We start from the raw sequence: 72,089 nt of genomic DNA, 5'->3' as shown, positions 1-72,089 counted from the left end.
GGTGCAGCGGTTTAGCGCCTGCCTTTGGCCCAGGGCGTGATCCTGGAGACCCGGGATCGAATCCCACGTCGGGCTTCCGGTGCATGGAGCCTGCTTCTCCCTCTGCCTGTGCCTCTGCCTCTCTCTCTCTCACTGTGTGCCTATCATAAATAAAATAAAATAAAAAATAAAAATAAAATAAAAAAAAAGATTTTAGAGATGGAGCAGTTCTGAGTGGTAATAGAATCCTGGGTGTGGCCATGATTATGGACAACTGAAATGCAGGGGAAGGTCACTGGAATTGAATCAAGAAAGTGGTACTCATGGATTTATCTTCATGGATGTTAAAGTCCCTCCATGAAGATACAAAGACTTTCATCACAAGCCAAACATTCAATTTATGTTTAGAAGAAACCAGGAAGTAGACAGATGCCACTGATGAGACTAATTAGTAGGAAAAAGTTAGTGTTTCAGTTGTCATTCACTTACCCTTCCGGATAAGGAGATAAGTGAGAAAAGATGTGCTAAGCATATATAAGCTTGGTTTCCCTTCCTCCAAGAGCTTCTAAGGGATTGAGATGGTAGACTCAGATGTTTGACCTATGACTGTGAAGTCTAACCTGTCACAGCAGCACCAGCTTCCTAAAGGTCTAGTCTGCAGGGTAAACCAGTGTAGTGGCTAGCCAGAAACATGCAACTCCTCAGAAGCAGTGAGAGGTGTAGGGATGAGGAGGAACTGAATTACGCAAAGGATATGGAAACAATATGTTCTGGGCTGAGTAATTTTCCAGAAAGTGTGGTGGGCTGCCAGTCTGTCCATGCATTTCAAGGGTCTTTATAAGAACAGCAGTAAATTATAACATATAAAAGTTTATCTTGTGATGCCATGAAGGGAACATCAGGTAGTGAGGCTAAATTTTACTTATGTCCAGGACAGCTTTTGAGGTATTGTTTTGGTTATCAGTTGGCTCCAGAGTTTAGATCCTGGAGGGAGAGGTATCCCAGGGGAAGAGTAGTAACAAATATAGAGGCTCCCAACTTTGGAGGCACCTGAGAGGAAAACAGAGAAAATAGGAAATAGCTTCAAGAAACTCCAAGCTATCCTCTCCAAGTAACAATGGCAAACAATACAAATGATGACAGCAGCTAACACTTAGATAGCACTTACTCTATACCAGGCACTGTTTTAAGCACTTTGTGTATATTATTTTTTTCGAGAATTACAACAATCCTGTGAGATAGGTACTAATGTCCTTTTCCTTAGGACAGAAGAAGGGGATACACATTGTTTTCCCAGGATTTATTTTCACTCTACCCCTACTGTGGGTCCTGGGTATGTACATTAAGGTAGAGATTGTTGTGTGGCTGAATCTTTGGAGATAGTTGGCAATATAGTTTAGACCATGCTGTGGAAATCAGATGTTGCTCTGAAGCAAAGCTGACAGAAGCCTTCACAGAGGTTTTTATTACATCTAAAATTTTAATAATATGCATATGTATCCTTATAAATACATAGATTATTTCTGGAAAGCAACACAGGAACTTTTAATAGTGTTTCCCTCTAGTGAGGTTAACTGTGTGCACCTATAACTGTGTACATGTTTATCATGTGCATGGATTATCTTTTAAAAGTTAAAACTAGGGCAGCCCCGGTGGTGCAGCAGTTTAGCGCCGCCTGTAGCCCAGAGTGTGATCCTGGAGACCCGGGATTGAGTCCCATGTCAGGCTCCCTGCATGGAGCCTTCTTCTCCCTCTGCCTGTGTCTCTGCCGTTCTCTCTCTCTGTGTCGCTCATGAATAAATAAATAAAATCTTTAAAAAATTAAAACTAAAACAAAAATGCAGATGATAAATGAGAATAACTTTCCAAATACTCTTTACAAAATTCTATTTCTACTTTTCCATTTCTTCCTAAATAACACTCTAACACTCCATGACAGAACTTAGGGTAGTGGAAGTAAATTTAACAGGAGTAGAGCTTGCTGCCACAATTTTCCCCATTTCTCTTCCTGAGAGGACTTCTTGTATCTTATAACATTCAAAATAGTTCTATAACAAATTTCAAAAATATACATTCTATATTTTATATTCCAAATAGAGAAAAATGTAGAAATTTGCCACCATTCTGACCTGTACCTTTAGTTGAACGGGGTTATAACTAGGTCTGAGGTCTCTTGAGTGTTTTCTTTAATAGAAACATTCTATGTCAATTAGCCTGAGAGACGTAAACCAAAGAAAACCATCATGTAGCTGTCTGGCCATTCAAAAGAATTCTCTGCATCCTTGAAATTCATTACAGAGTCTTTTTAAGTATTAGACCTCTGAGTTCCCTGGGTGGCTCTGCGGTTTAGTGCCTGCCTTCAGCCCAGGGCATGATCCTAGAGTCTGGGGATGGAGTCCCACATCAGGCGCCCTGCATGGAGCCTGCTTCTCCCTCTGCCTGTGTCTCTGCCTCTCTCTCTCATGAATAAATAAATAAAATCTTTAAAAAATGTATTAGACCTCAACATACTGTTGCCCCATATACACTGGCCTAGTTTTGCCTGTGCCTCTTCATTTTTCTTGGTGATATCTTGTCTCTTCTCTTCAAGGTCGTATACCAAACCCACTAAAAAATGAAAATGCTTTTCTTGTTCAACCCTTCCTATACAACATAGAGCTTCTCTCTATTTCCAGTCCAGACCCTCAACCCATTTTAATTGTTAGCCTGAAGGAGCTGTTTATTATAGTTCAGTTTCAAGGTGAATTAAATTATCTCTAAGGTCACATCCACTCTAAGTCTTTGGTTCACTTAAAGCAAGTATTTCACATTCCAAAGGACAATCCTCCCTCATGGATCCCTTTTCCACCTTTCTTAGTATTTATGGTGTCAGAGATTGAAGGTACTTATTTTTCTCAGAGGCATCTCTGGGAATTCACATTGTTTAATTATAAATTGTTAATAGTGAAATATCTGGTCCTAAAGAGGCTGATGTTTGGGTAGAACCCTTTCTAATATCACCATTGCTCTCATAAATGGTTATTCTTTACCAGCTGTAGGCAAGTAAAGAACCAACAAAACAGAAAGTCCATCATTATTCTGGAGCTTCCCTTGATACCTCTGTGCCTCCCCCCCCCACACCCCAACATTACTTTTGCTTTCTTGAAGTTGCCACCCAGAGCTGATTTGCTCAATCTAGTCACTATGTAGATATAGCTACATTGTTGAAAAGGCCTTCAACATACATATCACTTAAAGCCACTATGTTGTTGAACTAGTGGATTCTTCTGGTTCCAGGGCCTGAGTTAAAGGGTTCACCTCATGTGTTTGTATTGCCCCCAAACTAGTTTCTGCTGACCTCAGAAACAGGTTGGGAATTATGGGAAAACCAAACCCTATGCTTTACCCTAACATAAAACTGTTCTTCTTGTTACCTTAAGTGCATTTTATTAGCCACTTTCTTTTTTTTCCTGGGGAAAATTAATACCATATTTAAGGAAGATAAAGTCACATGGTCTCAAGTCCCAAAGCCAATAACAGACCTTGACTGATACATAGTGAAAGCAAAAGAAAGGAAGAGCAGCTCTCTGACACCGTGGAATGGATGTCTACTAGTCAGCAAGCTTCTCCAGGTGAGGGCCCTAGACTGGGAACATCATTCCAAATCAGGCTGGGTTGGAAGAAATCCCTTCTTGGAAAGATATGACATGATTTTTAATGAAATTGTCTCTGGCTTCTCTTCTGAACAAAAGGCATGATGATGAAAGGGAACAGTAGAAGGCTCTGGTAGGATCTATAATGATCTTCTCTCCTCTTCCTATCTCCAAAAGTGATCAAGCTTTACCCTAGCTTACAGAGTCTGCTTGACTCCTGTTGTCACCCTCAATTGACAGGAACTACAAAAGCCTTCAGATGACTGAGTTACATCATTAGAAGGAGACTCAAAGGTCATTTATCACCTCATTATTCTCCTAGCTACCATGCAGGATTATACCTTAAATAAGCTCTTAACTGCTGAACTTGTCAGGACTTGTAAGGAATGGCGGATTGTTATTTCCATTTCGACCCAGAGAAACTGGAGAACAACAAAACAAAGGAATTTGGGGGTCCAGCTTTATCTGACAATTTGGCTACACATGGGGTTAGGCTCAGAATCTAAACAGAGGAAACAGTTAAGATGAAAGCATGAAGACAGAATGGGGCCTTCAACTAAACTACATCTGTTCTTGGTCTTGAGTTGTGTAGCTTTCAGTGTCGTCCTGAGACCGTCTATCTACATGAATATCTCATTTCTTTTTCTTAATAATAAATTTATTTTTTATTGGTGTTCAATTTGCCAACACACAGAATAACACCCAGTGCTCATCCCGTCAAGTGCCCCCATCAGTGCCCAAAACCCATTCACCCCCACACCCCACCCTCCTCTGTTTCCACCACCCCTAGTTCATTTCCCAGAGTTAGGAGTCTTCATGTTCTGTCTCCTTTCTGATATTTCTGAAAAATTTCTTCTCCCTTCCCTTCTATTCCCTTTCACTATTATTTATATTTCCCAAATGAATGAGAACATACAATGTTTGTCCTTCTCCAGTTGACTTATTTCACTCAGTGTAATACCCTCCAGTTCCATCCATGTTGAAGCAAATGGTGGGAATTTGTCAATTCTAAAGGCTGAGTAATACTCCATTGTATACATAAACCACATCTTCTTTATCCATTAATCTTTCGATGAACACCGAGGCTCCTTCCACAGTTTAGCTATTGTGGACATTGCTGCTATAAACATCGGGGTGCAGGTGTCCCGCGTTTCATTGCATCTGTATCTTTGGGGTAAATCCCCAACAGTGCAATTGCTGGGTCGTAAGGCAGGTCTATTTTTAACTCTTTGAGGAACCTCCACACAGTTTTCCAGAGTGGCTGCACCAGTTCACATTCCCACCAACAGTGTAAGAGGGTTCCCTTTTCTCCCCATCCTCTCCAACATTTGTTGTTTCCTGCCTTGTTAATTTTCCCCATTCTCACTGGTGTGAGGTGGTATCTCATCGTGGTTTTGATTTGTATTTCCCTGATGGCCAGTGATGTAGAGCATTTTCTCATATGCATGTTGGCCATGTCTATGTCTTCCTCTGTGAGATTTCTGTTCATGTCTTTGCCCATTTCATGATTGGATTGTTTGTTTCTTTGGTGTTGAGTTTAAGAAGTTCTTTATAGATCTTGGAAACTAGCCCTTTATCTGATAGGTCATTTGAAAATATCTTCTCCCATTCTGTAAATTGTCTTTGAGTTTTGTTGACTGTATCCTTTGCTGTGCAAAAGCTTCTTATCTTGATGAAGTCCCAATAGTTCATTTTTGCTTTTGTTTCTTTTGCCTTCGTGGATGTATCTTGCAAGAAGTTACTATGGCCGAGTTCAAAAAGGGTGTTGCCTGTGTTCTCCTCTAGGATTTTGATGGATGCTTGTCTCACATTTACATCTTTCATCCATTTTGAGTTTATCTTTGTGTATGGTGCAAGAGAGTGGTCTAGTTTCATTCTTCTGCATGTGGATGTCCAATTTTCCCAGCACCATTTATTGAAGAGACTGTCTTTTTTCCAGGGGATAGTCTTTCCTGCTTTATCGAATATTAGTTGACCATAAAGTGGAGGGTCCACTTCTGGATTCTCTATTCTGTTCCATTGATCTATGTGTCTGTTTTTGTGCCAGTGCCACACTGTCTTGATGACCACAGCTTTGTAGTACAACCTGAAATCTGGCATTGTGATGCCCCCAGCTACGGTTTTCTTTTTTAAAATTCCCCTGGCTTTTCGGGGTCTTTTCTGATTCACACAAATCTTAAAATAATTTGTTCTAACGCTCTGAAGAAAGTCCATGGTATTTTGATAGGGATTGCATTAAATGTGTAAATTGCCCTGGGTAACATTGACATTTTCACAATATTAATTCTTCCAATCCATGAGCATGGAATATTTTTCCATCTCTTGGTGTCTTCCTCAATTTCATTCAGAAGTGTTCTATAGTTTTTAGGGTATAAAATTAAAAACTTTGGTTTTACTTTGGTTTTCTTTGGTTAGGTTTATTCCTAGGTGTCTTATGCTTTTGGGTGCAATTGTAAATGGGATTGACTCCTTAATTTCTCTTTCTTCAGTCTCATTGGTAGTGTATAGAAATGCCACTGATTTCTGGGCATTGACTTTGTATCCTGCCATGCTACCAAATTGCTGTATGAGTTCTAGCAATCTTGGGGTGGAGGCTTTGGGTTTTCTATGTAGAGTATCATGTCATTGGCGAAGAGGGAGAGTTTGACTTCTTCTTTGCCAATTGGAATGCCTTTAATATCTTTTTGTTGTCTGATTGCTGAGGGTAGGACTTCCAGTACTATGTTGAATAGCAGTGGTGAGAGTGGACATCCCTGTCTTGTTCCTGATCTTAGGGGAAATGCTCCCAGTGCTTCCCCATTGAGAATGATATTTGCTGTGGGCTTTTCATAGATGTCTTTTAAGATGCTGAGGAATGTTCCCTCTATCCCTACACTCCGAAGAGTTTTGATCAGGAATGGATGCTGTATTTTGTCAAATGCTTTCTCTGCATCTATTGAGAGGATCATATGATTCTTGGTTTTTCTCTTGCTGATATGATGAATCATATTGATTGTTTTAAAAGTGTTGAACCAGCCTTGTTACCCGGGAATAAATCCTACTTGGTCATGGTGAATAATTTTCTTAATGTACTGTTGGATCCTATTGGCCAGTATCTTGTTGAGAATTTTTGCATCCACGTTCATCAGGGATATTGGTCTATAATTCTCCTTTTTGGTGGGGTATTTGTCTGGTTTTGGAATTAAGGTGATGCTGGCCTCATAGAACGAATTTGGAAGTACTCCATCTCTTTCTATCTTTCCAAACAACTTTAGTAGAATAGGTATGGTTTCTTCTTTAAACGTTTGATAGAATTCCCCAGGGAAGCCATCTGGCCTTGGACTTTTGTGTCTTGGGAGGCTTTTGATGACTGCTTCAATTTCCTCCCTGGTTATTGGCCTGTTCAGGTTTTCTATTTCTTCCTGTTCCAGTTTTGGTAGTTCGTGTTTTTTCAGAAATGCATCCATTTCTTCTAGATTGCCTAATTTATTGGCCTATAGCTGCTCATTATATGTTTTTAAATCGTTTGTATTTCCTTCATATTGGTGATGATCTCTCCTTCCCATTTATGATTTTAATAATTTGAGTCTTCTCTCTATTCTTTTAATAAGGCTGGCTAATGGTTTATCTATCTTATTAAGTCTTTCAAAGAACCAACTCCTGGTTTTGTTGATCTCTTCCACAATTCTTCTGGTCTCTATTTCATTGAGTTCTGCTCAAATCTTTATTAACTCTCTTCTGCTGGGTGTAGGATCTATTTGCTGTTTTTTCTCTAGCTCCTTTATGTGTAAGGTTAGCTTTTGTATTTGAGTTCTTTCCAGTTTTTGGATGGATGCTTTTATTGTGATGTATTTCCCCCTCAGGACTGCTTTTGCTGTATCCCAAAGATTTTGAATGGTTGTATCTTCATTCTCATTAGTTTCCATGAATCTTTTTAATTCTTCCTTAACTTCCTGGTTGACCCTTTCATCTTTTAGCAGGATCGTCCTTTACCTCCACGTGTTTCACGTCCTTCCAAACTTCTTGTGATTTAGTTCTAATTTCAAGGCATTATGGTCTGAGAATATGCAGGGGACGATCCCAATCTTTTGGTATCGGTTCAGACCCGATTTGTGACCCAGTATGTGGTCTATTCTGGAGAAAGTTCCATGTGCACTTGAGAAGAATGTGTATTCAGTTGAGTTTGGATGTAAAGTCCTGTAGATATCTGTGAAATCTATCTGGTCCAGTGTATCATTTAAAGCTCTTGTTTCTTTGGAGATGTTGTGTTTAGAAGACCTATCGAGTATAGAAAGCGCTAGATTGAAGTCACCAAGTATAAGTGTATTATTATCTAAGTATGTCTTAATTTTGGTTATTAATTGATTGATATATTTGGCAGCTCCCACATTCGGGGCATATATATTGAGGATTGTTAAGTCCTCTTGTTGAATAGATCCTTTAAGTATGATATAGTGTCCCTCTTCATCTCTCACTACAGTCTTTGGGGTAAATTTTAGTTTATCTGATATAAGGATGGCTACCCCTGCTTTCTTTTGAGGACCATTCGAATGGTAAATGGTTCTCCAACCTTTTATTTTCAGGCTGTAGGTGTCCTTCTGTCTAAAATGAGTCTCTTGTAGACAGCAAATAGATGGGTCCTGCTTTTTTATCCAGTCTGAAACCCTGCGCCTTTTGATGGGGTCATTAAGCCCGTTCACATTCAGAGTTACTATTGAGAGATATGAGTTTAGTGTCATCATGATATCTATTCAGTCCTTGTTTCTGTGGACTGTTCCACTGAACTTCTTCTTAAAGGGGAATTTTAAGAGTCCCCCTTAAAATTTCTTGCAGAGCTGGTTTGGAGGTCACATATTCTTTTAGTTGCTGCCTGTCTTGGAAGCTCTTTATCTCTCCTTCCATTTTGAATGAGAGCCTTGCTGGATAAAGTATTCTTGGTTGCATGTTCTTCTCATTTAGGACCCTGAATATATCCTGCCATCCCTTTCTGGCCTGCCAGGTCTCTGTGGAGAGGTCTGCTGTTACCCTAATACTCCTCCCCATAAAAGTCAGGGATTTCTTGTCTCTTGCTGCTTTAAGGATCTTCTTTTTATCTTTGGAATTTGCAAGCTTCACTATTAAATGTCGAGGTGTTGAACGGTTTTTATTGATTTTAGGGGGGGATCTCTCTATTTCCTGGATCTGAATGCCTGTTTCCCTTCCCAGATTAGGAAAGTTTTCAGCTAGAATTTGTTCAAATACATATTCTGGCCCTCTGTCCCTTTCGGCGCCCTCGGGAACCCCAATTAAACGTAGGTTTTTCTTTCTCAGGCTGTCGTTTATTTCCCTTAATCTATCCTCATGGTCTTTTAATTGTTTGTCTCTTTTTTCCTCAGTTTCCCTCTTTGCTATCAACTTGTCTTCTATGTCACTCACTCGTTCTTCCACCTCGTTAACCCTCGTCGTTAGGACTTCTAGTTTGGATTGCATCTCATTCAATTGATTTTTAATTTCTGCCTGATTAGCTCTAAATTCTGCAGTCATGAAGTCTCTTGAGTCCTTTATACTTTTTTCTAGAGCCACCAGTAGCTGTATAATAGTGCTTCTGAATTGGCTTTCTGACATTGAATTGTAATCCAGATTTTGTAACTCTGTGGGAGAGAGGACTGTTTCTGATTCTTTCTTTTGAGGTGAGGTTTTCCTTCTAGTCATTTTGCTCAGTGCAGAGTGGCCAAAAGCAAGTTGTATTGGGAATAAGAGAAAAAGAGAGGAAAGAAAGAAGGAAAGAAAAGAGAAAGAGAAAAAAAAGGGAAGAAAAAAAACGAAAAAAAAAGAGAGAAGAAAAAGAGAAAGAAAAAGAAAGGAGAAAAAAAGGGGGTGGGGAAGGAAACAAATCAAAAAGCAAAATAAAACAAAACAAACAAAAAAAAAAAAAAAAAAAAGAACCACGGGGGAGTATCTTCTGATTCTGTGTACTTTAAGTCCCTTGGCTTCTCCTGGAAGTTGTCAGTCTAGCTGGTGTTCTGGGGGAGGGGCCTGTTGTGCTGATTTTCAGGTGTTAGCAGTTGGGGGAGTTGCTGTGCCCCTGCCTGGTGCAGGGCTCAGTGGGGGTTGTTTACCCCGTGAGGCCGCAGGAGGAACAGCCCCATTGGCGGGGCAGCTCTGGAAACCTGGATTCAGCTCCGGCAGGAACTCCGTCTGCAGGGCCTGGAGGCTCCGGGGCGGGGCCGCTGATCTGCTCAGCTGGGGCAGGAGCGTCCTTGCTGTCCTGGGCCCTCCCGGCCTCTGCCTGTCCCGGGGGAGGCGGGATCCTGGGCTGTGTCCCGGCGCCCTGTGCTCCGGTCCTGCGCTGGCGGATTCGCGCTCCCGGGCTGCCCAACCCCCTCCGCGGAGCCGCCGCCCGAGCCCCTCCGAGCTGCTCCTGGAACCGCGCAGCCCCCTCTGCACGGAGCCTCTTCCTCTGCCCGAGCCCCCCCGAGCTGCTCCCGGGGCCGCGCAGCCCCCTTCGCGGAGCCGCCCCGGAGCCCCTCCGAGCTGCTCTGGGTCCCGCCGTGCGCGCTGCAGCCCTTTGGGAGCTCGGCGCACTCTCCTGGGCGCGCAGTTGCTGTTACTGTCTCAGGGAACCCGAGGGCATCCTTGCCCTCCTGGGTCCTGCTCCAACTCCCCGCGAGCCCCTTTCCGCCCGGGAAGGTCAGTGCAGCTCCTGCTCCTCCAGGACGGGGCTCTCCTCAGCCTCAGCCCGGCTCGCCCCGGCCTCAGCCCGGCTCCTCGCGGGGCCCCTCCCCCTTGGAGGCCTTTGTTTCTTTACTTCTTTTTCCCCATCTTCCTACCTTGATAGAAGCGCGAACTCTTCTCACTGTCGCATTCCAGCTGGTCTCTCTTTAAATCTCAGGCCGAATTCATAGATTTTCAGGATGATTGGAAGGTTTTCTAGGTAATTTGGTGGAGACAGGTGATTTGGAGACCCTACTCTTCCGCCATCTTGCTCCTCCCCCTGCATCTGTATCTTTGGGGTAAATCCCCAGCAGTGCAATTGCTGGGTCATAGGGCAGATCTATTTTTAACTCTTTGAGGAGCCTCCACACACTTTTCGAGAGTGGCTGCACCAGTTCACATTCCCACCAACAGTGCAAGAGGGTTCCCCTTTCTCCACATCCTCTCCAACATTTGTTGTTTCCTGCCTTGTTAATTTTCCCCATTCTCACTGGTGTGAGGTGGTATCTCATTGTGGTTTTGATTTGTATTTCCCTGATGGCCAGTGATGCGGAGCATTTTCTCATGTGTTTGTTGGCCATGTCTATGTCTTCCACTGTGAAATTTCTGTTCATGTCTTTTGCCCATTTCATGATTGGATTGTTTGTTTCTTTGCCGTTGAGTTTAATGAGTTTTTTATAGATTTTGGATACTAGCCCTTTATCTGATAGGTCATTTGCAAATATCTTCTCCCATTCTGTAATTTGTCTTTGAGTTTTGTTGACTGTTTTTTTGCCTTGCAGAAGCTTCTTATCTTGATGAAGTCCCAATAGTTCATTTTTGCTTTTGTTTCCCTTGCCTTCATAGATGAATCTTGCAAGAAGTTGCTGTGGCCGAGTTCAAAAAGGGTTTTGCCTGTGTTCTCCTCTAGGATTTTGGTGGATGCTTGTCTCACATTTAGATCTTTCATCCATTTTGAGTTTATCTTTGTGTCTGGTGTAAGAGAATGGTCTAGTTTCATTCTTCTGCAGGTGGATGTCCAATTATCCCAGCACCATTATTGAAGAGACTGTCCTTTTTCCAGTGGATAGTCTTTCCTGCTTTGTCGAATATTAGTTGACCATAGAGTTGAGGCCCATTTCTGGGTTCTGTATTCTGTTCCATTGAACTGTGTGTCTGTTTTTGTGCCAGTAACACATTGTCTTGATGATCACAGCTTTGTAGTGCAACGTAAAATCCAACATTGTGATGCCCCTGGCTTGGTTTTGTTTTCCAATATTCCCCTGGCTATTCGGGGTCTTTTCTGATTCCACACAAATCTTAAGATGATTTGTTCCAACTCTCTGAGGCAAGTCCATGGTATTTTGATAGGGATTGCATTGAATGTGTAAATTGCCCTGGGTAGCATAGACATTTTCACAATATTAATTCTTCCAATCCATGATCATGGAATCTTTTTCCATCTTTTTGAGTCTTCATCAATTTCTTTCAGAAGTGTTCTGTAGTTTTTAGGATATAGATCCTTTACCTCTTTGGTTAGAAAATTTAAAGTAAAATGTGAAGCTAAAAAATATGAAAAAAATCAAAGCTATTATGGCAAAAAACATAGTGATAAGGCAGATTGATAGTGAATACCCTGTTTTGATGGGATGAGAAGAACACTTCATGTCTGTGGTCTTCCTCTCCAACACATTACCCAAGTCTAATTATGAAAGAAATTTTGGGAATATCCCAATTGTGGAGCATTCTATGAAATAACTGACTGATACTCCAGGAGCATCAAGATCACTCAAAAGAAGGAAAGTCTGAGAAACTAAGTCAAGAGGAGCCTAAGAAGATATGACAACTAATTGTAATATGGTACCCTAGATGGAATGCTGAAATAGGAAAAGGACATTAGGTAAAAACTAAGGAAATCTGAATGAAATATGGACTTGAGTTAATGATAACATATTAGAATTTGTTCTTTTTTAAAGATTTTATTTATTTATTCATGAGAGACACAGAGAGAGAGAGAGAGAGGCAGAGACGCAGGCAGAGGAAGAAGCAGGCTCCACGCAGGGAGCCTGACGTGGGACTCGATTCTGGGTTTCCAGGATCAGGCCCTGGGCTGAAGGCGGCACTAAACCACTGTGCCACCTGGGCTGCCCAGAATTTGTTCTTTAATTGTAACACATGTACCATACTAATGAAAGATGTTAATATTGGGAAAACTGGGTGTTGGGTATATAGGAACCCTTTGCATTATCTTTGCAAGTTTCCTGTAAATCTAAAAGATTAAAGAAAAGGAGACAAAAAATGTTAAAGATGCACTTAAATAAGAAAAGAGATAATTTTTTTAAATTAAAGAAACACAAAAAGGGGAAAACTGTAACAGAAAAAGAAAAATCCTAAGTCCCAAAAAAATTTTTTTAAGCCCCAAATATAAAGAAAAACAGAACAAAACTCCAGATCCAAAGAAAGGGAAAAAAGCATAGAAAAGAAAAACACAAAAAAGGAAAGAACCCAAGGAAACAAACAAACAAACAAAAGAATAAAGAACAAAGAAAAAAATACCCAGGAAAAAAGTTAAAATCTCAACAAAAAAGCAAATAAACTAGAGTAAAACACCATAAAACAACAAACTGAACAATTGAAAACAAAAACCCCATAAAACAAATATCTGAAAACACATGAAAGTAAAATAAATCTCCTAAACAGAGAAAGATATTCCCCAAATCACAACAAAAAAGGAAAAACAATGGGAAAGAGAAGGAGAGAACAGCAGCAGCTGCCGCAGCAGCAACAAAAGCAACAAAGGGAAATAAAATACTCAAGCACTAAAAAGGATAAAAAGAAAAAAATCCAAAAGGGCAAAAAGCACAAAAGAAAAAGAAAACAAAAAGTAAAATCTTAAAGGAAAGAGGGAACCCCAATAACTATAAAAAACAAATTTGGGAGAGAGAAGTGATTTGCTTTCTGTGGGTAGTTTTGTAGAATGGAAGTATCCACAAAATGTGGATGTCCACAGCACCCTTTGGGAGCCACTGGTAGGAATATAACATAGGCAGACAGGCATTTAGGTGGCTCATTACCACCATATTAACTTTTTTCCCAAGTGAGTCTGAAAACCTGATCGTCTTACCCAAAGCCCTTGAGCCTTGTTTTATTTTACCAGGGTCTAAGAGATAAACATTTATTGATGGGTCAGGTCTGAGATCTGTATTGGACTGTGACTGTCCAGATAAAGATACTGGTTTCTCTTTCAAGAGTTATTTATTATGATTGATGGCAGTTGCTGGCTGGGCCACAGTGAAGTCAGTACTATGTAGTCCCTCTTGATACTCTGCTGAGTCAAGGCCCTGGAAATTACTAACCACTAACCTAACCAGGAACTAGAAGGCAGTCTTGGTTTTTATTTTTTTTGTTTTTTCGTTTTTTTAAACCAACATATGATTCCACCCATGTAAATGAATACAGAGATAGGGATTGTCCTGAACAGCTAGAATCTCAAATAGCAACAATCCCATCAGTGACCCTGGGTTTGGCATTAGAGTATATTATGTGGTAGTTTTGGTTAATATTATTTGCCCTACCTTTAAAATTCTGTTTGGCTTAAATTGATGTTAAAATATATTTGGATTATCAGATTGCATCTTGATTGAGTGGCAGAAGGTAATAGCTAGGATGAAACATTGAATTTAGTTAATTCTTAAGTCAAGTTATTTCAATGAGAATCATTGAAAATTTGATAATAATGATAATGATGATGATGCTTGTGTGTGCATTCTGATACACCAGTTCTCTCCTCTGGTCCTTATCTGGCTAGAAGTGGTAGCAACTGGTGGCTACAGTGATTGGGCTGTTGGGCCACCCTCACAAGTCATACCAGTGAGTGACCAGGAGCCAGAGGCCTTTATATTCCCAGTGACCATGTAATCCTCCTGGGTCCTGGAGTCTGGTGCTACTTGAGCTTGGCACCTAGAATGGTAATGTTGGACACTTTGGGGACAGATCATGCATACTGCAATGTCATTGGCCAGCTGAAGGGTCATACCTAGAAACTGAGTTAAGATGTACAATGGATAGAAACATGAATAAAAGGAAGGATTATGATATCTAGAATGAAGGCTTTAGTCCTAGCTCAATCCCATGTGAACCAAGTTGTCTTGGGCAAGTCACTTAACCTCTCTTAGCTTCTTCTATATGTGTACTTCATACATATATTGAATGTCTGTTTTTTCCCTCATGATGAAAATTTGAATTGAATCACAAATGAAAAATATAAATATATAGTGAAAAAGCTATTCTCTATTAAATCAGGGTAGTATGGTAACTTTAAGTTACCATAACAAAAAACAGGATGATGCATTGATTGCAAACCAGTTTTTTTTCCATCATGTTTTGCCATGTGCATTTTTTTTTCTTAGTTTGTCTTCCACCCCACATCCTAGTCAAATCAGTTTCTTTCTGATACTTTGTTCAGTATATGACACTTCAGGGGCATATTCAGTGGTTACAAAACCTTTTGGGATCAGGAGAGACCTTGGATTGAGTGATGATATCCTGCCTGACACCAGGGGATTGGACTAGGCTAGTAGTCTTCTAGTTCTACTTATAGTTTTCACACACCAAATATTTTCCAAAAATATTAAGGCTTCGCAGGAAGCTGCCAATTTATTATTTTGCCAGTTAAATACATTATAAAATAACAAGTATTCTCTGTGCTTATCATCATTTCATAAAAGAAGGAATATTTTAACATCAAAAAGAATGGACATAGTCTCAAAATTGTAAAAATTTTAACTTTATACTTGTATTTCTCATATTTCCCTTGGACCAGTGATGTTTATTATCATCTGATATTTAGGAACTATGCCATTAGATCTTAGTTCTAGTTTTGACTCTGTCACTAATTTATTGTGTGACATTTGGCCATGTTTTTGCTCCATTTTCCTGTTTCTTCATTCCTAGAATGGAGACAATTAAAGTAGATGAGATCCAAGCTCCTTTCTAGCTCTAATGTTCGATATACTGGGATTTGTAAAGGTTCTTCTAGTCCTTGGAATCAGATTTTGTGTTGAAAAAAAAAGAAGAGTTTTAATTACAGAACCCCAAACCAAGTAGCAAGCAATTCACATTTCTGGCATGCAGATAACAGAACAAATGTTCTGTACCAGCCATGATGGAAGACATCAGGTCTTCCCCTTTTCATATTTTTTTATACTTGGGGGGGGTTAAAGGTTGTTTCTTTGATGTCAAACTGTTGCTCCTCTAAGATTTCTTACAATCACTGTATTATCCTGTTTTGCTTCATTTTTACTTCTAAATAATACAAACTCAAAGCCTTCAGGTCTTCCTCTGGAATTCATTTCTGTTTGGTGTTGGTTGATACAGAAAGTTTTTTTTAAACCTCTTATCTCTTTTTTTTCCTCCCTTCTGCTCCTATCCCCTAATATGAACTTTCCATTTTATTTTTTCTTTCTTTTTCCTCTTTAGACAGAAAGCATGACCTTAGCTGTTGGCATGGTCCATAAATGGCATTATCTGAATTCTTGGCCAAATCCCAATTGAAGTATGTTGGGTTACAGTTGGTTCTAGGTAGCTAGAGGAACTATAAAATTAATTAGCAACATAATTTTGAGCTTTACCTGCCTTGTAAAAGTGTACTAGTATTTGTACTAGAAAGCACTTTCTGGCCCAAATCCTACTCTGCTGTTTTAAGAATATTTGGATTTTAAATGCAACATTTTGAGTAAAGTGGTCATTTTATTGGCAACCTCAACTTCACTAGTCCTGGGCAAGAAATACAAGAGCAAACTCAGGACTTCAAGGCTACTACTGTCTTGGAGTTTAAGGAGAGCTCAGTCTGTACTTGTCTTAAGAGATCCTAGGTCTCCAAAGATGATATTCTGTTTTCTTTCCTCCACTTCTGCCTCCAGTGCCTCTCTTCATAATATGTTTTCTTGGCATTTATTTGTGTGACATCTGAAGGGTGGGTCACTGAAAAAAAAAACATGGCATTCAAGAGGCAACCCAAATTATGGTAGTTTCTTTATATCAAATTTACTTAAAAATAAACCAAAATGATAATCCAAAATTCAATTTGGATTTAATTTCTTTAGTTCATTATTGAGAGTGATGTGTTTTGTCTCTGGGAAGGCCTGAGCTGAGGCCATTTCTCTGTGATCCACAACCTGAGCACCCCCAACCCCATCCGCTGCCTGTGTACCTACCCTAGAGCTTTGCCCAAGAGCTGGGCCTTCACAGCCTGGGGTAGTGGATTGTGGCATAGTGCACTTCTGGATTCTTCCAGCTGTACTCTCACTGGGGAAAATCAACTTTGAAGTGAAGCTGAGGCCCTGCCAGGAAACTGAAAAGGGGTTATTAAAAATGATATTTTTCAAACCATAAGTGATGTTTTGCTAACAGAGGGTAACAGGTTACTTGGAATCTGAACTGCTTTGGGTTTTGGATTAAATTGCAAAATTGGCTGAGATTTCAGACCCCCAGGGGGTCCATCTTGAGGGCTGGAGGACACAATTGAAAGGATATTAAATGCTGGCTGCATCTACACATACCAACCAACTAGTTAAAAAGGGAGAATTCACTAAAATCTGTTTATTTAGTGTTGTGGACAAAGAAACATTTGATTTTAGCCTTGTTCTTTTTTTTTTAACTTAGTTTTATTTTGGATTTATTTATTTAGCTTTATTTTAATAAATTCAGGCTTAAATATTTTGAATATGGAAATAGCTTGTATTTCTCCTGTAAGCATCATATTGTTTAGAATTCCACTATATTCTCCCTCACATTTCTACTCCCAACAGATTTCAATTGTGACGATTCTATCTTAAGAACAGAAAAGGAGCTCTATTGGATTCTTTACAACATCACTATCCCATTGCACTCTCCAACTGTTTCCCCTAACAAACTATGACAATATCTGAAATTTGATTATTAGCTTTAACTTTTTGTTCATTTAGGTCCTTAAAGGAGTTTTAGTTTCAAAGAGTCCTCATTTTAGTATTTGTGGCTTATCCAGGCCTTTGGGCCACTGCAGCATGAAAGGGCTTTCTGTCCTTATGTACTTCTGTTGGGTTCTTAGAAGTATTCCCTTCTATAGTTCTGTTCCACAAAACTTTCCCAGCCTTATGTTCTCTGATTCCCCCTTACTGGACCACTTGTTCTTCCTTTAACATTGTTGGAGTGTATTAGCTGCAGCCTCCATGTGAGCCTTGGCTATGGCATTGTTAAGCCATAGTCTCTAGGGTACCCTTTAGTCACCTGACAAGATTTGCTTGGTAAAATTTGTAGGGAAAAGTTGCTCTTACCTTATTATTAGCTCGTAACCTGGTATTTCTGGACTTGAAACCTGTGGTTTTGAGCTACTCTTACTTTGATCATGGCCACCAGAATTTTGTTGTGGACCTGGCCTTGCATTGCCTCTCTTGCTCCCCATTCTTAGGCCCAGTAGGCTCCCCAAGAAAAATGACTTGAAGAACCATGGCCAAAACCCATTGGAGTTAGTGGATGTTGGGGATAGGGGTAGACGATAATTTCCAAGTATCTAATCCCACTTGAATATTTTCCAAATTCAGGATTTAAGAAGTACTTTAAACTCTTAGGATAGAAGAGGCCCTTAGAGATCTTCTTGTGCAACCTCCTCATTTTTATGATGAGGTGACCAAGGTTGGTGTAGGGATTTGGCCAACATCACAGAGCTAGTCAGTGGGAGAACTGGGATGAGAGTCTTGGTCAATAAAATAAGTTGTCTAATGTTACAGTTAGTGAGGACTGATGCTGAGATTCAGTCCATAGCCATTTCAACTCTCAAGGAACTCTTTCCAGTTTTCTTCCCAGTCTAATTAATAAGAGAAAATAGCAAGTACACAGAAAATACCAAATCAAGTACACAGAAAGTACACAGAAAATACCTATTCAAGTATTAGAACTTTTTGATGTCCCAGATCTATCATCTTAGGTCCTGCTCTGACCCCCCCTAGCCACCCCTCTCCATGGAATATCGAGGTGGAAGTTCTCCTTTTGATTTCTAAGATAGTCTATGGAAGGAAGGTGAGGGAAGTTTTCTGCCTCTACAGAAGGCCAGTGTTGGCCCAAGGCCAACTTTCCTGTTTCTCCCAGGCAGATTCCACAGTAAATGGGTGTAGGAGCAGGCACAATTGGCCCAGACTGTTTTTATTTGGTCTGCAGTGTGGGAGATCAGACGTTCTGAAGAGAATTGAAAACACTTCTTTCTTTGGATTCCTGGGGCTGTGTAGGGAGAGATTGGGCCCCACTTGGCACAGAGTTGATTACAACATTCAAAAAAGCTCCAGTATTGTTGCTCAAGGCTAAATGGAAAGTTTTCCTTGCAGTCAGGGCCGACTCCTAAACCCCACACCTTCTTAAGCCTCTGATTAAAAGACACCTGCCGCCAAGGAGACCAGCAAACAATAAAGCTGTGAGGGGCTGCTCAGAAAATCCCTGAGGGTGAATCAGCAGTAGTGGAGCCTGGATGGGAAGAATACAATGATTTGGCACCTCTTTTGGGTCCCAGCTTTTTTCCCCCTGAGATTTAAACAAAAACTTTCTTTGAATCGCTGGAAGTAGAGTTTTTCTTTTCTTAACTCATTTATATGTCCTAAGTTTATAAAAAATATCACTTTGCTGAATGCTACTCTGTCCAAAGAGTTAACTATCTCCTTTATTTTTCATTTGAGGTAAGAATGCCAGCCATCTCACCTTTTATCATGTCTTCTTCAAAATGTTTTAAAAAGAAGAGACTAGAGGGGCACCTGGGTGGCTCAGTTTTTGACCTTTGGCTCAGGTCCCATGGTCCTGGGATCCAGTCCCAGGTGTTAGAAGAAAGTTATAATTAGTGCTAAGGAAAAAAATAATGCCTCACAAATAGAAGAACTTCAGACTTATTGAGGAGGAGAGGGCTTTTCAAGACCTCTTGAATGAATCTGCCTTCATATGAGACTATTTCTGGAGATAGCCTCCTGTTAATCAGTGTAAAGAATTATTTTTAAATGTTAATGATTATTTATAACCTCATGTACTTTCAAACAATATTTTCAATTGCTAGGAGTACAAATTTTGATCTGATGGGAAGTCATTGCAAAGAAACTCCTGCAACTGTCCCTGATGAAGTATTTACCCAGAGCAAAGCACATTGTCCTAGTTGTCTTGGTGATAGACAGCTTGGCAGTAAGAGCTGTCTGCAGAGCTCTGAGGTGGGGTTGAACTGTCTATAAAGTCTCCATTCAAGTTTGGCTAATTGAAATTAGGAAGAAAATTAATGTAGAAAGAAGGCAAAAAAATTATACCTCCAGTCAGGTTTTGCATGTCTGTCAATGTACTGGGTAAAAAAAAATTTGAGGAGTTCCTCTGTTATTTTTTCTATGTTATTGTTATGTATTAACTGGCACATTAGCTTATAAGACAGGGTTACCAGTATTGGAAACAGACATTTTCCAAGGACCCCAAATGAAGCTGAACTGTGTCACTATTCACACTTCATCATAGTGATGAAGTTTTGGAATATAGATGAGGTTTGGAGCCAACAACCAAGAAAGAATTCTTGAAACATCTTTGGTGCAAAATGGTGGTTTTATTAAAGCACGGGGACAGGACCTGTGGGCAGGAAGAGCTGCTGGCCCGGTTCTGTGAGGGGTGGCTGATTATATACCTGGGAGTTGGGAGGGGTTTGAGGATAGCGTTCTCTAAGGAATTTTGGAAGCAAGGTTTTTAGGACCTTGAGGGGGCTAGCTATTGTTGGGGAAAGATCACGTATTACCATCTAATAAAATCTGAGTCATGAGACTCTTCAGATGGATATCGGTGGGCCATGTGCTTGGGGGATGATTGCCAACACATATCTTGGGGGTTTAGAAATAAAAGGAAATTTCTAAAGGAATTTTTATATGTTAAAGTAGACTTAAAGGCTCCTGGGAGTTGGGCTAAGATTTAAGATTGCCTTCAGCCCTTAGCAAAGTATGAACATCGAGACAGTTGAGTCTGTAGAGGAATGTCCTCTTGCCTGTTTCAAAAACCTGTCAATGTGCTGCCCCGGGCTCATGCTTTGTCCTCAGCTAGCCCCGTGTTCCCCCATCAATAGTACCCAAGGCACAGAGGAAGCAAGGAGCATGCCACTGGAAAGTGACCTTACTAGCATCCAGGTAAAAATGATATATCTTTAGCCAGGAAAGGAAGCACTGTGCTCAAGGCCAAAAGAAACCAAGAGAGATGCCTTTATCCTCAAGTCTATGAAACTCCAGTAGTTGTGCATAAAAAAAATTTCATGTGTGTATGCATATGTGCATTTTTCTGGAGTCTACCTTTTATTAGTGCTCTAAGAATCTCAAATCCTCCAAAAGTTAAGAAACATTGTTACATAGATTCAGATTTATAAGCTTGGCCTGTAGTTAGTTTCTTTACCTCGTATTTGGGTATTGAAGTGGCAGGGGAATGGTAGAATCTTATGTGTTCACCATATAGACACACTAACTAGACATGCTCTAGCTTAGAATCATTGGGTGTGGAGATCATTTAACATATTATTCTTTGGGTAAAATAAAAACATAAAAAAATCTTTATTTTTCCTTAGATATGCCATAACTCATAATGTAGAATAACATTTACAGAACTACAAACACACACACATATATAAACATATATATAAATATATATATATAAGTATAAATTAAAGCCTTTCTCATCTATTTTTGTGTCATTTAATTTCATTCTATCTTCATTGCTTTAAGTATTTCTCACTTCCATGGAGTATTGAAACACCCCTATTTCTTCATTTTATAAAGTCATTATTTATCTCTCTGTATGATGTTGGCATTAAGTAGAGTCTCAATTGGTGATAGTCTTACTCTGGTAAATGTTCTTAGTTATCATTAACTAATTAGTCTCTTTTATTCTGGTCCCCCGTCTCTTCCAAATCACCTACCATCTCTACTGTCAAAAATCCAGAGCAAAACATTTTGACTTTTAGGGAAAAATCAGGTTATTTGAAGTGCCTATCAAGATATTAAATTCTTGGAAAGTGAGAAGATAGTTTATTGAGTATAATTGTTGGCTCTTTATGAGATGACTACAGGTGGTCACCACACCATTCTTAGTATGTGAAAAACATAAATATGCCAAATTCCCACTCCATTTTTTAAAAAGATTTTATTTATTTATTCATGAGAGACACACACAGAGAGAGAGGTAGAGACACAGGCAGAGGGAGAAGCAGGCTCCATGCAAGGAGCCTGACATGGGACTTGATCCTCGGTCTCCAGGATCACACCCTGGGCTGTAGGTGGCACTAAACCACTGAGCCACCCGGGCTGCCCTCCCACTCCATTTTGAACCTCCCTCTTTCCAGGGGTAGAGGCTGGCATTAGGATGAATGTCAGAATGGGGTAAGGTCATTTGTTTTACACATTACCTGGTAATTTATAAAACAGTTGAAAGCGTAATGGTGTGTTGTTTTAGGCCACAACAAAATGACAGGATTAAACTAGTTGGATCAAAAAGTTCCTGGTGTCAAAATGACTGCATAAAAATCTAAATTGATGCTCAAAGTGCTGCCTCTTTCAGAGGGCTTTCTCACAGTGAAGCTGAAAACTCTGAATCAACATGTCAAGATATGAATAATTTAAAAATCTTTTCACACTTATGGACTGGTCTATTAAGGATAAAACTGCTTCAATGTGGATGGAACTGGAGGGTATTATGCTGAGTGAAGTAAGTCCATCAGAGAAGGACAATTATCATATCGTTTCACTCATACGGGGAATATAAGAAATAGTGAAAGGGATTATAAGGGAAGTAGGGGACATGAGTGGGAAAAATTAGAGAGGGAGACAAAACATGAGAGACTCCTAACTCTGGGAAATGAACAAAGGTTAGTGGAAGGGGAGGCAGGCGGGGGGATGGGATAACTGGGTGATGGGCACATTTTACATAAATTTACTCATTGAATCTTTAACACAACCCTAAGAATAGGTACAATTATTATCTCTACTTCACAGACAATGAAAGTGATAAACAGAGAACCCTTGATGACAGGTGGCTGAACCAAGGTTTGAATCCAGGCAATCTAGCTTCAGACTCAGTCAATCCATATAAATTGTTATAACATTACTACTTTACATTAATATAATTATTTGTTTATTGCAACATTTGTGTATGTGGGTATTTATTTATAGTCTATCATATTCTGGAAAGTATGTCAGCTTAGAATATCAAGTAAGGTAAAAAGTATAGGTGGTTATTTTATTTCTTATTAGAGGAAATAGGCAGAGATAAATTCAATTAAGTAGCAGTACAGCCAGGAGTGGAAGCAGAGTTAGTTGATTCATAAGAAGGTATATGCAATTATTGTTTATTTGGCAAATTTTATAAGGGCTATGAAGCACAGTTAAATGAAAGGGAATATTTTTTATTTTTTAATTTTAATTTAATTTAATTTAATTTTAATTTTTTAAAATTTTTTATTGAAGTTCAATTTGCCAACATTTAGCATAACACCCAGTGCTCATCCCTCCAAGTGCCCCCCTCAGTGCCCATCACCCAGTCACCCTCCCCCCCAGTGCCCAACCCCCCGCCCACCTCCCTTCCCACTACCCCTTGTTCATTTCCCAGAGTTACGTGTCTCTCATGTTTTATCACCTTCACTGATATTTTCACTCATTTTCTCTCCTTTGCCTTTATTCAATGAAAGGGAATATTATAAATGAAAATGTGGTAACATCCCAGTGCCACTGGAAGGATCTGGTACATAGTGAATGTTTAGTAGGTATTAAGACACACTGTTTAAGGCAGTGGCACTATACAGATAAATATGACAAGGTTCTTCCTCTCAAGGAACTTACAGTCTAGTTGAAGAGTCAACCATGGATACAATAGTATGGCCCATGCTATGGTGAGAGAAGAGGCAGCCAGGACACATCTTTGATGGCCTTGTGCATGACACTTAGAGGGTTCAGTTTTTTTCCCCAAGCAATGCAGATCCTTTCAGCTATGGCAGTAATCTGATCAAATTTATGGGAAATTTCACACTGATAGAAATACAGAGAGTATATTGGATAAAGATGAGATTAGAAGCTTTCAACCTTGACCTGTTTCTAATTTTGTGTTGTATAATTCATTCGGTCTTACTTGCTAATTCCTTGATTCATTCAAACATTTTTTAATGGCTACCTACTATCTTTGCTGGATATAAAACTGAAAAGAACTGCCCTCCAGGACCTCACAGCCCAGCTGGGGAGACATTCATTGTGAACACAGAGATGACAAAAGAGTTTTAATTGTTATATGGATACAGTGATGGGGAAGCACAAACTGGAGTGTCTGGGGAGAGTCTCCCCTGTTAGATTCTAAGAGCTCCTTGAGGATACAAGACTGTTTTATTTTCCTGTATCTACTGAAATAGTGCAAATACATAGAAAATCTCAGTAAAAATATGTTTGTTTTGTTGTTATTGTTATTGTTATTTAGTGTCTGGCATTTCCACTGGCAATGAGCCCCATGATGGCAGCTCAGATCTTAGGTCTGCTGTTGTCTCCTCATCTCACCTAACCTTTTTCACTCCTTGGTAAAATTAATGTATGAAATCATTGATAAAAATACTTCATTCTTTCATGGATCATTCTTCTCTTCCTAACACAGTAATATACATAGTAGTTGGAAAAATTCACTCACTCATTAGATAAGGTCCCATAATAGATGCCCAAAGCTGTGATATTATTTCTTTTGGTTTTAAGAACATAGCTAGGTAGGATTTTATGCTGCATAAACTCAGAACCATTAAAAATAAAAAGAACAGGCTGTAAGAGTCAAGTTCATTTTTTTTTCTAGTATCAGGATAACATCCAGTAGAGGAATTGCTGCTGGACAGAGAGAGAACTGAGTTCACTATCTTAGACTTAGCAATAGCCTTTTGGGAAATCTTTGGAAAACTGACTCCTCAGGGAAATTTGCTCAAAATCTGTTTCAGAAGATTTTCAGTCGGGTTCAGTTCTGGAAAAAGACCATTGGATATAGACAAGACAACTGCTTTCATTTTGCCCTGATTTTGAGACTTTCACCACAGGCTGCAATTTGTAACTCCAGCTCGTTGCTAATTTATGTCCAACTGGTGATTTCTGACCCCAGATATTTTTTTTCAAATCTTTAGATATGACAGTTGTGTTATATTCTTGGTTTCCTTGCAAGAGAATGAGGTTGATAAAAATGCAGTGTAGGTGAATGTAAATGGCAGAGACCTAGTTTGTTGTTGCTTTTTAAATTACTATTATATCAAGGCTCATTATTAGTGGAGGACTCTGAAGTTATTAAACTGTGGTTGGTCTTTTCTGAATTAATTTATGTTCAAGTAGTAGGAGTTATCCCCTATCTTTCATGTATAATTATAAAAGGAAGTTTGGTTGGTTGACCTGAACAGTGGTATTCTTATAATTTCAGTTGAGGGAAAGAGAGATAGAGACAGAGAGGAGGAGGAGGGGTGATGGGAGAGGTAGGGAAGGAGATTTTGGAAGGGAGGGAGTTTTGCACAACTCATTCAAAAGCAAAAGAAGTAAAAACGAAGAAAAATTATGGAGAAGATCTGAATAGGATAATTCAATTAGGTTATGCTAAGTAAACTAAATTCTGGTGTTATTTCAAAAAACATTACAAATTCTCATCTTGTATTAACTAGAGACTTGCTCTTGATGTTTATTCCAGTCCCAGGTGATAGACCCTAACTAAACCAGATGGTGGAAGGGAAAAGAGATGAAACATGATATTTTTCTTAACATCAATTCAGGCCCAATTCAAGCAATCTTCCTCCATCTAACTGTATAAATCAGAAGATCCATTTTATTAATATTTGTTTGATCATTATATTTATAGCTATGAAACTAGTTAGTCCTGCAGACAGGATGGGGACTCAGAGAGGAAATCAGAGGCTCTATCACCAAATATATTTCCCATAGATGTTTTATAACCAGGGTACAATGATTACCACATGCTGTAAATGTTTATTTTTCTTTGACAGTGCCCAATGGAACACACTAAGAGTGTTAAATTAAGTAAACACAACAGCATTATAAGATTTTTATAGTTCCCAAACTTCTGCAGTGATACCCTTGATATCTTTGATTTCACTTCAAGCAATGGAGGTCCATTTTTCTATAACATTTCTAAATTACTACAGTGATTGAATCAGCTATTATTTGTACATCCAGAGTACATACCAGACAGCCACTTTGCTTGCAGTAACTATGACAACCTGAATTTTGTCAGCAGGATCAACAATACTGAGTAGAGGGTCCAATGATTTCTTTCAGAATAAAGGAAGACTTTTAAGAACTGGCATTTGCCAGTAAGAAAGCATTGTGAATGAGAATATTGGGAAGCTGATATATGTTCCAAGGAAGGATACTTGCAGGGGATTTTGCTGAGAAGGAAAAGTCATTTATAATACAATTAATGTGTGTGTCTGTATCTGTGTTTGTGTTTGTGTGTCTGTGCACCTACTCTGAAAGTATGAGCAAAAATTGCCCTTAAGACATTTAGACTAGATCAGAAATTCTCTGAGTTGGAGGGGATCTTTATATTTTTTCCTTTTCATTCTTTTTATAATATTATTTTATTTTCTTATTTTTTTGTATTTTTTAAATTGGAGTTTGATTTCAAATTTTTATTTAAATTCTAGTTAGTTAACATATACTATAATATTGGTTTCAGGAGTAGAAATTAGTGATTCATCACTTACATATAACACCCAGTGCTCACCATAAAAGTGCCCTCCTTAATACACAACCCATTCCTCCACCCACCTCCCTCCATCAAGCCTCAGTTTATTCTCCATCATTAATGGTCTCTTATGGTTTATTTCCCCTCTTTCTTTTTTCCTTCTTTCCATATGTTCATCTGTTTTGTTTCATAAATTCCACATATGAGTGAAATCATATGGTATTTGTCTTTCGCTGACTGACTTATTTCACTTAGCATAACACCCTCTAGTTCCATCTATATCATTGCAAATGGCAAAATTTAGTTATTTTTGATGGCTGAATAATATTCCATTATATATATAATCAAATATATATATAGATCAAATATATATATATATATATATATATATATATATATATATATATGCCACATCTTCTTTATCCATTCATCAGTCATCAGTCAATGGACATTTGGGATCTCTTCATAGTTTAACTATTGTTGATAATGGTACTATAAATAACAGGCTGCATGTATGCCTTTGAATCTGTATTTTTGTATCTGTTGGGTAAATATCTAGTAGTGTAATTGCTGGGTCATGAAGTAGTTCTGTTTTAACCTTTTTGAAGAATCTTCATACTGTTTTCTAGAGTGGCTATACCAGTCTGCATTCCCACCAACAATGTAAGAGGGTTCCCCTTTTTCTGCATCCTCACCAACATCTGTTGTTTCCTGTGTTGTTAATTTTACCCACTCTCACAGGTGTGAGGTGGTACCTCATCTTGCTTTTGATTTATATTTCCCTGTTGATGAGTGATGATAAGCATCTTTTCATGTATCCATTAGTCATTTGTACCTCTTTGGAAATATGTCTATTCATGTCTTCTGACCATTTTTTAACCGGATTATTTGTCTTTTGGGTGTTGAGTTTGATAAGCTCTTTATAGACTTTGGATACTAACTATCACATATGTCACTTGCAAATATATTCTCCCATTCTGTAGGTTGCCTTTTAGTTTTGTTGACTATGTCCTTTGCTATGCAAAAGCTTTTTATTTTGGTGAAGTCCCAATAGTTCATTTTTGCTTTTGTTTCTCTTGCCTCTGGATATGTGTCTAGCAAGAAGTCGCTGTAGCTGAGGTCAAAGAAGTTGCTGCCTATGTCCTCCTCTAGGATTTTGATGCATTCCTGTCTCACATTTAGGTCTTTCATCCATTTTGAATTTATTTTGGGGTATGGTGTAAGAAAGTGGTCTAGTTTCATTCTTCTGCATGTTTCTGTCCAGTTTTCTCAACACCATTTGTTGAAGAAAGTGTCTTTTTTTTTCCATTGGATATTCTTTCATGGTTTATCAGAGATTAGTTGACCATACACTTGTGGGCCCATTTCTTGGTTTTCTATTCTGTTCCATTAATTTATATGTCTGCTTTAGTGCCAGTACCATACTGCTTTGTCATATAGCTTAAAGTCTGGAATTGTGATGCCTTCTTCAGCACTGATTTTCCCTTTCAGGATTGCCGTGGCTATTTGGGATCTTTTCTGGTTCCATACAAATTTTAGGATTGTTTTTTCTAGCTCTGTGAAAAATGCTGGTCATATTTTGATAGGGATTGCATTAAATGTGTCAACTGCTTTTATTAGACATTTCAACAACGTTTGTTCTTTCAATCCATGAGCATGGTATGTTTTTCCATTTCTTTGTGCCCTCTTCAATTTCTTTCATAAGTATTCTATAGTATTCAGAGTATAGATCTTTTACCTCTTTAGTTAGGTGCATTCCTAGGTATCTTATGTTTTTGGTACAATTGTAAATGGGATAGATTCTTTGATTTCCCTTCCTGCTGTTTCACTATTGGTGTATAGAAATGCAGCAGATTTCTGTACATTGATTTTTTATTCTGAGACTTTGCTGAACTCATACATTAGTTCTATAATTTTGTGGGGAGCCTTTCAAGCTTTCTACATAGAGTATCATGTCCTTTGCAACAGTGAGAGTTTTACTTCTTCCATGCTGATTTGGATGCCTTTTATTTCTTTTTGTTGTCTGATTGCTAAGGCTAAGACTTCCAGTCCTATGTTAAATATAATGGTGAGAGTGGACATCCCTGTATTGTTCCTGAACATAAAGGAAAACTTTCAGTTTTTTCCCATTGGGGATAATAGCTGTGGGTCTTTCATATGTGGCCTTTATGATGTTGAGGTATGTTCCATCTATCCCTACTTTGTTGAGAGATTTCATCAAGAAAGGATGCTGTATTTTATCAAATGCTTTTTCTGTATCTATTGAGAGGATCATTTGATTCTTGCCTTTTCTTTTATTAATGTTGATTGATTTGCCAATATTGAACCAATCCTGCAGTCCAGGAATAAATCCCATGTGATGATGGTGAATAGTTCTTTTAATGTACTGTTAGATTCAAGTTGCTAGTATCTTAGAATTTTTTTGCAACCATGTTCATCAGGGATATCGGCATGTAATTCTCTTTTTTGGGGGGATCTTTGGTTTTGGAATCAAGGTAATGCCAACCTCATAGAGGGAGCTTGGAAGGTTTCCTTCCATTTCTATTTTTTGGAACAGTTTGAGAATAGGTATTAACTACTCTTTAAATATCTGGTATAATTCCTCTCAGTAGCCATCTGGCCCTGGACTTTTGTTTTTGAGAGATTTTTGATTACTAATTCAATTGTTGTGCTTATTATATGTCTGTTCAATTTTTCAATTTCTTCCTGTTTTAGTATTGGTAGTTGTATGCTCCTAGAAATTTGTCCTTTTCTTCTAGATTGCCCAGTCTGTTGGCATATAAGTTTTCATAATATTTTCTTATAATTGTATTTATTTGATACTGGCTGTGATCTCTCATTTATTTGTGATTTTTTTTTAATTTAGGTCCTTTCTCTTTTCTTTTTGATAAATCTGGCTAGGGGTTTATCAATTTTATTAATTCTTTCACAGAACCAGCCCTTAGTTTCCTCATTCTCTTCTGTTGTTTTTTTTTTTTTTTTTGGTTTGTTTTTGTATCATTTATTTTCTCCTCCTCTAATCTTTATTATTTTCCTTCTTTTGCTGGCTTTAGGCTTTTTTTTCCTATTCCCCTTCTAGTTCCTTTAGGTGTAAAGTTAGGTTTTGTATTTGAGGCTTTTCTTGCTTTTTGAGGCAGGTCTGTATTGAATACTTCCCTCTTAGGACCACCTTTCTACATCCCAAAGGTTTTCGACTGTCATGTCATTTTCATTTGCTTCCATGTGTTTTTAAAATTTAATCTTTAATTTCCAGGTTAGCCCATTCATTCTTTAGTAGGATGTTCTTTAACCTCTATGTATTTGTGGTCTTTCCACGTTTTTTCTTGTGGTTAATTCAAGTTTCAGAGCATTGTGGTCTAAAAATATGCATCATATGATCTCTATCCTTTTGTACTTTTTGAGGACTGATTTGTGACCCAGTATGTCATCTATTGTGGAGAATGTTCCATGTGCTCTTGAAAAGATTGTCTCCTTTTATCTCTGCTGCTTGAGGATGAAATGTTCTGATTATATCTGTTAAAGTTCATCTGGTCCAGTGCATCCTTAAAAGCCATTGTTTCTTTGTTGATTTTGTGCTTAGGTGATCTGTCCACTGCTGTAAGTGGGGTGTTAAAGTCTCCTACTATTATTGTATTTTTATTAGTAAGTTTCTTTATGTTTGTTATTTATTGTTTTATATATTTGAGTACTCTCTTGTTGGAGGCATAAATATGTACAATTGTTAGATCTTTTTTTTTTCTTTTTTTTTTAAATTTTTTATTTATTTATGATAGTCACAGAGAGAGAAAGAGAGGCAGAGACACAGGCAGAGAGAGAAGCAGGCTCCATGCACCGGGAGCCCGATGTGGGATTCAATCCCGGGTCTCCGGAATCGCGCCCTGGGCCAAAGGCAGGCGCCAAACCGCTGCGCCACCCAGGGATCCCTTGTTAGATCTTTTTGATAGATAAAAACCTTAATTATGATATAATGCCCTTCTTCATCTCTCGTATAGTCTTTGGTTTAAAATCTAGTTTGTCTCCTATAAGTATGGCTACTTCAGCTTCCTTTTGATGTCTATTAGGATGATTGATGATTCTACATCTCCTCACTTTCAATCTTCAGGTGTCTTTAGGTGTCAAGTGAGTCTCCTGTGGGCAGCATATAGATGGGTCTTGTTTTTTTTTTTTTTTTTTATCCATTCTGATGTCCTTTGTCTTTTGTTTGGAGCATTTAGTCCATTTACTTTGAAAGTGATTTTTGAAAGATGGACTTAGTGCCATTGTGTTACCGGTAAAGTTGATGTTTCTAGTGATGTGCTCCGTTCCTTTCTAGTCTTTGTTGCTTTTATTCTTTTGTCCCCCACTCAAAGCATCCCCTTTAATGTTTCTTGCAGTGCTGGTTTAGTGGTCATGAACTCCTTTAGTTTTTATTTGGGGAACTGTATCGCTCCTTCTATTTTGAATGATAGTCTTGCTGGATGAGATATTGTTGGCTGCATTTTTTTCCCATTCAACACATTGAATATATCATGCTTCTTTATTTTGGTCCAAGTTTCCTTGGACAGATCTGTTATTAACCTGATCTATTTTCTGTTGTGGCTTAAGGACTTTTTCCCCCTTGCTGCTTTCAGGATTCTTTCCTTGTCTGTATATTTTGTGTATTTGACTATGATATGTCTTGATGGCAGTTGGCTTTTGTTGAATTTAGTGGGAGTTCTCTGTCCTTGGATTTCAATGTTGTGTCCTACCCAAATTAGTGAAGCTTTTAGCTATAATTTACTTACATAAACCTGCCCCCGTTTTTTCTCTCTTCTTCTTCTGGGACTCCTGTAATAAGAATGTTACGCTTTAAGGAGTTGCTGAATTCCCTAAGTGTTCATCTGTGATACAATATTTTTCATTCCCTCTTCTTTTTAGCTTTATTATTTTCCATAGTTTTATCTTCTATATCACTGATTGGTTCTTTTACTTCTTCCATTTGTGTTATCATGGAATCCAGTTGGATTTGCATCTCAGTTATAGCATTTTTAATTTTTGTCTGACTGGCTTTTAGTTCTTTTACTTCTGTAGTAAGGGATTCTCTAGTGTCCACTATGCTTTTTCCAAGCCAAGTTAATATCCTCATAATTGTTTTTCTGTATTCTATTTCAGACATCTTACTTATATCTGTATTGATTAAATCTCTGACAGTGACTTTTTCCTGTTCTTTCTTTTGGGGTGTATTCCTCCACCTTATCATTTTGTTTAGATCACTGTTTTTTGTGTGATTGTTAGGAAAGCCTGCTATATTACTGCTCCTGAGAATAATGGCTATATTAAGAAGAGGTTCAAAAAAGGGGTGGTCCTATATGCACTCTGCTGTTGGTTTTGGCTGGTCCTACCCTCAAAACAGTCCTCTGCAGAGTTCCTTCTTGCCTGCAGTGGGGAGTGTTTGGACCCTGTCCACTGTGTGGCAAGTTTTAATTAGGTATATTTTGGTCTACTTGTTAAAGAAGGTAGATCAGAGAGAGAGAGAGAGAGAGAGAGAGAGATCCTATTTCCTACAGATCCTATTTCCTACAGAGCTGAAGCTTTGCAGTACTCTATGATGGGTAGACTTGGTGCCTGTGAGGTTTTTGTGGTAGTCTTCTGGGGGAGGGGCCTGTTGCACTGATTCTCAAGAGGACTTGCTCTAGCAGAGATGCACCTCTGGGGTACATGGGAATGGGGCTTGTTGTAAATGGCTCTAGTCTCCACGGGGGGAGGGGGGAGCGCTGTGTTACTCACTGAATTTGGTCAGTGCTGATGGGCCGGGGGGCGGGGAGTGGAGTTCCTTATTTCTTTCATTCCTGGAGTGAGGAGTTTAGGTTTGACACTCTTCAGGAAGCAAACAATTACCCCTCTTTTGTAGTTGGCTTCTGTCAAATCCCTGCCTTCATCTTATCTATGTCTGAGTTTTCTTCCTGTCATGTGGTGAAGTACTATTTTTTTTAAGATTTATTTATTTGTTTGTTCATGATAGACAGAGAGAGAGAGAGAGAGGCAGAGACACAGGAGGAGGGAGAAGCAGGCTTCATGCCAGGAACCCTATGTGAGACTCGATCCTGGGACTCCAGGATCGCGCCCTGGGCCAAAGGCAGGCGCTAAACCGCTGAGCCACCCAGGGATCCCCGGAGTACTGTGTTTTATCTCAGACACAGCTGGGTTTTAAAACTCCAAATTTTAGAGACCCATGTAGCACAGACCAATCCTGATCCTTTGGGTGAAGGTCTCACTGCGCTTTTGCCATTTGTCACTTTGTCCCAGAAAAATGGTCACATAACTGTACAGTGGTTTGCAGTTTATAGTGAAATGCAACAAAAAGCCAGCACCAAGGTTTGTTTCCTTCAGCTGGTATCTTTGTTCCTATACTAGGAAACAAGCGGCACATTGGCACTGCCAGTTCTTTTGTTCCCAGGGAGGCTGTGACATCAGTCACAAATGCATTCCAAGAAGGGGAACTGTTTCTCCCTTTGTGATCCAGGAGATCCTTAAACCATGCTGCTAACTCCTAGGTTTCCGCCCTTCTTTCCTGCAGGAGCATCTCTAAGCCTGCCAGGGATAACTTCATCAATGATGTGGACTTCTAAAACTTCAGACTTTGTGCTCTGCTGCTTATAATAACTTGCAGTAGTCAGCCCTCCTCCTCTCTCCAGTCAATAGTTTTGAGGAAGTCTTTCTTGTGCACCCCTCTTCCTGCTGCTTCACTCTTTTTCTCTCTCTTTGTCTCTTACTCTTCTCTCCATGATCAGGGCTCCATACCCTTCCTGGCACCTGCAGTTCTTTTCTGTCTGAAATCAACTCTCCACAGCTTCTACCTTCCACAGGTTGGTCATTTTTCTACTTGTAGATGTGCAGTCTTGTTCTCTCAGTCCTCATATTGATTTCTTGGATGTTCCAAATTATTTGATATTTATCTAGCTGTGTTTGAGGGATGAGGCAAGCTCAAGTCTGGTCCTCCTACTCCTCCACCATTTTAACTCCTCTTGGATCTTTAATAGTTAAACAGAAAGTACACCCCATTCCTTAATTTCCATGTTTTAATCATTTCTGTGAAATTTTTCTGATAGTTATCCAGACTCTGGTTACACACTTGGAGGTCAAGGTGGCCAGTCACTTACAAGGTAGCCCATTCCATTTTTGGACTTCTCTTATTTAGACAAAATGCAGTGTTATTTAAATAATAAGATATTTTAAAGTTAGACATATCTGTATTTGAATTCTGGCTCTACATCGTACTGGGTGATACTGAAGAAGTTGCTTTATCTCTTCAAAATTCAGTTAACAAATTCTCCTACATATATGCCTCTCCCTGAGCCAACATAGGAACTTGAGATCTTCTCAATATCACAAAATATCTCCATGTAGCCATACTTAATCAATTCTGAAGAATGTTAATATTTTCAAAACTTTCAAGTCACCCAAGCTTATCCCAATAACAGGTCTTAACAGCTGACAGAATATGTCCCTCAGAAGTGGATGTTTTTTTCTTAACCTGTCTCTGCACTTTTTCTCATGCTGTGCCCAAAATCTGAAATGCCATTTCATTCTCTCAATTGATATAAACCCTATTCATTCTTCAGGGCAAGATTTAATTTCAGCCTCCATCATGAAGCCTTTCTTGATCATCCCAAACATAAGGCTCTCTCCAAACACATGGAATTGATCATACACATTAGAGCATTTGCCTGACTCATTAGACAAATTCCTTTCAAAGAAATTTCCTATTTTCGTCATATCTACTATGTGCCAAAATTTATAGGCAATACAAAAATATAAATAAACAAGGTCTTTGAATTAGTACACAGAAATAATTAATGGACTTGAAACAAAACCAATAATGGAGCAACATAAAATTTTTTATTACTTTCAGGTGAACAGCATAATGATGTAACAATTCTATACATTTCTTAGTCCACATCAAGTTAAGCGTATTCTTAATACCCTTTATCTATTTCACCCATCCCCACCCACCTCCACTCTGGCTACCACCAGTTTATTGTGTATATTGAAGAGTCTTTTTTGTGTGTGTTTTTAATTTGTTTATTTTTCCCTTAAGTTCCTCGTATGAGTGAAATCATATGGTATTTGTCTTTCTTTAACCTATTTCATTTAGCATTTTACCCTCTAGGTGCATCCATGTTGTTGTAAATGACAGCATTTCATTATTTTTTATGGCTAATATTCCATTATACATATATATCACATCTTTATCCATTCATCTATCAGTGGACACTTGAGTTGATTCCATAATTTTGGTAGTGTAAATTATGCTGTGATAAACAGGGCTGCATATATCTTATATATTTTTGAATTAGTGTTTTCTTTTTCTTTGGGTAAATACCCAATAAAGCAATACAAATATTTTAATTGTAGCTTCTAGTAGGTGGTAGATATTGTTGGTAAAGCCTGGGCAGTTTTGGTCTGAAAAAAAGATAAGATATAGAGTGAAGGGAGGTTAAAACAGAGCAAGATAGGCTTGAGGGTTTCTTGGGACTAGGGATTCCAAGAACAAACTAAAGAGCTCAGAGCTAAAAGTGGCTGGAACTGGAAAAATAGGATTTTGTATGTTGGGACAACATGAAACTTCTGGTGTCTCCTCTGGCATGTAAAGAGTGGGAGTCATCACTCCTGTTCTCATAACAAGGAAAAAGAAACAAACTAAACATCAATAGACCTTCTTATATTCACTGGAGAATTAAGATCTCAGAGTAAACTGCTACCCCCCTCATTGGATAGTCAGACAGGGGAATACAGAGAATCACAACTTATTAGAGCTAAGACCAGGAGCAGAAACTGCCACTGGAAGTGATACTGGGTTAGGAAAACAAACTGTAATTGACACATGGCTAGAGGCTCAGTGTGGACAAGCTTGTGAGTTAAAAACTCCTGAGGGGACCAGTTTTAGGGGAGCTCCCATATTTTCATTATTTTTATCTCTAGGAGCCCTACCACATTTTCACAGTGAGGATCTAAAAAAAAAAAAAAATTCCCTTGTGCTTCCAGCAGAGGAAGGGGGAAAGTAACCATTTTAAACTATGCCCAGAAAATTCTGCTCTTTTTAACAAGGCCTGCCCTCAAAGGAAACTATTCTAACAGAGCCAAACTGACTGGGATTTTACCAGAGCCAATGTGACCTGAGGGAAAGGAAATACCAAACTCCAGCCCCCCACCTCTAGCCTTCTTGTCTCACCTAAGGGGAGGTAAAAACTAAGAAGCACTTGTGAAGATTATGGCTTAGTAATGGAGGTTCACTAAAAGACTGAGCCTTAATCATAGGACTATAGAATGCTTCCCTTCTCCCCACACCTTACCATTACATCAATAGTGCATCTGTATAATAACAGAGGAATGCAGCTGAAAGAACTGTGTCTCAGCGCAGCCCTGGTGGCTTAGCGGTTTAGTCCCACTTTCAGTCCAGGGCATGATCCCGGAGATCCGGGGTCAAGTCCCACGTCAGGCTCCCCACATGGAGCCTGCTTCTCCCTCTGCCTGTGTCTCTGCCTCATTCTCTCTCTCTCTCTCTCTCTGTGTCTCTCATGAATAAATAAGTAAAATCTTTAAAAAAAAAGAACTGTGTCTCAGATGTTATTTAAGAAGTATTAACAGAAGAGAGAAGTAAAAAAACAAATTGATCAGAAGAAATTTTAGGCTCTGAGATCTACAGCTAAAGCAAATGGTAAACACAGTCAAACATCTACCAGATAGACATAAAACCTCACACTAAAAGCCTGTTTACCTAAATTCCTTTTACTTAGTAAATCATGACTGACTATTAGTAAAAAATCAGACATTCAAAGAAAAAAACAAAAAACACAGTTGGAAGAGACAGAGCAAGTACCAGAACCAGACTCAAATATAACAGAGATGTTAGAATTATCATACTGAAAATATAAAGCAACTATATTAATATGGTAAGTGCTGTAATGGAAAAAATGGACAGCATGCAAGAACAGATGTATATCAGCAAGTGTTAGGAATAAAAAAAGTAACAGAAATAAAGAAGAATATTTGATAGATCAAAATATAGGCTGAAGAAAGAATGAATTTGAAGGATTGTCAATAAGAACTTGTAAGAGTAAAATGCAAACAAGAAAAATAATGATAAAGACAGAACAGAATATGAAATCTGTGGGACAATTACAAAAGGTGTAAAATATACACAATGCAAATACTAGTAGAAGAGAGAAAAGAGCAGAAGAAATATTCAAACTAACAATGACTGCAAATTTTCTAAAACTAATGAGATAACAATCTGGAGATGCAGGAATCTCACAGAACACCAAACAAGGTAAATACCAAAAAATATATTCCTTGGCATATCATAATCAAACTGGAGAAAATGAAAGACAAAGGAAAATCCTGAAAGAAGACAGATGAACAAAACACCTTACCTATAGAGGAGCAAGGGTAAGAATTACATCAGATTTCTCTTCAAAAACTATGCTAACAAGAAGAATGGAATGAAATATTTCAAGTATTGAAAAATAAAGCCCACAAACCTAGAGTTCTGTATCCAGGGAAATTATTCCTCAAAATTGAAAGAGAAATAAAATCTTTCTAGATAAAAGCTGAGGAATGTATCACCAGTAGATATGCTCAGAAGTTCATCAGAAATAAGGAAAATGATCCAAGGTCAAAAACTTGGATCTCCATTAAGAAAGAGTAATAGAGAAGGAACAAATGGAGGTAAAATAGAATATATTATTTTTTATTCTTGATTTATCTGATATATAACTGTTCAAAATAATAAAGTAACTGCATTTGGTAATTATAGTTTATGCATAAGTGAAATTAATGACACCAATGTTATAAAAGATAGGGAGAATGAATTGAGAATGCTTTGTTTTAAGATATTTGTACTACCTGTGAAGTGGTATAGCATTATTTGTGATTTTTTTGGAGGGTGTGTATTTAAAAGATTTTTTTATTTTAGTTAACAAACAGTGTTGTATTCATTGTGCTTGGATGTACTCTGTACTAGGATTAGTTATAAATGTAAATTGCAACTTCTAGGGCCACTACTAAAAAAGGTAAAAGAAGTACAATTGATATGCTAAAAGGAAAGAAAATGGAATATGAAATGTTTAAGACCAGAGAAGGCTTAAATAGCATAACAAAAAAGAAACAACCAAAGCAACACATAGAAAACAGTAACAAATATGGTAGATATTAATCCAACTATCTCATAATCACTTTATATGTCAATGGTCCAAATACCCCAATTAAAATACAATCTTAACAGTAATTCAAAAAGATATATCCACCCCCTAAATTTGTTGCAGCATTGTTGATAATAGCCAAGAGATGGAAGCAACCTAAGTGTCCATCAATAGATGAATGGATAAAGCAGATGTGGCATATGTATAAATGAATATTATACAGCCATGAAAGGGATGAGATCTTGACATTTGCAATAATATATATGTACCTAGAGGGTATTATGATAAGTGAAATGAGTCTGACAGAAAAAGACAAATGCCATATGATTTCACTCATATGTGAGATCTGAAAAATAACACAAATGAATAAACAAACAAAAACAGAATCAGACCTATAAATACAGAGAATAAACTGATTATTGTCAGAGGGAAGGAGGGAAATGGGCAAAATGGGTGAAAGGGAGTGGAAGATACAGGCTTCCAGTTATAGAATGAGTAAGTCATGAAATAAAAAGCACAACACAGGGAATATAGTCAATAATACTGTAATAGTATTGTATAGTGACAGATGACAGCCACACCGATTGTAAGCATAGCATAAGGTACAGAGAAATTAAATCACTGTGCAGTACACCTGAAACTAATGTAACATTGTGTATCAACTTTAGTCAAATAAAAAAGTTTAAAGACAGTCTTTTAGAGTGGGTTTTAAAAAAAAGACTCAACTGTTACAGGAAACCCACTTTAAATATAAAGGCAAAGATATAATAAAAGTAAAGGAATAGAGAAAGATATACCATGCCAACATAATCAAAAGAATGCTGGAAGAGCTATAATAAAATATATATTTATTAAAATAAAAAAGACAAAGATGACTTCAAAGTAACGGAAATTATCAGGGATAAACAGGGGCATTATATAATGATGAAGGGGTCAATACTCCAAGAACACATAAAATCCCTAATATGCACGCATCTCACAACAAAGCATCAAAATACATGAGACAAAAATTTACAGAACTATAAGGAAAAATAGAAGAATTCACTATTATAGTTGGAGATTTCAACTCCTGTCTATCAGTACGTGATAGATCCAACAGGCAGGAAATCCGTAAGGACACAATTGAATTGAACAGCACTATCAATCAACTAGATTACCAAATTATATAAGGATTTTATAGGATACTTTATTCAGTAACAGAAGAATGTACATTCTTCTCTAGCTCATGCAGAACATTTTCCAAGATAAACCCACATCATGGGTCATAAAACATACCTTAACCAGGAATAAGTAAATATAAATAAAACATACCTTTTCCAGGAATAGAAATTAAAAAAGTATGTTCTCAGATCTCAGTGGAATTAAACTAAAAATTAATAACAGAAAAATGGTTGGAAAACCCTGAAATACTTGACTATTACACAACACATAGACCAAAGAATTTTTATGTACACAACACATAGACCAAAGAATTTTCATGAGACATTTTAAAATATTTCACGTTACATGAAAAAGTATAACATCAAAATTTGTGAGATACAGCAAAAGCAGCACTCAGAGGAAAATTTATCCTAGTGAATTCATATCTTAGAAAAGAAGAAAGATCTAAAATCAATAATTTAAGTTTCCACCTTAGAAAACTAGGAAAAGTGCAAATTAAATACAATATGAGGTGAAGTAATGAAGTAATGAAAATTAAAGCAGAAATCAATGAAATTGAGAATAAGAAATCGATGGAGAAAATTAACAAAACTGAAAGCTATTTCTTTGAAAAAAATAATAAATTTGATAAACTTCTACCCAGGCTAAGAAAATAGAAGACACAAATTGCTAATATTTCAAATGAAAAAGTGATCATCACTACCAATCCAACGAATATTTAAAAGACAATAAGGGAATATTATGAACAACTCTGTGACCACAAATTTTATAAACTAGATGAGATGGACCTATTCCTTGAAAGACACAATCTACCAAAACTCACACAGGAAGAGAGAGAATCTGAATAAGCCTGTGTCTAGTAAAGAAATTGAACCAATAATAAACTTCCAAAACAGAAGGTCCCAGACACAGATGGTTCCACTGGCGAATTCTACCAAATATTTTAAAAAGAACATACACCAAATTTCAATAATAGAAGGTAGACGGAGAAAGAATATCTCTTAATGAATAATGTAACATGATATAATAGAAAGGACACAAGACTAGAGTTTTAGTCTTGGCTTATATTACTTATTAGTACATACAAATCCCTTTCTTCATTAGTACAGTGTGGTTAATAACACTATTGTGGACTGAACTGTATCCCTCCAAAATTCACATATTGATGTCCTAACCCATACCATGTGACTGTACTTGAAGATAGAACCTTAAGGGAGGTAACTAAGATTAAATGAGGCATAAATGCCTCCTAATATACTAGAGGATTGGTGACCTCATAAGAAGAGACACTGTAGGCTACTCTCTCTGCACAAGCACAAAGGAGAGGCCATGTGAGGACATAATAAGAAGGCAGCCATCTACAAGCCAGGAAGAAAGATCTCACCATCCTTGGCACCTTGCTCCTGGACTTCTATCTTTCACAACTGTGTGAAAATAAATTTGTGTTGCTTAAGCCACCCAGTCTGTGGTATGTATGTATGTATGTATGTATTTATTATTTATTTATGAGAGAGAGACAGACAGACAGAGACAGAGACACAGGCAGAGGGAGAAGCAGGCTCCATGCAGGGAACCCGACGTAGGACTCGATCCAGGGACTCCAGGATCACACCCTGGGCTGAAGGCAGGCGCTAAACCGCTGAGCCACCCAGGGATCCCCTGTGGTATTTTTTTTTAATGGCAGGTCCACCAGACTAATACAAATATCTACCTCTTAGTGTTGTGAACGCCAATTAAAAAAAATGATCTTTGAGGATGGCAATAGTTTATATAAATGTTGATTATTCTTATAAATGCTCTTCCTTTTCCTATAATGAGGGCATTTAAAACTGTAATAGTTCACTATGCTATATGCCTGCAACTTACTTACCTTTAATCTTCACTGTTTAATTTTCAACACTGTAGTAAATCAATTGTTTGACAGATATCATCTTGATAATAGACTACAGAAAATTTGGGATGTAGGAAAAGACAAGGAGAAAGGACATAGTCCAATATTTTAGTCTAAAGAGCATTCTTTTTTTAAGTTTTTAATTCCAGTTTACATACAGTGTTATATTAGTTTCGGGTGTGCCATATAGTAATTGGATACTTCCATACTGTTACCAGTGGATTTTTCACAGATGGGCTTTATTATGTTGAGGCATATTCCCTCTAAGCCTATTTTGTTGATGATTTTTATCATGAATGGATAGGTGCTTTTTTCTTCATTGTTCTTATCCTTTCTCTTATTGATGTGACATATCACATTGATTGATTTGCAAATATTTAACGACCTTTGCAACCTAGAAATAAATCCCATTTGATTGTGGTGAATGACTTTTTAAATGTATTGTTGAATTTGGCTTCCTAGTAACTTATTGAGAACTTTTGCATCTATGTTCATCAGGGATATTGAACTATAGTTTTCTTTTTCAGTGGTGTCTTTATCTGATTTTGGTATCAGGGTAATGCTGGCCTCATAGAATGAATTTGTATGTTTTCGTCCCTTTCTTATTTTTTGTAAAGGTTTGAGAAAAATATGTATTAACTTTTCTTTAAATGTTTGATAGATTTGTATTTCCCTGATGGCAAGTGATGCAGAGCATTTTCTCACGTGCGTGTTGGCCATGTCTATGTCTTCCTCTGTGAGATTTCTGTTCATGTCTTTGCCCATTTCATGATTGGATTGTTTGTTTCTTTGCCGTTGAGTTTAATAAGTTCTTTATAGATCTTGGAAACTAGCCCTTTATCTGATATGTCATTTGCAAATATCTTCTCCCATTCTGTAGGTGGACTTTTAGTTTTGTTGACTGTATCCTTTGCTGTGCAAAAGCTTCTTATCTTGATGAAGTCCCAACAGTTCATTTTTGCTTTTGTTTCTTTTGCCTTCGTGGGTGTATCTTGCAAGAAGTTACTGTGGCCGAACTCAAAAAGGGTGTCTCTTGTGTTCTCCTCTAGGATTTAATGGAATCTGGTCTCACACTTAGATCTTTCATCCATTTTGAGTTTATCTTTGTGTATGGTGCAAAAGAGTGGTCTAGTTTCATTCTTCTGCATGTGGATGTCCATTTTTCACGGCACCATTTATTGAAGAGACTGTCTTCCAGTGGATAGTCTTTCCTCCTTTATCAAAGATTAGTTGACCATAAGGTTCAGAGTCCACTTCTGGATTCTCTATTCTGTTCCATTGATCTATGTGTCTGTTTTTGTGCCAGTACCACACTGTCTTGATGACCACAGCTTTGTAGTACAACCTGAAATCTGGCATTGTGATGCCACCAGATATGGTTTTCTTTTTTAAAATTCCTCTGGCTATTCGGGATCTTTTCTGATTCCACACAAATCTTAAAATAATTTGTTCTAACTCTCTGAAGAAAGTCCATGGTATTTTGATAGGGATTGCATTAAACTTGTAAATTGCCCTGGGTAGCATTGACATTTTCACAATATTAGTTCTGCCAATCCATGAGCATGGAATATTTTTCCATCTCTTTGTGTCTTCCTCAATTTCTTTCAGAAGTGTTCTATAGTTTTCAGGGTATAGATCCTTTACCTCTTTAGTCAGGTTTATTCCTAAGTATTCAGGGAAATACAAATCAAAACCGCAATGAGATACCACCTCACACCAGTGAGAATGGGGCAAATTAACAAGGCAGGAAACCACAAATGTTGGAGAGGATGCGGAGAAAAGGGAACCCTCTTACACTGTTGGTGGGAATGTGAAATGGTGCAGCCAATCTGGAAAACTGGGTGGAAGTTCCTCAAAGAGTTAAAAATAGACATGCCCTACGACCCAGCAATTGCACTGCTGGGGATTTACCTCAAAGATTCAGATGCAATGAAACGCCGGGACACCTGCACCCCAATGTTTCTAGCAGCAATGTCCACAATAGTAAACTGTGGAAGGAGCCTCGGTGTCCATCGAAAGATGAATGGATAAAGAAGATGTGGTTTATGTATACAATGGAATATTACTCAGCCATTAGAAATGACAAATATCCACCATTTGCTTCAAGGTTGATGGAACTGGAGGGTATTATGCTGAGTGAAATGAGTCAATCGGAGAAGGACAAACATTATATGTTCTCATTCATTTGGGGAATATAAATAATAGTGAACGGGAATAGAAGGGCAGGGAGAAGAAATGGATAGGAAATATCAGAAAGGGAGACAGAACATGAAGACTCCTAACTCTGGGAAACAAACTAGAGGTGATGGAAAGGGAGGAGGGCGGGGGGGTGGAGTGAATGGGTGACGGGCACTGAGGGGGGCACTTGACGGGATGAGCACTGGGTGTTATTCTGTATGTTGGCTAATTATTAAAAAAATAAATGTTTGATAGAATCCGCCTTTGAAGCTATCGGGCCCTGGACTTTTGTTTGTTTGGAATTTTTTGATTACTGGATCAGTTTCTTTTTTGTTGTTGTTGTTTATTCACTAGAGACACACACACACAGAGACAGAGACACAGGAAGAGGGAGGAGAAGCAGGCTCCATGCAGGGAGCCTAAGTCGGGACTTGATTCTGGGACCCTGGGATCACGCCCCGAGATGAAGGCAGACGTCCAACCACTGAGCCACCCAGGTGTCCCACTGGCTCCATTTCTTTGCTGGCTATTAGTCTGTTGAACTTTTTTCTTTCCTCCTGTTTCAGTTTTGATGGTTTATATGTTTCTAGGAATTTATCCATTTCTTTTAAATTTTCCAATTTGGGGATTCCTGGGTGGCGCAGGGGTTAGGCGCCTGCCTTTGGCCCAGGGCGCGATCCTGGAGACCAGGGATCGAATCCCACGTTGGGCTCCCGGTGCATGGAGCCTGCTTCTCCCTCTGCCTGTGTCTCTGCCTCTCCCTCTCTCTCTCTCTCTGTGTGACTATCATAAATAAATAAAAATTAAAAAATAAATAAATAAATTTTCCAATTTGTTAGCATGTAGATTTTCATAATATTCTCTTATGATCATTTGTATTTCTGTAGTATTGGTTGTTATTTCTCCTCTCTCATTTGTACTTTTATTTGAGTACTTTCTCTTTTTTTCTTGATAAACCTAGCTAGAATTTTGTCAATTTTATTGATTTTTTTTAAAGAAACTAACCCCTGGTTTCATTGATCTATTATTTTTAAAGTTTCTATATCATTTATTTTGGCTCTAATCTTTATTATTTCCTTCTTTCTGTTGACTGTAGTTTTTGTTTGTTCTTTTTCTAGCTCCATGAGGTATAAAATTAGGTTATTTATTTGGGATTTTTTTCTTGCTTCTTGAGGTAGACCTGTATTGCTATAAGCTACTCTCTTAGAACCACTTTTGCTGCATCCTAGAGGACTTGGGCTGTTGTGTTTACATTTTGATTTGTTTCCATGTATTGTTTAATTTCTTCTTTGATTTTCTGTTGGCCTGTTCATAATTCAGTAGCATGTTTTTTAAGCTCCATATATTTGTCATCTTTTCAGATTTTTTTCTTGTGGTTTACTTCTAGTTTCATGGTGATGTGGTCAGAAAATATGCAGGGTATGATTTTGATCTTTTTGAATTTGTTGAGGTTTGTTTTGTGGGTTAATATGTGATCTGTTCTGGAGAATATTCCATGTGCACTTGAGAAGAATGTGTATTCTGCTGTTTTAGGATGGAATGTTCTGAATACCTCTCATCTTACCTACCATCTCTTCCATTGTGTCAGTTAAAGCCATTGTTTCCTTGTTGATGTTCTGTTTAGATAATCTGTCTATTGATGTGAGGTAATAAAATCCCCTTTTATTGTATTACTAATTCCTTTATGTTTGTTATTAACTGTTTATGTATTTGAGTGCTCCTATGTTGAGTGTATAAATATTTATAATTGTCATATCTTCTTGTTGAAGTGTTCCCTTTATTATTATATAGTGTCCTTCTTTGTCTCTTGTTACATTCTTTGTTTTTTTATTTTTTATTATTTTATTTTATTTTTATTTTTTTTAAGATTTTATTTATTTATGAGATTGAGAGAGAGAGAGAGAGAGAGAGAGAGAGAGAGAGAGGCAGAGACACAGGCAGAGGGAGAAGCAGGCTCCATGCAGGGAGCCTGCTGCCGGACTCGATCCCAGGACTCTGGGATCACGCCCTGGGCTGAAAGCGGCGCTAAACCACTGAGCCACCCGGACTGCCCTCTTTTTTTTTTTTTAAGATTTTATTTATTTATTCACGAGAGACACAGAAAGAGAGAGAGAGAGAGAGAGAGAGAGAAAGAGAGGCAGAGACACAGGCAGAGGGAGAAGCAGGCTCTGTGCAGGGAACCTGATGTGGGACTCGATCTCGATCCCAGGACTCCAGGATTACGCTCTGGGCTGAATGCAGGCGCCAAACCACTGAGCCTCCCAGGGATCCCCACATTCTTTGTTTTAAAGTCTATTTTGTTCAATATAAGTATGCTACTCTGGCTTTTTATTTTTCATTCAAGATTTTATTTAAATTCAGGTTAGTTTACATGTAGTGTAGTATTAGTTTGAAGGGTAGAATTTAGTGATTCACCAGTTGCATATAACACCTTTTGCTTGTTACATCAAGTTCCCTCCTTAAGACACATCACCCAATTACCTCAACCTCCTACCTACCTCCCCTCAAGTAACCCTCAGTTTGTTACCTATTGTTAAGAGTTGCTTATGGTTTGCTTCCCTGTCTTTATCTTAATTTATTTTTCCTTCCCTTCCCCTATGTTCATATGTTCTGTTTCTTAAATTCCACATATGAGTGAAATCATATGGTATTTGTCTTTCTCTAACTTATTTTGCTTAGCATAATACACTCTAGTTCCATCCATATCATTGCAAATGCTGATTTCATTATTTTTGATGACTATGTAATATTCCATTATATATATTATATATATATAAAACACATCTCTATCTCTTCATCAGTTGGCAGACATTTGGACTATTTACATATTTTGAATAGTGTGGTAGTGCTGCTATAAAGATTTATATCCATTTGCATGATAAATGTTTCTCCATCCTCTCATTTTCAATCTTTGGGTGTCTTTTCATCTATAATGGGTCTCTTGTAGGCAGCATATACATGGGTCTTGTTTTTTCAATATTTTCTATCACCTTATGTCTTTTGTTTGGAGCATTTAGTTTATTTACTTTCAAAGTAATTGATACATAGGTATTTATTGCCATTTTATTACTTGTTTTGTGCTTATTTCTGAAAATTTTCTCTTGTCTTTTCTTATATTTCTCTAGAAAGCAGATATCCTAACCTAGATTGTGACAATGGAACATACTGGCCTGTGGGATCCCCCTAATTTTAAAGTGTCCTTTGTAAGTTACTCTTAAGGTCTCAGTTGGGACCTGTATTAAAGACTAGAACATACTCCGAATCCTTTCCATTTTGTCTTTCTTCCCTCTTTAACTCCAAAGTATCAAAGCTACATGCTGTTTGTTTTTTTCTTCAAAGGCATTATCCAGGCACCAAAAACAGAAATGGAAAGAGACAGGTTTAGTCCAAAGTACCAGTTTCCATTACCTTAAGCTGCCTCAATGGTTTTTCTTAGGGGGTAGAGTTTCTCACACTTGGTCTCAAGCCCACAGTATATGCAATACTTCAGTCAAATTGCTTGCGACATATTAGAGTGATTGCTTAGGAATTATGAGTTCCTCATATATTAAAAGAAGCCTGAATACTTCTTATAGAGGCACTGAACTAAAGAGGAGAATAGTTTTCAAAATTCCTACTTGTCATGGAGTTATACTGCAATGTTGAAAATGTTCTGTTTTACATGACACACGAAGATGCACAGTCACAGACTATATTGAAAATGATAGATTCCAAGAATGTCGCTCAAAGTCCTCCATACTCTGGTCCTGGCCTGTTTTTCTGTTCTAATCTCCTATTATGCTTACTCTTTCAGTTTAGTTCCATATATATTTATTTGAATGTTTGTGATATACTTAATGGACACATCCTAGGCCCTGTAGATAACTCAGAGACTTATATAACCTATAGTCCCTTCTTCAAGAAGCACAAAAACTCATAATCTCAGAAGGGAAAATTCTAAAGTGTCTTGCATGGTTAATGGGATTATAGGAGCTTGCTCCATGTAAAGAAGTCATGCATGAGGGAGTGTGAGCCACCCCTGTTCCATTCTTGGCCACTGGTTTTTCTGACAGGCTTAGGCTCTCTATGGCTTAGGAGGCCATAGAGAATAAAGAGATCTTAGATATGTGGAGTGTAAGTTGTGGGTTCCAGCCCTGTTGTCCTGATTTTGGGTAAGTCACTTCTTGCAAGATATACAAAGTAATATTATTTTCCTGCTTACCCCTAGGGAAGAGTTGAACAAACTTCAAGGAATGAGGTGTAACCATCAATGAATTTTTTCCCTATATTGAATATTTGTTCTAAATAAGAGTTTTGGCCCTTCCAATAATTTTGAAAGAAGCTTGGAAAGCATGAAATGTGCTGACATTCCAGCAGTTTTGGTGTGTGCAACCTGTAATCATCTAGGAATGCAATTCTGGGTATATCAGGTATCCAAATTCCACCTGTGTTTCTCCTGGATGTCCCATTTGGCCCTAAGACATCTGCTATAACAGATGTGTGCGTGTTTTGCCTGATAGAAGGAAAGATGTCTGGGTGAGGGAAGGGGGTACTGCTGCTGTAGGTCAAAGTAATTTGAGATAGCAGGTATTGGAGGTTCTGCACTCTTAGCAGTGTGCCCCATTCCTTCAGGGATTTCCAAGGCAAAGGGTAGAGATGAGATGTAAAGAAGAGAGAGTGGAAAACCTACTGCTCAAATCGAGCTTTGGTATTTGGAAAGAAGATGTTTGGGAGGTCAAGATACTTGGATTCTAGTCCCAGTTCTGTCATTGACTTGATGTGTGACCTTGGGAAATTAATTTCTTAGTTCTGACCTTAAGTTTTCTTATATTAAAAAAAGTAGTTGGGTGAACTGAATTCCAAGGTACCTTCTCACTCTGACCTTCAATACTTTGGGTCCTCAAAGTTCTTTAGAGAGTGAGAAATACCAAGACTGTCAGATATCATAAACAGAAAGTTAAGGAATATAAAAGAAAATAATTTTACAGTACAAAAGCAAAGTATGAATTTGTGCATTGTGTTATAAGTATTTTACTCTATGTACTTTCCAGATTTTCCAGGATAAATATCTTGTCCAATTTTTTCTAGAAACAATCCAAATATCCTGGTAATTGCAATGTTTCACTATTCGAATTAAATCTCCTAAACTGCCTCATTCAATCAGAAAGGATTTCAGAACATCTTTTTTTTTTTTTCACTAGAAAATCAGAGAGGGAGACAAACCATAAGAGACTCAACTATAGGAAACAAACTGAGGGTTGCTGGAGAGGAGGTGAGGGGAATGGGGTAACTGGGCGATGGATTAAGAAGCACTGGGTGTTATATGCAACTGATGAATAACTGAACTCTACCTCTAAAGCTAATGATATATATTAATTAATTAATTAATTAATTAATTAATTAATTAAATTAAAATAAAATAAAATTAAAAAGAAAAAAGCAATGCCTTATATTTTGCATCAGAAAACATGGTTGCCGTAACTCTGTAGCACTCACCTTATCTTTCCTTTCTAGGTTTTTTCCTTATGCATATCAAGTTTTTCATTGGTATAAATAATATTCAAAGCAATTGAAACTTTCTATAAGTATAATCTGTTTGGATCACGTATTACTCACAAAAGACATGTGTTTGGAAATATAAAGAACCATGCTTAAAACTAGACATTTGTGGTGGATGCTTGGAATAGACAAAGAGGCAAACTAGACTTCTCTATTGTAAGATTCTAGACATAATTATAGGACAGAAGAATCTGAGGAGTGGGGAGGAATAGCAGCAGAAGCAGAGAGAAGGAAGTTTCAAATATCTTTTATATATGGCCTCTCCTGGTGGAGATTAGGAGCCAGAAGTTTTGGATAACACGAAGTAGAAGGTAAATGATGCCTGCCTGAATTTTTTTCTGTAGTGCAAACCTTTCCTGAGTCCCAGACTAGAATTTCAAACGGCCTGTTCCATCTCTCAATATGGCACCTCAAACTCATTTATCTTCCCTTTAAAACCTTTTTTTTTTCTCCTGAATTCATTGTTTCTATTACTGGCACCACCATTTTTTTCCCAATCACTAAAACTAATAACTTTGGCAATATCTCTGATTTTTCCATTACCTCACTAAATCCAGTCAGTTGCCACACTGTGTGGATATTCCTCCATAATCTCTCTCATGAGCAAAGATTCCTATGCATATTCACTACCACCACCTTTATTTAGGCTTTCATAACTTCTCATTTCAAACATTTTAATAACCCTTTTATCTGGTCCATTCCTTCTAAACCTTATCAACTTCAATCAATAAAAATCTAGAGAAAACTTCACCTTAGTTTCTTTTCCCACCAGTAGCTCCACCAGTAGTGTTAGATTTTTATGGGATTGTGATATTCTCAATTTATATTGGTACATGTGCATTTTTTAATTGAGAGACATGAATAAAGAAGATGTGGTATATGTATACAATGGAATATTACTCAGCCATTAGAAACGACAAATACCCACCTTTTGCTTCGACGTGGATGGAACTGGAGGGTATTATGCTGAGTGAAATAAGTCAATCGGAGAAGGACAAACATTATATGGTCTCATTCATTTGGGGAATATAAAAAATAGTGAAAGGGAATAAAGGGGAAAGGAGAAAAATGAGTGGGAAATATCAGAAAGGGAAACAGAACATGAGAGACTCCTAACTCTGGGAAATGAACAAGGGGTGGTGGAAAGGGAGGTGGGCAGGGGGTGGGGGTGACTGGGTGACGGCCCTGAGGGGGGCACTTGATGGGATGAGCACTGGGTGTTATGCTATATGTTGGCAAATTGAACTCCAACAAAAAAATAATAATTGTGAAACACATACACACACAAAAGAATGAGAGACATGAATAAGGTATAGCATCAGTTTGTAGGACTTCCTAAAATAATAGATGGAGGAAATTTCAAGAGTTTTAAGTGGACTAAGATAGTTGCATAATTACATTTGTGTCTCACTCTGAAGCACTCCCATTGTATATTTTATCTCCTAATTTGGATGTTAAAACAGACCCAACATCTGTAGCTTTCCTCTTGGCCACAACATAAGATTTTATCTTCTTTGTTTCTTTTTTAATACATCTGTATCAGCTGAATGCTTTCTGTTGCTTTTTGCTCTCTAGCCTCATCTGATCCATATCACAGATGTTGGGAGTTCAGGGATTTCCCCTTAGGTTTTAGTGTCTCCTCATTACCAGCCTTGGCCTCTTACTATAGTCATGTTTCCATCACTCACAATGTACTTGGCCATGTGGCAGCTTTGCTGATGGGCTCTGCAGCCATCTCCCACAAACAGGCCAAGAGGTGACATTCAATCTATCCAGAGTATACTTTTATCCTGCCAAAGCTGTAAAACTGTCTAGAATTGTAGTCCCTTCCAGTTATGTGCACCAAAGCACCTGCCAATATAATTAATCAGTTTCCTAATGATTTCATGGTACATCAGATAGAGCTCAGGTGACTTGTAGTAAGGAAAGTAAGGCCATAGCAGCACTGAGCTGGTTTGGGCTTAGAGATTCTGAAACTCTTAAGCACAATGCATAAGAAGTCCATTGAGTGTTTCTGGAATCTGTCCCAAAGACCAGAAAATATCTAGGTAGAGGCAAAATAAAGGTTAGGAGAACACAGATGTCCTAGCTCTCATGCAAAGGCTGCCTCCTCAGTGAGGGTTGTGGGGTGACCTAGCCCAGTCACCCCATGGCTGCCATTTAGTCAGTGGGCCTGCTTGTCGGGGTCTAGGGGCAGCTCTAGAGGGCTTGCCAGTGTCTCAGGCATGTACAATGTTTTCATCTAACTAAAACCACATGCAGAAGGATCGTGTCATACTTGGCATATAACCACTCAAGAAAGGCATGAGAGGGTGTCCAGACCTTAACTTGTTTGAACAAATGTTCAAAAAACATTTCTAAGGGAATATTCCAGAAAAACATACTCAAGGTCTTAAAACAGATGTTCAGCCTCTAGGAGGATTGTGTTGCTTCACAGCCATTATTATTGAAAGCTATAAGTAGAACCAAATCACTTCAGGGTTTGAACTATGGTGACTTTTCAGATCTTTTCTTGTAGCTTTCTTGTGGGCCAGGAGAAGAAGGGTGGATTAGATAACAGAGGCTAATGCTAAGGCGACAGCATTCTGTTGTCTTTTAGTGCCTTGGCTTCTTTTAGTGCCTTGGCTAGATTTAGGCAGGCAAGGGCATAGACCCCTGACTAGCTGACTTAATCTCTAAGAGCCTCAGTTTCCTCATTTGTAAAATGAGGACAATAACATTGCTCAGTTGGTAGGTTTCTGAAGAGGACTAAAAGGAAATATAATATATGAAGAGTTCGAATAGTGCATATCATGTATTAAGCACTCAGCAAGTCCTAAATAATATTAACATTACTACTAGAAGTACTTTTACCTTTACCACTTCTTCTAATACTATTAAAACTACTACAACTATGCAACAACTACGAGAACTACTACTACTACTACTACTACTACTACTACTACTACTACTACTACTATTGGTAATGAGAGTTTTTCCCAAATAAGTTGAGAAGTTGAATACCTCAAGATAATTATTTTCTAGCATGTGTAGAAGGTAGCAGTATCAAGGAAGATTGCAGGACTATAATTCTAGCTAGGAATAGAATAAATACCAGAACAGTGCAGGAACTTGGAATTATATTTCTCTTATCTCAAACCCAAACTCTTCCACTCTTCATTAGTTTGCTGTGTGATGTAGCCCAACCCACTTTAGATCTCTGGGTTTCAGTAACTACCCTTGAAATTAAAATGCCATTGACACTTATTTGCAAATCACCTGGCCTATACCAGAGGCCTAACCTGTGAATGGAATATGATATAAACAAACTGGTCCACATGGGGCATGGCACCAGCCTCTAAAATTTCACCAAGCTAACTGGCTCCTAATCCAGAGACATGCTATAACCACTACCAGGATTTTTGTTAACCACTGCCAGTGATAGATTGAACTCATTGTCACTGGGAGCCTAGTCTTACTTTCAATATAGCCATCCCTTGTTATTTCACATTTGCCCATCTACATTTGGTCATCCATAATGACTCTTAAAGAAATTTAATTCATCCATCCATCCATTCCACAAGTAATTATTGGGCAACTACAACATGCCAGACATTGTTCTCAGCACTGGGGATATAGCAGTGAATAAGGCAGACAAAAGTCCCTGGTATTATGAAGCTTATAGTCTAGCTACCTAGTCTGGCCAAATGCAATATTCCAAGAAACATTATTGAGGCAAGTTCAGTTTACCTTTTTGAAACAAATTATGGTCAATACTTTTCAACTGAACATGCTTTCTGGGAGGCAGGGTTGGGTGGAGAGGGAGGAGATGGCCTTGAATCTAGCCTGAGAAAAGGCTCAAGAGGGTGGTTTGGGAAAAGCCTTTAATAATAATATGACTATATTTTGATTTATCAGATGAATCTGGTTTATATCAATTATGTATCTAATATATATTGTATAGCTTATGTATATTGAATGCATCACCTTTTGAAATATGATAGAAAGTAATGTGACTTTTAATTGTGTAGTTCATAAACTGACTCTGAAGGCAGCTCCAAAAACATTTCAAAAATATTCTGAACAATAACAGCATAATCATAAATAGGTAGATAGATAGATAGATAGATAGATAGATAGATAGATAGATAGATAGGTCCATCCCCAAGGGGACTTCTTTGAAAAGTACAATATGCATTTGGATGTACAAGTTCTGGTATATTCTTAAAATAAATATTAAATTAGCAGTCAATTTGTTTAAAAAACATTGAAGTAAGAAAATCAGTTAGATTTTTATATGTATTTATTATGTTTGGACTTAAAGTCATACAATTCAGTAAGCAGTTATAAAATTAGCTTACTTTTAAAAACACTGAATCAAATTTTTCTTCTCACCTTGGTTCATTCAGTTGGTTTATTCATAGTTTTTTTGCATATGGGTCTTAAAAAGTACAAAATGGTTATTTGGCCATTACCTATGCTGTGTTACATTTTTAATATGCACATCAACTTTCTGGTTATATGACAAGTCTGAAGAAATACTGCCTTCTGATTTAATGCTAATGTGTGATCAAATTCCTTGTAATTTAACTGGTATTTATGTTACAGGCAGAATGTTAAATCAGGAATTGTAAACAATTCCTAGGCAATGTGTATAATGTTTGTAAGTCATTCCTAGAAATTGTTCACAATGCCTGTAACATATATGCAACTAGCAACATGCCTGAAAAATATAAGAAAACTTCAAGATGCAAACTGGCCATTCCCGTGCCATCCCTGAATTATAACATTTGCTTTAATAATTCTAATTATTTATCTGTTTGTATATCTAGATGTTAATGATAACTCTAGTAATAATAGTGTTTATTTTCATAGCTCTCATGGATTACTAGATTTTTACTAGTTATTGGGTGATACAGAGCTTTGGACAGGCTCATTTTAAGAGGAACTAGGAGTAAAAGAAACAAATAAATAAGAATAAAGGGAATCTTGTTTGCCAGGTATCCTCTGGCCTCATCCAAATATTCTTATTCCTGTTCTCAAGCTCCCTTGCTGTTTTCCCCAGATCATTAGACTCTATCCAAGTAGTTTTTGATACCCTAATGCCATCAAACTTTCCTAGGCCACTCAAAAGAAATCTAATAACTTTACAAACCTCACTGTGTTTACTTATTTATTAATTTTTTTAACCTCACTGTGTTTAAACATGAAACTTTTTGCCTGTTCCTGTTCACTTCCCACTAATGGGCCTCAGTGTCTCTCCATGGCATAATTGTTTAATTCTACATATTTGGTTCCTGTTTATTTTCATATACATTTTGAAATTATCTACATTTTGGTTTATGTTAGCATTGTGTGCTATGGATTATATCTACCCAACTACCCCCAAACCAATTTGGAGGTGAAGAAAAAAAGTTGAATTAGTCCAGCCTTTGAGTATTAAGGTCATATTAAATCACTGATTGGAATTCTTTACCCTAATTGGAGCATTTCTAGTCCATTTAGACAACTAAACTGATTTGGTAAACTTCTGATTGACCAATGGAACTGGAACCCAGCAAGATGAGGCCAGGAAATGAATTGGCAAGATAGGATGTAGGATCAAGAAAGAAACTTCTGAGTGACAGAGCAAAGCCTTCTGATAATTGACCTCAGAATGTAGTATAGGTGCAAAGAAGTTGGTTGGTATGATAAGATGCTCCTAAGTAGGATTTGACAGCCATAAAAATGGGCCCTTTAATCTACTTAGATAATGACCATTATTCCATTTCTATCACCATTGTATCCAGATATGATCCATCTGTATCCAGATATGACCCATCTGTTCTAAACCCCACTCAGTCCTATCTCCTCTGTTGCAGTCCTGCTAGTTGCTTCAGGCCACACTGGTATGTCTTTTGCTTGAACTCCTCTAGCTCTTATTTAAGTTCATTTTGCCTCTAGCACTGAGCTGCACTATATCTAAATATTTACTGTGTGATATTTTCATGTATGCCTTATACTTATGGTAACCATATTTTCCAAACCCAAAATTAAAGCACATCATTTTAAAATTTAGGTAGACTATTTGAAATTAATAGTAACCTAGAAAACAAATGCTTATTTCCTTCTATGTCACTTACCTATTAAATATTAGCTGATATTGATGTATTGGCTGCTAAAGATAAAGAAGAACATAAGTTGGCATCTACTAAGTTACAAATAAAGGACCCTGATATTCTTTGCAGTGTCCAATACAGAAAGGTATTGTACAAATGCCTTATCACTGTGTGTGAGGAATGATATAAGAATCCTGAAAAAGAAGAAAAAACTGGGAAATGAGAAGGGTAACAGAAAGTATCAGTAGCAAAAGATATAAGGATCATATCATATAAGGATAGTCTAAAAAGATGGGAACTTGTTATTCAGAAAGACAGAAATGAAAGAGGTTTCACTGAAGTCTGTAAGGATGTGGATTAGGTGAATTGGATTCCCCAAATTCTAGAATTTGTTTGTTTACAAAATTCTAGAATCCTTCACTGGGCTGCCCATATTCCTGAATACCAAAATTTCAAGTAAATTTAGGAAAATAGGGTGATAAATGCATGGAACTTGCTATTATTTTAAGAGGTAGTACAGGATGAGAACATAGCTTAGAAATGAGTTTAGGTACATACAAGGCTGGCAGGTCCATAAGGGATATTAAACTATTTTTATCCATTAATTTTTAGCTCAATTAGTTATTGAGATAACTAGTTAATTCATTGTGAAGCAGAAAGAAGACATTTTATCTATAGAGTCAGACATGCTGACAGCAACAAGAAGGGGTAGCTTACAATGAGGAGGAAGTAAAAGAATTATTTAAGACTAGTAATCTGGAATCAGTTTAGGGACTAATTTACTTACACACCTTAGCTTCACCTGAGAGTAACAAAGCATAGTTCAGAAATTCATGCTTTTAATATTCCTTTTGAGTCATTAAGATAAGCAAATTATATTCTATCTACTTTATGTGGAATTCATGATTCTTACAAGTAAGGATCTAAGATCCTTATCCTAATCAAATTGGCAAGCCTCACCACAACACCTTGGATTTTTCTCATACTGAGAAAAAAGGTTATAAGATATAAATGATCTGCAAACATAAGAAGCAGTTATTTGGGGAAGTAATAGTCCAGATGATGAAAGGCAAGAGAGGATACTCTTGCTAATAAAGTTTATTGGCATTTTAAAGGTTACAAACAGAAACATGGTGATACAGTGCTCTTTTGTCCTTTCTGCCAAATGATAGTAGCATTTCTTGGCAATTCAGGGCAACTAGAGAGCTTTGAGGTCCAGCACAAAGAGAGTAATGGTTCTAGATATTCTTTATATTGAAATTTATCAACATATCCTGGAATCCTTAAGGAAGCATTTTAAAATTTAGTTTCTCTATACTGGACAATATACATGATTAAGGGCCAAGGAGAGAGTGGCATTTGGAGGCCATCCTTCACTATGATAGTCTGCAAACCAGACACAGAATAAGTGGCAGTATGTTAACAAAAACTGAAATCAGGAGATAAACACTTTTCTTCTTGTGGTGAGCCACTGAGTAAATTTAGAAGATTTATTATGAAGTTGGTTTTGTCCCTTCTCATGAGGCTAAGCCATGTTCCTAATTATGCCCAACTTCGTAAATGATCTTGCACCAAATGGTTTATGTTGTATTTGGCACCAGTGATCTGGTCCTAGTAAATGTTAAGCTCATTGAGGGTAATGTCTATATCTCACTACCCTCTCTATCCCCATTCTGCCAACTTTCCTTCTCCTTGCTCAGTTGCAGCAGTGCCCTGCACATAGTAAGAATTCAGTGAGTATTGCTAAAATAATGAATACTTTATATGTGGTCATTATTTGCTATTAATATATAAACAGTTTGCTATTTTTAAAAAAGATTTTATTTATTTACTTGACGGGGGGAGAGAGATTGAGAGAGAGAGAGAGAGCCAGAGAGCACAAGCAGGAGGAACAACAGAGGGAGAGGGAGAAGCAGGCTCCCTCACTACCCAATGTGGGGCTTGATCCTAGGACTCTGGGATCATGACCTAAGCCAAAGGCAGATGCTTAACCAACTCAGCCACCTAGGTGTCCCTAAACAGCTTGCTATTAAAGTGGAAAGTAAGAGTTTAAGAAGCACAAAGAACAAACTTTTGCATGCTCAAAATAGTTGCTTTGGCTTCAGAAAATAGGTACACGGTCATAAAATAACTAAACTCCTCTGCCCTTAGGTTCTGAATCTAGTTGCTTTAGGAAGTAGTGGGTAGTCCAGCCTTGGGGAATTTTAGCAGCAAGTGCTGAACTGGATAACACTTGTCAGGGATATTATGGAGGGGGTCCCTGTATTAGTCTGGAATGGGGAGTAGTTAAACTTTGAGGCATGATTTTTCCCCAAGTTTTTATTTAAATTCTATCTAGTTAACATACAATGCACTATTAGTTTCAGGTGTAGAATCTAGTGATTCATCACTTATATACAACACCCTGTGCTCATCATAAGTGCCTTCCTTAATACCCATCACCATTTTAACCCAACCCCCTACCCACCTTCCCTCCAGTAACCATTAGTTTATAGTTAAGATTCTGTTTCTTGGTTTGACTCTCTTCCCCCCCCCATGTTCATTTGTTTTGTTTCTTAAATTCCACATATGAGCAAAATCTTATGGTATTTGTTTTTCTCGGACTTATTTTGTGTAGCATAATACTTTCTAGCTCCATCCATATAATTATAAATAGCAAGATTGCATTATTTTTATGGTTCAGTAATATTCCATTGTATATATATGCCACATCTTTATCCATTCATCAGTAGATGAACATTTGAGCTCTTTCCGTAATTTGGCTATTGTTAGATAATGCTGTTTTAAACATTGGGTGTATGTATCCCCTTGAATTAGTATTTTTGTATCCTTTGGGTAAATAGCTAGGAAGGCAATTGCTGGACTGTAGTTTTTTTTTTTTTTTTTTAACTTTTTGAGGAAACTCCATACTGTTTTCTAAAGTGGCTTCCTCAGTTTGCATTCCCAGCAACAGTGTAAGAGGGTTCCCCTTTCTCTTTATCCTCATTTAAGGCACAATTTTTAAAAAAAAAAGATTTATTTATTTATTCATGAGAGACAGAGAGAGAGAGAGGCAGAGACAGAGGCAGAGGGAGAAGCAGGCTCCATGCAGGCAGCCCCATGCAGGACTCAATCCCATGACCATGCGATCATTCCCTGAGCCAAAGGCAGATGCTCAGCCACTGAGCCACCCAGGCATCCCATAAGGTGCAATTTTTGATAAAAGTTACAAAAGGTAATATGGTCCAAGAAAGAAGGTTTCTAGTTGAAAGATGTAGAGTAATCTTTCAAGAAGGCCTTGCAAGCCTTTTTACTAAAGCCTAGTTCTGCCTTATTGGTAGAGAACGTTAAATTAATCCTTTATCAGGAAAACAGGAACTTAAAGTTATCCAAACCAGACTTCTTGACTCACCTGGAGCATCTCTGTGTGGACTCCTCCATGTTTAATTCTGTGTTACCTAAAGTGAAAGTTAGCTTAGAAGGCTTAATAGAGCCATAACTTCCTGTATCTTCAACTTTTGGGGATTAGTGTATCTTATGTCTGTTGTGAACCCAGCAGAGAACTAGGAGTTGTGGGGATGGAAAGGGGTGTAAAGCTTTTTTTTTTTTTTTTTTTTTTTACCCCCTGGGTGAGCTGTATGGTGAATTTGATATACTTTCTCCAGAAGTACCACCCCATAACTTTTCTCATTCTCTCCTAGAAAGAGAGATTCAGGCTCTCATCACCTTCTGTTTAATTTTTTCCAACAACAAGCCTCTCTGTTTCCAAGATGCTCCCCTCCAATCCAAACATTACAGTATAGCCAGAGCTTTTGTCCTAAAGCACAGATGCAATCCTGCCACTCTCTTGTTTTGCAAATCCTCAGTGGCCACCTACTGAGATGAACCCTATAGGAATTAATTCCTAACACTAACACATTAACCAACACTTGCATTCTAGACCATTCACAATCTGTACCTAATTTGGCTTAGGTCTAACTCCCACCATTATTTCTATATATCCTATTCTTCTGCCTTACCCAACTACTCCCTATTTCTTGGAATATAGCAAATAATACTGAATATTATTTCATATGCTTTGCCTGGAATCTCTTTATAATTTGCCACTTGAAAAAATCCTACTGTCCTCATGTGTTACCTTCTCTGTGAAGATTATCCTGAATCTCTCAGGCAGAATTAATTCTCTTTCTCTGCATTCTTTTAGCTGGGGAAGACAATAGCTCATATTCATGACCAGATTTGCTCATACATAACTGAAATAGCCTTCATGGCACAATTTGAGGCCTTTTGGAGGTCTCCATCTTTGCCAATTCATAGAATTTAAGTGCCAGAAGAAATCTTAATGTCAACACATACAAATTCTTTCATACCAATGAATGTCTTTCAAGTTCCAGAAAAGGTGAAATGATTTGTTCAAATTCACACTCAGTGCTGTCTTTAAGGGGTGATAGACCAAAGTTCTTTCCCAAAATTGTCAGTTTAGTCATATTGCCTACCTTTTGAATTTATCATTGCCTTCTCCTAGCTTCTTTCAAAATGCAATATCTCATGAAAATATATCATTTTAAATCTTCAGTACTTCAATATAAATACATTTATCAGATCAATTTTCTTCTCAACAGGAGACAGTCACAGCAGTATTAAAGGATAGAGGATGAAATGGGAATGAAAAGCAAGTTGGACCAACTTCCCAATTTTGATCCTAAATCACATTTTCCTGAGAAATTGAGGAATGAATAGAGACATGGAAAGATTATAGGAATTTAAGAGATTAGATACGACATTTTTCATCAGTTCCTTAATTCTACTGTCATGGAAATACAGTATTCTGTTGGCACAGAGAAGCCTGAGGGAAGGGGGGGGGCAGGTGCATCCTGCCTTTAAACAGATTTCAGCAAATTGGAGAAATTTCAAGGGAGTTATTGAAAGACAACTGGGATCAGCTAAATAGAGTCAAGAACTTCCTGATGGATGGAAGCAGCTTGAAGGCTCTAGAAATAAGGATACTAGTTTATTGCCTGCTAAGGTTTTGTGAGAAAGGAGGGAAGCATAATAGCCCACAGATATTAGAAATTGGGAATAATTATCTGGACTGGTATCAGGAGAAAAAAGTAATATTAATGATATAAAATTAATAAGAGTGGTAGGATATATGCTGACAAGGTGGAAAATATCTTAGCAGACAAAACTAATGAACTATGTCATCATCTTCTCAGGGGAGAAAGAAGTTCTGGAACCTGAAATGTGCTCAAGGACATAAAGCATAGGATAAGATAGTGTTGGGAATAAATATGAAGAATTTAGCTTGGGTGACAGGACAGATGTTTTTTAGGGTAGATCTTGAGGTCTCAGGAAGTCTGAGCACATTTGCTTTACAGTCTTTTTTGATATCAAAGAAATAGCAACTAAAATGGGAGGCAAAAGGTGAATAGGAAGTGAAGGATATAATTACTGGTAAACATCATCTTTAGGTCAAAATTTTCCATACATGAAGTACAAAAGCCAGCAATGGTGACTGTGTTAGTATAGAATTACCCAAAACTTAATGTATTCTTTCTTTACTTTTTTATTTCAAAATTTTTTCTTTGCATTTTGTTTGAAGAAATTTAATTATGATGTGCATTGTGGCATAGATTTCTTTGGTTTTATTCTATTTTTGGTTTACTTAGCTTCTTGAATATGTGCATTTATATTTTCAACAAAGTTGAGAAGTTTTTGGCTCTCAAATGGGACTTAGTGATATGAATGTTGGATATTTTGCTATTGCCCCACAGGTTTCTGAGACTCTGTTCATTTTTTTCCAGTCTATTTCTTCTGTTGTTTAGGTTGGGCAAATTCTTTTTTTAAAATATTATTTATTTATTTATTTATTTATTTATTTATTTATTTATTTGAGACAGAGAGAGAGACAGAGAGAGAGAGAGAGAGAGAGAGGCAGAAACACAGGCAGAGGGAGAAGCAGGCTCCATGCAGGGAGACCGACGTGGTATTCGATCCTGGGACTCCAGGATCTCGCTCTGGGCTGAAGGGAGATGCTCAACCGCTGAGCCACCCAGGGATCCCCAGGTTGGGCAAATTCTACTGATATGTTTTAAAATCCACTGATTTTATCTTTTGTCATCTACACTTGACTATTGAGCCCATTAGTGAGCTTAAACAGTCTTTCCGTTATTGTAATTTTTAGTTCTGTAATTTTTGTCTTTTTATCATAACTTTCTTTGGTGAGATTTTTTAAGGTTTTATTTTATTTATTGATTCATGAGAGACACACACAGAGAGAGGGGCAGAGACACAGGCAGAGGGAGAAGCAGGCTCCATGCAGGGAGACCAACAAGGGACTCGATCCTGGGTCTCCAGGATCACGCCCTTGGCCGAAGGCAGCGCTAAACCGCTGAGCCACTTGTGCTGCCCACCCCCTTTTTTCCCTTTGGTGAGATTTCCTATGTCTTCATGTGTTTCAAAAGAATTTGTAATTATTGACTTGTGATTTTCATTATTCTTGATATGACAAGTAATTTTTTGTTGTTTCCCGGGCATTTTTTCCTAATACATTAGCAGATTCTGGGTCTTATTTATTTATTTTTATTGTAGCTGGTAGTCACCCTATTTAGATTTATCATGCAGATCCTGGACTACTTTAGTGAGCTGTTGTTTCCAAGTGTAATTTTCAGAATCTGTTCTGAAATGAAATGCTATTCTCAACTGCTTGGTTTATCTTGTGCTGCTGGGACTCCACAGTCTCAATTGGTGCTGATTGAAGGAGCAGAAGAGACTCACCAAACCAAGGCCATCTGGTGCTTTTAAGTGGAGGAAGGGAATTTCCAGTCTGTGGGGATAAGGAGTGCCTACTCAGGTGATTGTTGTGTGGGATCTCTTTGTCATTGCCACCCAGCTGCCCAGTGTCTTTTGGTGAAGGAGGGAAGTTACATGCCCTCCAATAAAGGAGAGCACTTTTCCTAGACATTTTTGTCAGTGGGGAGATCAATCTCCCTTGCCTGTGGTGCTGGGCTGGCCTGGTGTAGTACTGTAGGTTCTGTAGGCAGAACTCCAAGTGATCTGGGAGAAGAATGACCATACTTGCATCATTTTCTGTTAAGTTAGGGGTCAGGAAATGCCAGGCCTGGGTTACTTTCTTCTGTTGAGTGGCATGATAAAAGGCACCCTGTTGTTTATTTGGCTTGTGATTTTCATTGTTCTTGAAATGACAAGTGATTTTTTGTTGTTTCCTGGGCATTTTTTTCCTAATACATTAGCAGATTCTGGGTCTTATTTATTTATTTTTATTGTAAATAAAATTTTCTTGCAATCATGAGGGTCCCTAAACAGTTCTACCTTTTATAGTTTTTTGTCACTTTTTAAAAATTAAAAAAAAAGATTTTATTTATTTATTCATGAGAGACCCACAGAGAGAAGCAGAGACACAAGCAGAGGGATAAGCAGGCTCCATGCAGGGAGCCTGACGTGGAACTCGATCACGATCACGTGGGACTTGATCTCACTGAGCCACCCAGGCGTCCCAGTTTTTTTGTCACTTATAATTTGCACTTAGTGGGGGAAGGGGGTGGAGATGTGAATCTATACTATCTTGTCTGGGCAGGAAGTTCTACATATACATCTTTCTTTTACTTATACAAAAAATGGTATTTTGGATGGTGACTAGAGTGTGGGACTGACTTTAGCTGAGGAACAATGGTAGATGGAATAGATATTGAGAATATGTGACCAGAAGGCTATGGAATTTACTACACAAGGGACAAGAATTGGCTGAGCAGCTACATGTTATTTCTATGGTCATAAGATTCCTTTATGAGTACTATTTCCATCTGGTCACTTATATAAATCCTTGAGCTACGGAAGGAATAATTGGAGGTCAGCCTATACTGATCTAAGTACCTAAGGTAATTGTACACAGTGTAGAAAGTTGTAGAAAGAGACAGTGCAGGAAGTCCTTGGGATTTGGCCTGTAGTTTGTATGCAAAATAGTGTTTAGATGAAGTACATTGCAATATTGTCAAAGGCCTCTGTCCTAGTGAGGAAGGATACCTTGTTATCTTATAGGTAGATGGATTTGTTCAAGTGTGAAGTTTTGTGTGCTTTGCCTGGTTGTCAAAGCATGTTATGAACAAGTGTAATGAACACTGCAGAAAATAGTTTTCAAAGATAAAATAAACAAAAGATGGGCTCTAGACCCTCTAAGATGCTTTCTAGCCTTAAGATTCCTTGACCACTTGGGGGCAGTGCCTTTATAGTTAGTTGTCATTTTGAATCAGCCTCTCAAAATGTTTCTATTTCTGACAGAGCTTGCCATTGCTGTTCTTGGCCATGCCTACTATTTGTCTTTTGGCTCTCCTAACTGGATTTTTCTCTGCAACTACTATGTGCATTTATTTCTTTTTTGTTTTCCCAGTCATATTGTTTGGGACTCCACCTTGCTTTGCTCTTGCTTTTGTGCGTTCCCATTCTTCCTTTTTGGGCTCTTGAGTCTACTTTCATCTTCACCTTAATGTAATTGACAACTTTGACCATCAGCCTTATGGGTCCTCAGATGATTCCTCTTTCTGCCAACTTACTGTGGCTTCTACACAATCATCATAGCCAATCAATTTAAAACTGATTTTAAGACTTATATGTTCTTGGAACCCCAGATTAGGGGGAAGGCCTCTGTTGCCTCCTGGCCCTGGTAGCTGGCTCTGTCCTTTCTTAGAGATCCACCCAGAAATCTTTGATGAGCTGCTCCAAGGGTTCAACTACTCCATCTCCCCTGACAAGCATAGGTGCATCAGGCCACCAACTACATCAAATGCCAATCTGGGGTGAGAACAGGTCCACATTCGTGTCCAATTTCAAGACCTAGAGATGATCAGGGAAACCCAGAACCCAGACTAGAAACAACTGGCTCCCCTGGGGCCTGCTGAGGAAGGTGGTTTTCCCATGACCCTTTCTCCCCATTTCAGGAACAGACCAAGCCACATCAGTTTAGGGGAAATGCAATGCAACCCATACTTTGGACAATTCTCAGGCCCAACGTATGTGATCTTGAGCAGCATTTAAGATTCTAACCCTCTGTGTTCTATTGGCTTGCAGATGTTAACTGATGACTCAATGGCATACTGGTCTTCATAAAAGCTATTAGTTGAGAGAAATGCTGTTGTTGCTCAGCTAACAAAGTGTGTAGAAGTTACCAATGGTTTACCATGTCTCCCCTAAAACCAACTGTACTTTGAAAAAAAAAAGACTTATATGTTCTACTCTTATTTGTATTATGTAGGACGAATCTAATTTCAGTTTCCTATTGTATTTCTTAAAACAGGTAAATCTATATATATGGAATATAAGAAATAGTGAAAGGGATTTTAAGGGAAAGGAGGGGAACTGAGTGGGAAAAATTAGAGAGGGAGACAAACCATGAGAGACTCCTAACTCTGGGAAACAAACAAAGTGTCGCACAAGGGGAGGTGAGTGGGGGGATGAGGTAACTGGGTGATGGGCACTGAGGAGGGCACCTGATGGGATGAGCCCTGGGTATTATACTATTTTCACCTTAAGAAGTTTTCAGGCTTCTCCTCATTCACTGTTCTGGCTACTGTTTTGCAACATGATCTACTTTACCCATAACAGTCATAATATATGGTATCTAGCAGTAAAAAAGAAAAAAAAAAGATATCTCAAGTGGTCTTACCAGCTCAAAATAAAGTGAAACTATCCTCTCCTTAACTTTGAGCATTATGCTATTGTTGATGCAATCTAACTTTACAATTAGCATTTTTGACAGCTTGCTAGCTCATCCTGAACTTAGAATTAACTAACTGGGATCAAGTCTGCAAAGATTGTGCTCTTACAAAGTCATATCATTTAAATCCTATGTTTGTACTGTTGTGTTTTCTTTTGGAATCACATGTAGGCTCTGATATGCATGTGTATATTACTAATACACACACATACACACACCCCTTTTGGGGCAAAAATTTACCTCCCAGATGTAAAACTGTTTCTTGGGCTATCTCTTTGACATGCATACAATTAGTGAAAAGGTTTTTTGAAAGTTAGTTTTTTATCTTTGTTCCTAGTTGCCATACTTTCCTCCTCACTTCTAACCCCCCATATTGACTATGTTTATGCCATGAAGAATGTGGCAGGAATCCTCCATCTTCAGGTTCTCTGTACCTGTCTGCCATGATCCTTTGGTTTTCCTCACTGTTGATCTTGCTTAAAACCATGAAAAAATTATTGTAATTTCCAACTTGGCCAAGAATAACAAGAGAAAATATGCCAGATAAGGCAAACTAATGGAGGCTTTGGCTCTAGGATATGGGTGGATTACCTAAGTGGTCAGTAGCGATAAGCATCTTGGAGCCATCCCCTTGCAAGCTTTTACTAGAGTCCTACCCCATCTCAAGGGTCATCAGAAGGATGAAGGGACTCCACTGTGGCATGATTTAATATTTCTGAACTCCAAACACAAAACCAGGCAGATAGACCATCTGAAGGGAATTGGGCTTTGTGGGTATCTATGAGAAATGTGGGTTTGATAAGAGGAAGAACTTGGACAAAATCTTCTTTTGTAAATATTTAGCAATTGGCTAACATTTGTACACATGACAGATATGATCTTTTCTAGTACTATCTAGATGGAAGGCAGGGGGAGGGAAGATACTACATCCTAGCTGATGATTCTGTGATGGATTAGTTTTATGGTGACTCCCATGGTGGAATATATCCAATAAGTCAAAATTCCTTGAAAAATTATCATCACATTCTTTGGGCCAGGAAAGAAGAGTTACAGGGATTTTCCTTCATTTCTCTCTATTCTTTTTAAAAATTTTAATTCCAATATAATTAACATATAGTGTTATATTAGTTTCAGGTATAAAATACAGTAACTCAACAATTCTACACACTACTCAGTACTCATCATGATATATATATTCTTAATCGCCTTCACCTATTTCACTCACCCCCACCCTCCTTCCTCTGGTAACCATCAGTTTGTTTTCTATAGCTAACAGTCTGTTTTTTAGTTTGTCTCTTTTTTCCGTGTTTTTTTTTCCTTTTTCCTTTGTTTCTTAAATTCCACATCAGAGTGAAATCATGTGGTATTTGTTTTTCTCTGACTGATTTCACTTAGCATTTTACCCTTTAGATCCATTTATGTTGCAAACAACAAGATTAACTAAGACCGCTCAGATGTTCACCATTGAGTATTATGTTTGCTGTGGGTTTTACATATATGGTCCTTATTATGTTGAGGTATGTTCCCTCTAAAACCTATTTTGTTGAGGGTTTTAAATTGATGTAATACTTTGTCAAATGCCTTTTCTGCATCTATTAAAATAGTCATATGCTTTTTATTCTTTCTATTTTTGATGTGATATATCATGTTGATTGACTTGTGAATGTTGAACCACCCAGGCATCCTGGGAATAAATTACACTTGATCATGGGTAATGATTTTTTAATGTATTTTGGGTTTAATTTGCTAGTACTTTGTTGAGGATTTTTGCATCTGCGGTCATCAGAGATATTGGCTTGTATTTCTTTTTTCTTTATTTGGTTTTGGAATCAGGGAAATATCAGTCTCATAGAATGAATTTGGATGATTTCTCTTCTATTTCTTATAAAAGTTTGAGGAGGTTAAGTATTAAAACTCTTTTTATCCTTTAAAACGTTTTTTTAATTTTAATTCAATTTAATTAACATATATATTCTTTCCCGCTTTGTCGAATATTACTTGACCATAAAATGGAGGGTCCACTTCTGGATGCTCTATTCTGTTCCATTGATCTATGTGTCTGTTTTTGTGCCAGTACCACAGTGTCTTGATGACCACAGTTTTGTAGTACAACCTGAAATCTGGCATTGTGATGCCCCCAGCTACGGTTTTCTTTTTGAAAATTCCCCTGGCAATTCGGGGTCTTTTCTGATTCCACACAAATCTTAAGATGATTTGTTCCAATTCTCTGAAGAAAGTCCATGGTATTTTGATAGGGATTGCATTAAACGTGTAAATAGCCCTGGATAACATTGACATTTTCACAATATTAATTCTTCCAATCCATGAGCATGGAATATTTTCCCATCTCTTTGGGTCTTCCTCAATTGCTTTCAGAAGTGTTCTATAGTTTTTAGGGTATAGATCCTTTAACTCTTTAGTTAGGTTTATTCCTAGGTATTCAGGGAAATACAAATCAAAACCACAATGAGATACCACCTCACATCAGTGAGAATGGGGAAAATTAACAAGGCAGAAAACCACAAATGTTGGAGAGGATGCGGAGAAAAGGGAACCCTCTTACACTGTTGGTGGGAATGTGAACTGGTGCAGCCACTCTGGAAAACTGGGTGGAGGTTCCTCAAAGAGTTAAAAGTACACCTGCCCTCCGACCCAGCAATTGAACTGTTGGGGATTTACCCCAAAGATTCAGATGCAATGAAATACCAGGACACCTGCACCCCGATGTTTCTAGCAGCAATGTCCACAATAGCCAAACTGTGGAAGGAGCCTCGGTGTCCATCGATATATGAATGGATAAAGAAGATGTGGTTTATGTATACAATGGAATATTACTCAGCCATTAGAAATGACAAATACCCACCATTTGCTTCAAGGTTGATGGTACTGGAGGGTATTATGCAGAGTGAAATGAGTCAATCGGAGAAGGACAAATATTATATGTTCTCATTCATTTGGGGAATATAAATAATAGTGAAAGGGAATAAAAGGGCAGGGAAAAGAAATGGGTAGGAAATATCAGAAAGGGAGACAGAACATAAAGACTCCTAACACTGGGATAGGAACTAGGGGTGGTGGAAGGGGAGGAGGGTGGGGGGTGGAGTAAATGGGTGACAGGCACTGAGGGAAGCACTTGATGGGAGGAGCACTGGGTGTTATTCTGTATGTTGGCAAATTGAACACCAATAAAAAATAAATTAATTATTAAAAAAAAAGAAGTGTTGGATCCCTGGGTGGCACAGCAGTTTAGTGCCTGCCTTTGGCTCAGGGCGCGATCCTGGAGACCCGGGATCCAATCCCACGTTGGGCTCCCGGTGCATGGAGCCTGCTTCTCCCTCTGCCTATGTCTCTGCCTCTCTCTCTCTCTCTCTCTCTTTCTCTCTCTGTGACTATCATAAATAAATAAAAATTTAAAAAAAGAAGTGTTCTATAGTTCTTAGGGTATATATCCTTTGCCTCTTTGGTTAGGTTTATTCCTAGGTATCTTATGCTTTTGGGTGCAATTGTAAATGGAATTGACTCCTTCATTTCTCATTCTTCAGTCTCATTGTGAGCGTATAGAAATGCCACTGACTTCTGGGCATTGATTTTGTATCCTGCCAAGCTGCCCAGTTGCTGTATGAGTTCTAGCAATCTTGGGGTGGAGGCTTTTGGGTTTTCTATGTAGAGTATCATGTCATTGGCGAAGAGGAAGACATTGACTTCTTTGCCAATTTGAATGCCATTTATTTCTTTTTGTTGTCTGATTGCTGAGGCTAGGACTTCCAGTACTATGTTGAATAGCAGTGGTGAGAGTGGACATCCCTGTCTTGTTCCTGAACTTAGGGGAAAGACTCCCAGTGCTTCCCCATTGAGAATGATATTTGCTGTGGGCTTTTCGTAGATGGCTTTTAAGATGTTGAGGAATGTCCCTCTATCCCTACACTCTGAAGAGTTTTGATCAGGAATGGATGCTGTATTTTGTCAAATGCTTTCTCTGCATCTATTGAAAGGATCATATGGTTCTTGTTTTTTCTCTCGCTGATATGATGAATCACATTGATTGTTTTACGAGTGTTGAACCAGCCTTGCATTCCATGGATAAATCTTACTTGGTAATGGTGAATAATCTTCTAATGTATTGTTGGATCCTACTGGCTAGTATCTTGGGAATTTTTTCATCCGTGTTCATCAGTGATATTGGTCTGTAATTCTCCTTTTTGGTGGGGTCTTTGTCTGGTTTTGGAATTAAGGTGATGCTGGCCTCGTAGAACGAGTTTGGAAGTACTCCATCTCTTTCTATCTTTCTAAACAGCTTTAGGAGAATAGGTATGGTTTCTTCTTTAAACGGTTGATACAATTCCCCTGGGAAGCCATCTGGCCCTGGACTTTTGTGTCTTGGGAGGTTTTTGATGACTGCTTCCATTTCCTCCCTGGTAATTGGCCTGCTCAGGTTTTCTATTTCTTCCTGTTCCAGTTTTGGTAGTTTGTGGTTTTCCACAAATGCGTCCATTTCTTCTAGATTGCCTAATTTATTAGCGGATAGCTGTTCATAATATGTTTTTAAAATCTTTTATATTTCCTTCATTTTGGTAGTGATCTCTCCTTTCTCATGATTTTATTAATTTGAGTCGTCTCTCTCTTCTTTTTAATAAGGCTGGCTAATGGTTGATCTATCTTATTAAGTCTTTCAAGGAACCAATTCCTGGTTTTGTTGATCTCTTCCACAATTTTTCTGGTCTCTATTTCACTGAGTTCTGCTCAAATCTTTATTAACTCTCGTCTTCTGCTGGGTGTAGGATCTATTTGCTGTTTTTTCTCTAGCTCCATTAGGTGTAAGGTTAGCTTTTGTATTTGAGTTGTTTCCAGTTTTTGGATGGATGCTTGTATTGCGATGTATTTCCCCCTCAGGACTGCTTTTGCTGCATCCCAAAGACTTTGAACGGTTGTATGTTCATTCTCATTAGTTTCCATGAGTCTTTTCTAATTCTTCCTTAATTTCCTGGTTGACCCTTTCATCTTTTAGCAGGATGGTCCTTAACCTCCACGTGTTTGAAATCCTTCCAAACTTCTTCTTGTGATTTAGTTCTAATTTCAAGGCATTATGGTCTGAAAATATGCAGGGGACGATCCCAATCTTTTGGTATCGGTTCAGACCCGATTTGTGACCCAGTATGTGGTCTCTTCTAGAGAAAGTTCCATGTGCACTTGAGAAGAATGTGTATTCAGTTGAGTTTGGTTGTAAAGTTCTGTAGATATCTGTGAAATCCATCTGGTCCAGTGTATCATTTAAAGCTCTCGTTTCTTTGGAGATGTTGTGCTTAGAAGACCTATCGAGGGTAGAAAGAGCTAGATTGAAGTCACCAAGTATAAGTGTATTATTATCTAAGTATGTCTTAATTTTGGTTATTAATTGATTGATATATTTGGCAGCTCCCACATTCGGGGCATGTATATTGAGGATTGTTAGGTCCTCTTGTTGGATGGATCCTTTAAGTATGATATAGTGTCCCTCTTCATCTCTCACTACAGTCTTCGGGGTAAATTTTAGTTTATCTGATATAAGGATGGCTACCCCTGCTTTCTTTTGAGGACCATAATGTTAAATGGTTCTCCAACTTTTTATAGATGGGTCCTGCTTTTTTATCCAGTCTGAAACCCTGTGCCTTTTGATGGGGTCATTAAGCCCGTTCACGTTCAGAGTTACTATTTAAAGATATGAGTTTAGTGTCATCATGATACCTCTTCAGTCCCTGGGTTTGTGGATCATTCCATTGGACTTCTTCTTAGTGCTCGCTTCGGCAGCACATATACTAAAAATTGGACTTCTTCTTAAAGAGGAATTTTAAGAGTCCCCCTTAAAATTTCTTGCAGGGATGGTTTGGTGGTCACAAATTCTTTCAGTTCCTGCCAGTCTTGGAAGCTCTTTATCTCTCCTTCTATTCTGAATGAGAGCCTTGCTGAATAAAGTATTTTTGGCTGCATGGTCTTCTCATTTAGGTCCCTGAATATATCCTGTCAGCCCTTTCTGGCCTGCCAGGTCTCTGTGGAGAGGTCTGATGTTAATCTGATATTTCTCCCCTTATAAGTTAGGGATGTCTTGTCTCTTGCTGCTTTAAGGATCTTCTCTTTATCTTTGGAATTTGCAAGCTTCACTGTTAAATGTCGAGGTGTGAACAGTTTTTATTGATTTTAGGGGGAGATCTCTCTATTTCCTGGATCTGAATGCCTGTTTCCCTTCCCAGATTAGGAAGGTTTTCAGCTATGATTTGTTCAAATACATATTCTGGATCTCTGTCCCTTTCGGCGCCCTTGGGAACCCCAATCAAACATAGATTTTACTTCCATAGGCTGTCACTTATTTCCCTTAATCTATCCTCATGGTCTTTTAATTGTTTGTCTCTTTTTCCTCAGTTTCCGTCTTTGCCATGAACTTGTCTTCTATGTCACTCACTCGTTCTTCCACCTCGTTAACCCTCATCATTAGGACCTCTAGTTTTGATTGCATCTCATTCAATTAATTTTTAATTTCTGCCTGATTAGATCTAAATTCTGCTGTCATGAAGTCTCTTGAGTCCTTTATGCTTTTTTCTAGAGCCCCCAGTAGCTTTATAATAGTGCTTCTGAATTGGCTTTCTGACATTGAATTGTAATCCAAATTTTGTAACTCTGTGGGAGAGAGGACTGTTTCTGATTCTTTCTTTTGAGGTGAGGTTTTCCATCTGGTCATTTTGCTCAGTGCAGAGTGGCCAAAAACAAGTTGTATTGGGAAAAGGAGTAAAAGAGAGAAGAGAAAGAAGAAAAGAAAAAAAAAAGGAAAACGGAAGAAAAAAAGAGAAAAAAAGGAAAAAAGATGAAAAGGAAAAAAGAAAAAAAAGGGGTGGACAAACAGAAATGAAAAAAGAAAAAAGAAGGGGGGAATATCCTCTGATTCTGTAAACTGTAAATCCCTCGATTTCCCCTGGAACTTTTCAGTGCTGCTTGGTCAATAATTTGTTTTTCCCCTGTCGGTCTAGCTGGTCTTCCTGGGGAGGGGCCTGCTGTGCTGATTTTCAGGTGTTAGCACTTTGGGGAGCTGCTCATCTCCCTGCCTAGTGGAGGGCTCAGTGAGAGATGCTTAACCTGTTTTTCGGGTGAGGCCACTGTGAGGCTCAGTGGGGGTTGTTTATCTTGTGAGGCCCATGAGGAACAACAACAGTGACTGCAGCCAGATCTCCAGCCCTGGACTCCGCTCCTGCAGTAACTAAGGAGCTCTCAGTCTGCGGGGGGCCGGGATGCTCCGGGGGCGGGGCCACTGATCTGCTCAGCTTGGGGCAGGAGTGTCCTTGCTGTCCTGGGCCCTCCTGGTCTCTGCCGGCCCTGGGGAGGGGGGGGGGCTGGATCCTGGGCTGTGTCCTCAGCGCCTTGTGCTCCGGGGCCTGCGCTGTTGTATTTGCGCTACCGGCCCCGCAGCCCCTTCCACGCGGAGCCTCTGCCAGAGCCGCCTCTGAGCTGCTCCCGGGTCCAGCCATGTGCGCACTGCAGACCTTTCCAGAGCTCAGCCGTCGGGCGTGGCGGGCTCTCCCCGGGGCCCAGGTGCTCTGTTAGTGTCCCAGGGAGCCTGAGGGCATCCCTGCCCTCCTGGGGTCCTGCTGTAACTCCTTGCGAGCGCCTTTCTGCCCGGGAAGATTGGTGCAGCTCCTGCTTCTCCGGGGCGGGGCTCTCCTGTCCTGGGGGCACTCGCCCCGGCCTCAGCCCGGCTCCTCGCGGGGCCCCTCCCCCTTGGATGCCTTTTGTTTCTTTATTTCTTTTTTCCCCATCTTCCAACCTTGATAGAAGCGTGAACTCTTCTCACTGTTGCATTCCAGCTGTTCTCTCTTTAAATCTCAGGCCGAATTCGTAGATTTTCAGGATGATTTGAAGGTTATCTTGGTAATTTGGTTGGGACAGGTGACTTGGGGACCCTACTGTTCCGCCATCTTGCCCCACCTCTCACTATTTAAGTTTTTAATAGCTATTATTCCATGGTATGCATACACATGCATAGCATGTTTTCTTTATTCATTCATCCATTGATAGAACTTAGGTTTTTTTCCATACTTTGGTTATTGTAAATGACACTGCACATATCTTTTTAAATTTAAATTATAGTTAATATATAGTGTGTTACTAATATCAGGGGTAGAATTCAGTGATTCATTAGTTACATATAACACACAGTGCTCATTATATCAAGTGCCCTCCTTACGCCCATGACCCATTTACATACCCCATCCACCTGCCCTCCAGCAACCCTCAAGTTGTTTCCTATAGTCAAGAATCTTTTATGGTCTGCCTCTCTGTTTTTACCTTATTTTATTTTTCCTACCATTCCCTATAATCCTCAGTTTTGTTTTTAAATTCCACGTATGAGTGAAATCATATGGTATTTGT

General features: G+C 38.2%; 1 long non-coding RNA gene and 1 other non-coding gene across 2 annotated transcripts; one reads left to right on the top strand and one right to left on the bottom strand.

The window, feature by feature from the left end:
- Window positions 1-16,080: 16,080 nt before the first annotated feature.
- Window positions 16,081-54,332, bottom strand: LOC119868460. The gene is made up of 3 exons (XR_005386371.1): window positions 54,014-54,332; window positions 16,478-16,614; window positions 16,081-16,244 (listed from the first exon to the last, which is right to left on the bottom strand). It is a non-coding gene; the product is annotated as an uncharacterized LOC119868460 (long non-coding RNA).
- MIR384 (microRNA mir-384) lies at window positions 52,521-52,583 on the top strand. The gene has a single exon (NR_049404.1). It is a non-coding gene; the product is annotated as a microRNA mir-384 (primary transcript).
- Window positions 54,333-72,089: the final 17,757 nt, after the last annotated feature.

This window comes from Canis lupus, chromosome X (genome assembly GCF_011100685.1).
Source record: "Canis lupus familiaris isolate Mischka breed German Shepherd chromosome X, alternate assembly UU_Cfam_GSD_1.0, whole genome shotgun sequence".
Lineage (NCBI taxonomy): Eukaryota > Metazoa > Chordata > Mammalia > Carnivora > Canidae > Canis > Canis lupus.
This window is presented reverse-complemented; position numbering and strand designations above follow the sequence as displayed.